This window comes from Rhincodon typus, chromosome 33, assembly GCF_021869965.1.
Source record: "Rhincodon typus isolate 14 chromosome 33, sRhiTyp1.1, whole genome shotgun sequence".
Classification (NCBI taxonomy): Eukaryota; Metazoa; Chordata; class Chondrichthyes; order Orectolobiformes; family Rhincodontidae; genus Rhincodon; species Rhincodon typus.
Window position 1 is genome coordinate 8,532,715 of NC_063364.1, and position 64,677 is coordinate 8,597,391.

The 64,677-nt window shown below is 40.8% G+C and overlaps 1 protein-coding gene and 1 long non-coding RNA gene across 4 annotated transcripts; one reads left to right on the forward strand and one right to left on the reverse strand.

Moving 5' to 3' along the window:
• Nucleotides 1-12,694: 12,694 nt before the first annotated feature.
• zgc:162879 (ras and EF-hand domain-containing protein) lies at nucleotides 12,695-51,025 on the forward strand. 3 transcript variants are annotated; one of them, XM_048616082.1, is made up of 17 exons: nucleotides 12,696-12,851; nucleotides 13,134-13,283; nucleotides 19,267-19,357; nucleotides 22,522-22,617; nucleotides 23,468-23,545; nucleotides 26,490-26,605; nucleotides 28,301-28,369; nucleotides 29,960-30,041; nucleotides 31,007-31,086; nucleotides 33,033-33,213; nucleotides 35,857-35,976; nucleotides 37,128-37,272; nucleotides 40,264-40,345; nucleotides 40,997-41,111; nucleotides 46,335-46,454; nucleotides 47,670-47,746; nucleotides 50,606-51,025. In XM_048616082.1, the coding sequence occupies exons 2-17, from the start codon at nucleotides 13,249-13,251 to the stop codon at nucleotides 50,712-50,714; spliced, it is 1,596 nt and encodes a 531-aa protein (XP_048472039.1). In that variant the 5' UTR covers nucleotides 12,696-12,851; nucleotides 13,134-13,248; the 3' UTR covers nucleotides 50,715-51,025. The 3 variants fall into 3 exon arrangements, with proteins under 3 accessions (XP_048472040.1, XP_048472039.1, XP_020377202.2); XM_020521613.2 differs by having other exon boundaries at nucleotides 12,697-12,851; nucleotides 32,994-33,213; XM_048616083.1 differs by lacking the exon at nucleotides 46,335-46,454 and having other exon boundaries at nucleotides 12,695-12,851; nucleotides 32,994-33,213.
• Nucleotides 23,563-46,937, reverse strand: LOC125486813. Its single transcript, XR_007265441.1, has 3 exons — nucleotides 46,888-46,937; nucleotides 27,062-27,193; nucleotides 23,563-23,820 (listed from the first exon to the last, which is right to left on the reverse strand). It is a non-coding gene; the product is annotated as an uncharacterized LOC125486813 (long non-coding RNA).
• Nucleotides 51,026-64,677: the final 13,652 nt, after the last annotated feature.

Below are 64,677 nucleotides of genomic sequence, written 5' to 3' on the forward strand. Positions count from 1 at the left end.
ATCCAGCTCTACACCTTGTTATCTCAGATTCTCCAGCATCGGCAGTTCCTACTATCTCTCTTGGTAATTGTTAACTTAGCCATATAAGAGTGTTGGCTGGAGTGTTTTGAGTGGAGTGGAATTAGTATTGAAACCACTATTCATTCCAATCGAAATCAAGAACTTGGAATAAATTGTATCAAAATGGGAGCAGAAGTTGTGAGGAGGTAGTGCAGAAAATATAACAAAGATTTAGAAAAAATAGGTAATGTGGCAGAAGAGTAGAAGATAAAGTTGACTGTTGCTACATCTGAAACAAGCAAAAAGAATGGGCAAAGTTCAAACCCTTTGAATACTAACCCATGAATGAATAGGTAAGCCGGAGAGATCTAGGCACTGTAAGCTTGATTCTCAACTTGTCCAAACATTCGTGTTCTGCAATCAGTTAAATGCATTCAACATTCAATTATATAGATAAATCAGTCAGGTACATCTCAGAGGAATTCATAGTCAAATTGGTTATTTCTCTGGACAAGTCATTTACAGTTACGAGCACAGGAGAACAGAAAGAATGCAGGAGGTAGTTCAGAGAAAAAAAAACACATTAACCTTGGCTATGGAAGGAGCTGACAATGATGGTCTTATCTTAAAGGTTTGCAAGACAATAAATGCATGAAAAAAAGGGAGAGCAATTCAATCTAAAATTTGAATAGGACCAGGAACAAGTTCAAAATCTAGATCTAAACAAAGGAAAGGAAACTAAGAAGGAGTGAGGGATGAGTTGGCTTTGATCGACTGGGTAAGTTTCTTTAGAAGGCATGATGGTGGATAGGCAATGGTTAATATTTACAGAATGAATGCATATATTACAGCAGTTATACATTCAAAGAACACAACAGATCAGTGGCCAAACCATGGTTAACAAAATAAATTGAGGGTGGCTTTTGATCCAAAGTGGAGTCATACGAAGTTACTAGAAACAGAAGCAAACCTGAAGACTAGGAGCAATGTAGAACTCAGCAAAGAGGGAACCAAGAGTTTGATTGAGAGGAATAAATACAGTATGAGAGTAAGCTTGCAGGGAACATAAAAGCAGACCAAGAGATCTTCTGTAAGTAAGTAAATGAAAAAGATTAGTGAAGACAAATGTAGGCACTTTACAGTTTGAAAGGAGACAATTGTAATAGAGAACAAGGAAATTACTCAGCACTTAAACAAAATTTTGTTCTGCACTCACAGAAGGCAGCACAAATAACTTCCTAGAAGTGCTAGGGAAGCAAGGGTCTTCTGGAATTGAAAGAAAGGAGTACTTGTAAAAAGAAAAAAAGTGTACTGGAGAGATTAGTGAGATTCAAAGCTGATAAATTCTTAGGCCTGATAACTACATCGCAGGGTACCCAAGGAAGTGGTGATGGAAATAGTGGACTCATTGGTGGCCATTCCCAAAGTTGTGGATTCTGGAACAATGCTGGCACAATAGAAGTTGGCAAATGTAGCATCACTGTTTGAAAAGGAAGGGAGAAAACAGGAATTACAGAAGGGTTATGCTAACAGCAGTAGTAGGGAAAATGCCTGGGAACATTCCAAAGGATGTGATAAAAGGATAACTAAAATGTATCAAACATGTGCAAAGTCAACATGGATTTACGATAAGGGCAATCATGTTTGACAAACCAGCTGAAGTTTTTTTGAGGACATAACGAATAGAATAGATGAGGGAGAACCAGTGGATGTGGTGCATTTGAATTTTCAGAAAGCTTTGATAAAGTACCACATAAGAGGTGATTGTGTAAAATCAAAACAATTGGGACTGGCGGTAAAATACTGGTCTGGATTAGCCGACAGAAAATAGAGCGTAGGAATAAATAAATCAAAACTAGGCGGGAGTGTGTGTGGCGAGGAGGATGTAAAGAGACTTCAATACTGTTTAAACAACTTGAGTGACTAAGTATATGACAGACGCATTATCATGCTGGTTTATGTGAGGTTGTCTCCTTCAGTAGGAGAAACAGAATGGCAAAGTATTATTTAAATGGCGATAGATTGGGAAAGGTTGATGTGTAAAGGAACCTGGGTGTCATTGTACATTAGTCATTGAAAGCAAGAATATGGGTGCATCAAACAGTTCAGAAAGCAAGTGGTCTCTTGGCCTTCTTTGCCAGAGGATTTGCGTATAAGGAAGTCTTGCTGCAGCTGAACAGGACTTTGGGGCAACATATTTGCCATAGAGAGAGCGCAGTGGGGAATACTAGACTACTTACTGGTATTGCAGGCTAGTTGTATGAGGAGAGACTGTGCCAGTATTCTTCATTTAGAAGAATGAGAGAGGATCTTATTAAAATTTTGACAGGGCTGGACAGACTGGATGAGGGATGACATTACCCATGGCTGGGGGGATTCCAGAACAAGGAGTCAGTCTCTGAATATATGTTCGGTCATTTCAGATGAGATGACGTAAAACATCTTTACTCCAAGGATGGTCAGTCTGTGGAATTCTCCACAACAGAAGGCTGTGGAGGCAAAGTCACTGAATATATTTGAAAGAAGTAGATTTCTCAAAGCTAAAGGCATTGAGGGAAATGGGAAAGGGCAATGGAATGGTATTGAGATAAGAGGATCAGCCATTCAACACCATGATCACGTTGAATGGTGGAGCAGGCTCAATGGGCTGAATAGCCTGTTTTGCGTATATTTCTAAACCATGAAAAGCACATTTTAGTCTGAATATTCTTCACACAAAGTAAGGGCTGATCTGGTGAAAACCCTGGACTTGCTGAACAAAAACTTGGAGACTCTTGTTTTTTTTTAGATAGACAAAGTACAATGACCCAAATGCATTTCTTCTTGGAGTTTAGTTTGTGTGAAGGCTAAGCAGCAGCTCTCCATTCCAATTACTTCTGTTTGACCCTGGCAGTTTCAAATTGATGAACAAACCCGCAAGATTCTCAAGGGAGGTGTAGTTTGATTTTTGTTTTAATACCAGAGGCATTATTGAAGATCAGTCCACCTGCACGTAGCTCAGAATTGACATGGTAGTGACACCGGACATCATACTTAGTTGCCTAAATTCTTACAGATGCAGTCATTACACCGCTATCTCTCCATCTTTCCTGTTTAGCACCTCTTTACATAGTTATTTGTATGCACTCATCTCCCATTTTAATAAAATATTGGTGCAAAGTTTAGGGTTTATGTCTTTTCGAACTGTCACATCAGGAATTTTGCATTTTTGTGAACATTTTAGTGCAAGAATTGTTAATAGGAACTCGACAATATTTCCTGTGGTATTGTTCCCTTCATTTGCATTTAGTTGAAAATATCCTTTAATTATGGCAACTGATTGCAAAGTGGTAAATATAGTCAAATGTACACAGTATGGTTTATATATACCACACTCCATCTAGTCTTAAGTGCTCCGTGGTCTCCCTCCATAAGCCCTAAGTTTGCTTAAACTGACAGTCACTTGGGGATACAGAGTTTGGACATTGCTGAAAAGAGAGATGCATTGACAAAGCTTTCCATTGTGCACTCATCAGAACAAACACAAGAACGACAAATTTCAATCACAATCAATCATTCAGACTAGAGAAGTAACAGAGACATTGCCAGGGAGAAATCAACAGGGAACTGCAGGATCTCTATGCTTCCAGGTAATCCAGATGGGTGCAGGGCTCGAAAGTGTCCCTTGTGTATGCAGAGAATGAGGCCCTGCACTTGAACGTATGTTGCTTTTTTAAAAAAAATTCATTCATGGGACGTGTGCAACATTGGGTAGACCAGCATTTATTGCCCACCCCAATTGCTCTGGAAGAGGTGACGGTGAGCTGCCACCTTGAATTGCTGCAGCCCCTGTGGTGTGAGTACACCCATAGTGATGGTAGGACAGAATTGAGTTCTAGGCCTTTGACCCATTGACAGTGAAGGAATGACAAAAGTCAGGAGTGTGCGGTGTGCAGGAGAACCTGTTAGTGATAGCGTTCCCATGCATTTGCTGCACTTGTCCTTATAGGGGGTGACACAGGTTTGGAAGCTCCTATCAAAGGAGGATTTGAGAGTTTCTGCAATGCATCTTGTAGGATGGTGCACACTGCTCCTGTTGTGCATTGGTGGTGATAGGAGTGAATATTGAAGGTGGCGGATAGAATGTCAGTCAAGTGAGCTGCTTTGTTTTGGAATGCCATCAAGCTTCTTGAGAGTTATTGGAGCTACACCAATCCAGACAAGGACATGGACTGTTCCAGTACTTGAAAAGCTGCAAACTTTGCTGAACTTTGTGCAATTATAATCGAACACTCCCACTTCTGACTTCCAAAGTCAGTACCAAAGTTTTGTTCTTTGCAGCAACAATTTGCATTTATATAGTATTTGTCATAAAATGTACAAAAGGTGTTTTCCAAGAGCATTGACAAACACAATTTTACACTGAACCATGCAAGGAGATATTAGGACACAAAAGACATTTTAATAAGCATCTTAAAAACAAGAACGCTTCGTTGAGAGGAGGAATGGGAGGTAGGGAGGTTGCCTTTCCATTGCACAGTTGTAGTTTGGTTTTCAAATGAATCTGACCTAATACTGACCAACTTCGCCAGCCTCCTTAAAATAAAATCTTGCTGCTAAACCAACCAATGATATATCATGCTGCAATCAATAGTCCTGAGTGGGTAAATGGCTTCTTGCTTTCCATTTACAGACTTAATAACAGTGGTTTGTGTGTCTGAACAGTTATGTTTATGAATTAGATTTAAAGTATGAAGTGGTTGTCTTGCTTGTTGGACAGCCATTCTAGCATTGTCGCTACAAACACAGCACCCAGGCTGGATGGTTCACCTACTAACACCTGAAAGGCACTCCATCCTCAATAGCTGCACATCAGGAATGTGATGGAAAACTCTTCGCCTGCTTGGATGGCTGCAGGATTATTCGAGAATCATAGAATCCCTACAGTGCAGGGAGAGGCCCATCAAGTCTGCACCAACCCCCACAGAGGGCATCTCACCTAGATCCACCCCCACAACCCTGCATGGGGCTTTTAACCATAGCTAACCCAGCTAGCCTGCACATCCCTGGACAATTTAGCATGGCCAATCCCCCTAACCTGCACATCTTTAGACTGTGGGAGGAAACTGGAGCACCCGGTGGAAACCCACGCAGACACGGGGAGAACGTGCAAACTCCACACAGACAGTCGCCCGAGGGTGGAATCGAACCCTGATCCCTGGCGCTGTGAGGCAGCAGTGCTAACCACTGAGCCGCTGTGCTGCTCAAGACTTCATTCAGGACATTGCAGTCTGTATGTTCAGAGCTCATGCTACTGGACTCAATATCCACCACCAGCATCAGTGTTGCACTGTGTTTGTAGGAGGTACTGCAGAAATCCCTAAAAGCAACTCCCATCTCGTCACCTTTACTGTCAAGAAAGGCAGCAGATAATAGGAGCACTACCACCCGTAAATCAAAGTTGCCTGCCCTTCAGAGTTGGACTTCATCAAAGATGCTCCTTCATTGCGACTGAGTCAAGATCCTGAGCTTCCTTATCTAACACCAAGATGTGGACACTAACAGTACAAAGGCTGCAGCTGTTGAAGTCAAGCCCACCACCACTTTCCCAGTGCATCTAGGGGTGGTTGATAAGTACTGCCTTGCCAGCATCGCCCACATCCTCAGCAATGAACCGATAAAAAGAATGGAATTGCAATGCAAAATGAATGTTGCTTAGATTCTGGACTAGTAAAAACGAGTGAAAAATGTAAACATTGAAACAAGCAAATAACTCTGCAAGCAACCAGATTTTAAAAGTTAAACAGCTTTTGAAAGTTTGTTTGAAGTTGTGAACTCATCCCAGCAATGACCTCCTGGGCTTTTCGTCTGTCTTTGGAGCCAGGGATGAGTGGGAGGGAATGAGGAGTACACAGATAAGTGAGCTTAGGCTATTTTATTGCAACTCCAGAGCGGAGTTAATTGCTTAACATTACTTTCTGAATCACTGCAATTTAAGACTTGAGGAAGGTCAAAATTGATTAAAATGAAAGTATAACTGAGAGCAAAACCCTGTAATGTAGACCTTTTAGCTTTTTTCTTTATTTCTCTACTTTTGCACCTAATGTATTTCGTACCTAAGATTAGTTAATAGCTGCTTTGTACCTAAGATGACATTGTACATTTTTCATGGATTTGTGCGCTTTTGTGCTTGAGTACATATGACAATAAAACCTAATTCTAGTTCTAGTCCTAGTGTAGAGCAGAGCAATGTCTCTCTTGTCATTTTCGTGACAATGATACAACCATTGTTAGATGTGATTATCACATCTAGAAACTCATATTTGATATTTGTTAAATCAATACGCGAAGCAGACAGAGTTAAATTACACTGTTCAGTCAGGGTTAGTTGAGTATATTCCAGAGATATCATGTTAAAAGGTGTCTGATTTCACCATCAGTTTTGGTCAACACATCACAGGGAAACTATTCATATCATGGAGACTACGCTCAGAACAGCCAGAAGGCCAGACCTTATGCCAACATTGTTAGTTGTGCCTTTGCCAGCCAATGATTTTCAACCTGTTGACCGAATGGGCAGAACCTGGCAAGTTAAGGAGAGAAGCAGAAAATGCCTGTGCTGGAATATGAAGATCAAGTGATGAGCAAAGATTGGAGAAACAGGGTTCTCAAAATAAAAGGTGTTTCCTCATTTGTTCATGAAACATGGCTATCATTGGCTAGGCCAGCATTTATTGCCTGTCCCAAATTAAACTAATCCCTAATCCCACTTTGCTAACAATCAAGAATAGACTTTTAGGACAGAAATTGTCCAGGCTTTATTTGACCTGCTTTTTGGGCTCTGGACAAACCTGGTTACATTTCCACATTCCTAGGTAGAAGCCAGTGCTGTTATTCTAGTAGAACAGCTCAGCTAGGGACACAGCTAGTTCTGGAGCTCAGGTCTATTATTGATGTGTTGTCAGGGTCTAAGTGCAGTATGAAGTACCTCCAGCTATGTCTTTATATCAATGGACTGAATCAAATTGATTGAGAGAAGGCAACGTGTGCGATATTAAAATGAATGGAGAAGTTAAATCTGGCACACAACTGCCAAATTAACCAGATATAGCAACACTGAAAGAGGTTAAATATAGATGTAGAACAATTTAGGATAGATGTTATCAGCTTTATTGCAGATTGTGATTAACGTTTGGTACCACCTTTGCTGTAAGATAATGGAGGAAAACCCATTAGAATTAGTCAGGAGGTAGACTATGCAGGAAGAAAGTTTTCTTTTGAAATTCAGTGCAGATTAGTTGTTTCAGAGATAGTAGGAACTGCAGATGCTGGAGAATCTGAGATAACAAGGTGTAGAGCTGGATGAACACAGCAGGCCAAGCAGCATCAGAGGAGCAGGAAGGCTGACATTTTGGGCCTAGACCCTGACTGGAGTGGCCGCCATTATTTGTATCAATCTTGTAAATACAGACTAATGTTTGTTCCATTTATCTTATAATGAGGTATTCTCTCTCCCAATGGCATTTTGCTTTAGAAAATCTAAAGTGTGGAGGTATGTTTTAATTGTTCACATTTGTTTCAAATTGTTTAAGCTCTAATCTTTTATCTAATTTAAATCAGTTACCATGTTAACTTAATGGCAGTAATCAAAACCTGGAGTCTGCCAGTCTTTCAATTTCAATGAAACTGCAGGAATTTATCTGGATGCCAGATATGACACCAGGAATTCACAGGCTACAAACTTGCACTATTCAGGAAGTGAGAGAGCGTTACAACAGCCTTTAAAAAGGACAAAAGTGAAAGACTAGAACAATTTTCTGAATGCATGAATGTGCCTGACTGATTGTAGGGCAAATACCTTGGATTTCACCCACAGCACATTTGGTATGCTTTCAACTTTTTAAAAAGGACTGAATAGAGAAACTATTTACTTCCCAAATCTTTTGAAAAGCCAGTTCGCTGTTAAATGTATATTTTCTTAACTGGCTAGAGAAAGAAATAAAATACATACCCTTTGCAACCTGTTCACCAATTGCAACTAGTAGGGAAGATGATTTGTGTAACACTTGCTGCAACTTTAATTTTACTAACCTCATCATTACAGATGTTTCTATCTCCCTGCATATGCCAGTTTAAAGCTCGGGTGTACGCTCAAAGAGTCTCCCACTCATTTCATATAGTGTGGGAGCAGGCTAAAACGAGACCTTAGAGTGCAGGTTGCTAGTTCCTTGAAAGTGGAGTTGCAGGTAGACAGAGTAGTGAAGGTGGTGTTTGGTATGCTTGTCTTTATTGGTCAGTGCATTGAGTATAGGAGTTGGGAGGTCATGTTGCGACTGTACAGGACATTGATTAGGCCAGTTTTGGAATACTCCATTCACTTCTGGTCTCCCTGCCATGGGAAGAATGTTGTTAAACTTGAAAGGGTTCAGAACAGATTTATAAGGAAGTTGCCAGGGTTGCAGGGTTTGAGCAATACGGAGAGGTTGAATATGCTGGGGCTATTTTCCCTGGAGCGTTGGAGGCTGAGGGGTGACCTTATAGAGGTTTATAAAATTGTGAGGGGCATAGATGGGGTGAATGGCTAAGGTTTTTTCCCCAGGGTAGGGGTGTCCAAAACTAGAGGGCATAGGTTGAAGATGCGAGGGGAAAGATTTGAAAAGGACCTAAGGGGAAACTTTTTCATGCAGAGGCTGGTGTGTGTATGGAATGAGCTGCCAGAGGAAGTGGTGGAGACTGGTACAATTACAACATTTAAAAGGCATTTGGATGGGTGTATGAATAGGAGGGCTTTGGGCCAAATGGGAGTGGATTAATTTAGGATATCTGGTTGGCCTGGAGGGTCTGTGTCTGTGCTGTACATCCCTGACTCTATTTGGCCCTTTGTGTCCAGTCCAAAGAGTATCCCATCCAGACCCATCCCTACATTTCCCATGGCTAACCCACCTAGCCTGCACATCCCTGGACACTGAGCAGTTTAGCATGGCCAATCCGCCTAACCTGCACATCTTTGGACTGTGGGAGGAAACTGTAGCACCTGGAGGAAACCCACGCAGACCCAGGGTGAATGTGCAAACTCCACACAGACAGTCCCCCAAGGGTGGGATCAAACCCGGGTTTCTGGTGTTGTGAGGCAGCAGTGCTAACCACTGAGCCACCGTGCCGCCCTTATGGGCTAAGAAAATGGCCTGGGAGTGTTTACAATTAACACAAGCTTTTGTTATGAGGAGTCTGTGAGCCCCACCTAATGTAAGAAATAATGACTAAAATATGCTTTTGTCTATACTTGTCTGAACAGACTAGGAGGAGAAAAACAATACAACAGAACAACATGACACATTGGGCTTAGAACTGACAAATAGAAATGCAAGACAATTGCTAAATCAGGCATTCAAAGTGACATTAAACTGTGATGTAGAAACATGTCCGTGAGAGTGAAACCTTAAACACTTGTGATAACAAGGTGTAGAGCTGGATGAACACAGCAGGCCAAGCAGCATCATAGGAGCAGGGGGACCGCTTTGCAGAACACCTACGCTCGGTTCGCAATAAACAACTGCAAACCATTTCAAATCCCCCTCCCATTCCTCAGACGCCATGTCCATCCTGGGCCTCCTGCAGTGCCACAACGATGCCACCCAAAGGTTGCAGGAACAGCAACTCATATTCCGCTTGGGGACCCTGCAGCCCAATGGTATCAATGTGGATTTCACAAGCTTCAAAATCTCCCCTCCCCCTACCGCATCCCAAAACCAGCCCAGCTCGTCCCCGCCTCCCTAACCTGTTCTTCCTCCCACCTATTCCCTCCTCCCACCTCAAGCCGCAACCCCATTTCCTACCTACTAACCTCATCCCGTCCCCTTGACCTGTCCGTCCTCCCTGGACTGATCTATCTCCTCCCTACCTCCTTACGTACACTTGCCTTTACTGGCTCCATCCCCGCCTCTTTGACCTGTGTTTCCTCTCCACCTATCTTCTCCTCTATCCATCTTCTATCCGCCTCCCCCTCTCTCCCTATTTATTTCAGAACCCCCTTCCCCTCCCCCTTTTCTGAAGAAGGGTCTAGGCCCGAAACGTCAGCCTTCCTGCTCCTGTGATGCTGCTTGGCCTGCTGTGTTCATCCAGCTCTACACCTTGTTATCTCAGATTCTCCAGCATCTGCAGTTCCTACTACCCCTTCAACACTTGTGATGTATTTTGCATATCAAAAGCTTTGCAAAGGAGAAGATATGACACCAAACAATTATTCAGACTGGGATGGGTAAATTAATGTGCTGCAGCCAAAAATTCAGCCTTTGACATGTGTCCCGTGCAAAGGTGCCCCCTACCAATAATAATACCAGCCACAATAGGTGAAAACTGCATTTGAAAGTTAACACCTTTAAAAATACTATCAGAGAAGGCAAGGCAGAGCTTATTTTATGGGCAGAGAGGATGGATTGAGAGGGCGATTGCAAAGGGATCTGGACCAAGTGTTCTAAATATTTTGACTACTGGACACAGATGAGGTTAGCTGAGACCATAGGATTAAAAGTAATTACCATTTGATACAGGAGGGAGGTTACATCGGTCCCGTCCAGAGATTAACATATGGACTCTTGCTCTTTCTGACTCCTTTCAATGACCTGGATTTGAGCATATAATGGAATCGTGGCTGACAAAAACTCATGCAGAGAAATGCAAAGATATGCATTTGGCAGCAAGTATGTGTCAAGACAATACTGGCTGAATGATACAATTTTAAAAGGTGGTGCAAAAACAGAGAGGTATGTAGACCCAGGTAACTACATACAAACATCTTTATCAGTGGCAGGAGGGGTAGAGAAGCTGGTTTAAAAAAAGCACAGTGAATCTTTGGCATTATTAGTAGTGGGGAAAGAAGTACGTAAGAAGTTATGATAAACCTTAAAATGACTGGAGTATTGTGATCAGTTCTAGCCATCACATTGCAGAAGGGTTCTCGAGATCTGGAGGAGGCAAAACAGTTTGAGACTGTTACCAGGGATGATATATTGAGAAACTGGAGAAGCTGCAATGTTCTTACTACAGTGGAGAAGTTTGTAAGAAGATTTGATAAAGCAACAAAATCCTGAAATTTTGAGAGGGTTTTGGGCAGCATGGTGGCATAGTGTTTGGCTGTCTCACAGCTCCAGGGACCCAGGTTCAAGTCAGCCTCGGGTGACTGTGTGGAGTTTGCACATTCTCCGTGTGTCTGTGTGGGTTTCCAGTGATGCTCTGGTTTCCTCCCACAGTCCAAAGACATGCAGGTTAGGTCTGATCTTTACGCTATGATCATCTTTGCTCACAGAGCATAGATGGTTATTGGCAAATCCAGGATGGTCATAGTGCATGGCAACTTGCTATGGGTCACTACTATGTTTGGTTTCATTAATCCAAGTCTGGGTGGCTTTGGAGTCGGAATGCAAAGATGTTCACCTACCAGACACTGCAGGAAATCATCAGGAAGCTCATGGAATAGTCATCCTTTTCAAACTATGAAACTATTATCTGAAGTGGGGAAATTTTCTTGCAGCTGTAATAAAACTCTTGGTTAAACCACACCTAACGTCTTGTGTAGAGTTCTGGGTATTACTCAATGAAAAGACTAAATTAATCTTTGGAGTGCAGTACAGTTCACCAAAACATTATCAAGATGCCAAGAGTTAGATTATAAAGAGAGATTACCCAAACAAAGGTTGTAATTCTTAGAAAATAGAAGGGTAAGGGGTGATTTAATTGATGTTTTAAGGAATTAATGGGGATGGATAGGAAATGTGTTTTCTACTGGAGTGTGGTGTGTAAGACAAGGGAAGAAAATAAACTTTTAAATTAGCACAAGGTAATTCAGGAGCGAGGTGAGAAAACACCACACATCAGATTCTGGAAATATTGAACTCTCAAGTACAAAAAGCAATAGTTGCTAGCTCAATTAATCTTTTAAATCAGAGATAGGTAGTTTTTTTTTAAAACAGCCAAGATTATAAAAAGATAATGGAGTTAAAGCATGTTTATCAAGATAAGATACAGATCAGCAATGGTCTCATCAGATACCAGAACTAGGAAGGACCAAATGGCCTCTTCCTTTTCAGAATTAACTGTTTAATAAGACACATTTTAGTAAGATTAAACGATAATCATTACAGCTGTTTGGTTTCTCTGTTGTGACAGGTCGTTATTGTTTTATTTTAAACTTAATTAACCACCATTGGACATTTGTTCATGGCATGGTTCAGATTCTTGAGGGGGGTGTCAGTCAGAGGCCATTTCTGTTGGATCCAATTACAACAGCTTTGGCCAAACAGCTCTTCCTGGGTAGTGGTACTGCCCCTACCTCCAGCCCAGGAGGCACGGGTTCAAGTCCCACCTGTTCCAGAGGTGTGGGATAACATCTCCGAATAGGTTGATTAAAAAATGTTGTAAAGTAGACATAAAGATGTAGGGGATATTTCAAACACATCATCCTCTGTTAAATGAGTAGAAGCCTTGGAAAGTAGGTTAAAAATACATAAAATAAAACTGGAAGCTTTTATGAAAAAGACAGGGAAACGTGTACTCGGATGAGGGAGGAAGGACGAAAATGTTTTCTCTACAAATTCCAACATCTGCAGTAATTTGCCCCTAAAATGAACCCAGTCACTCCTCTGCACAGCTGGTAAAACTACGGAGAGGGTTAAACTAGCTGCAGCTCTCACCTCTCCTTCTGCAATAAGCTCTCAGTTAAGGGTGTGGGAGTGTACACACATACATACTTACATACATACCTTAGACTGAGTGGAGAATAGCTGGGCTGGTTTCAGAGTGATCCTCTCGCCTGCTGATTATACTTAGTCTAGTGGGAGCTCCCGCCGTGAACCGGGGCTTGGGACCTCAATAAGGTGCTGCACTATTCCCCCTGCTTCCACCTCCTAAAGTCTGCCTGCCTTAGACCCATAACCGTGTAACGCAGGCTGTAGCCATCCGGACCTTTTGTCCCGCAATTGAGGAACTTGAACCGAGTTTGAAACGCCATTTGTTAGTATTGATGGTGCAGGCGTTCAGCTCTATTAAATAGACGCTGAGTGATCAGGAACTGATTATCAATTTAAAGGGGGTGGGTGTCCAGGCTTCATTCTAATTCCGGCAGTTATTAACGTTGTTTCTTCTCCCCCTCGCAACAGCCGGGAGAAATTGTTCGACTTCTACCAGCAAATCCGTGCATCTTCAGACTACGGTTTAAACGTGCAGTATGAGCAACTGATCCAGGAGCTTATCAAAGACGGTAAGGTCCAGGACATGGAGACGGGGAAACTGGAACAGACACTCAGGAGGTAAGGGGGCTGCTGTGGCCCGTGTCCTGCCAAGAAATTCGTGGAATAATTGCCTGAAACTGTGTGCTATTTTCTGAAATGTATCGGAGCTTTGGAATATTGAAGAGTATGAGCAACTATTTGGTTTCACTTGATGCGTACGCCCATACAGTATGGAAATAGATCCTTTGGTCCAACTAGTCCACGTTGACTGTGTTCCCAAACTAAATTAGTCCCACCTGTCTGCATTTGGCCTATTATCCCTCGGAACATTTCTAATTCATGAACTTATCCAAATGTCTTTTAAATGTTGTAAATGTACCTGCATCCACCACTTCCTCTGGCAATTCATTCCACACATGAGCCACTGTTTTTTTAAAAAAAAATTCCTCTCGTGTCTCTTTTAAAATCTTTCTCATCTCACTTCTTAAAAATGTCTCCTAGTTTTGAACTCCTTCCCCCCCCGCCCATTCACTTTATCTATGCTGCTCATGATTTTATAAACCTCAATAAGGTCACCCCTCAACTTTCTACATTCCACGGAAAAACGGTCCCAGTCGATTTTTTTTTTTTTTTTTTTTTTTTTTTTAAATATATATATCCCTCAAACCCTCCATTCATGGCAATGTCCTGGTTTTAAAAAAAAAATTCTGAACCCTCTCCTATCTTGCTGATAACCATGACGACCAGATTGTATCTCTTTCCATAGCAATTGTTTTTATTTTAGAATAGTGCAGCATTACCCAATAGTGATGAATATGAACCTCTATTCTACCTACAGTCTTATCGGTTCAAAACAGCACCCTCTCTGGCCCTTTTTAAATGCTTTGGGTTGTCTTTATGCTTGTCTCAAACTGCATTATAATGATGGATTGGCCAATTTCAACAACGCTATGCATTTATGTTGTGATTTTGTAAGAAAACACTGCAGGGCAGTCCACAAGAGCACCGTCATCCTCTGTGTATTGTAGCCTGATCTGATCTGTTTGAAGGGAGTTTGAAGAGAGTCACTGGGAAATTGGATGGTGTCAGAAAGTGCAAAAAGGCCCTCGCTTTCTAAACTGATCTCCAGTTGGCTTGGAATCAAGCAGCAAGAACGGAGGAATGTAGAATACAGGAGGGTGTCACACATGAGTCAGGGGAATTTAACTTTTTTTCCATTGAGGTGAGGGTGTCCTCAGAAGGCTAGTGTCTCATGCATGCTCCTAATCTATTGCCTGCCCTTAATTACCCTTGAATGGCTTGCTAGGCTGTTTTGGAAAGCAATGGAGAGTTAGTCATGTCGTTATGTGATTCCAGAGTCGTATAGGCCAGAGTGTTTAAGGATGGACAATTTCCTTCTGTAAAGGGACCAGATGGGTTTTTAACAACAATCAATGTTAGTGTTACAGTTACAATTTATTGAGATTATCTTTTTTAAATTCAATATTTCTAAGTCTTGAGGGGTGTTGGGTGGGTGGAATTTGAACCTATGACCCCCAGAGAATTGGGCTGAACTTTTGGATTGCTAGTCCACTTACTTTACCACTACACCACAGCCTTCTCTTCTCAATGGTAAAGGGCCTTGCAGCTATATTTAATCTATTACCTATAAGCAATGATGTATCTGTTTGTGAATAATACTTATTCTAGTGCCATTGAGTCATTTCAGCACAGAAAGAGGCTGCAATTACTAATTAATCCTTCATTAATTTACAACAGGGTACTGCAGTGATTATTGAAGCACATTTTCACTCAGCACCCATAACCTAATCAAACTCCCAGGCCTCAAACACCTTCCCTTTTTTTTAAAAATACAATTGTTAGTTTAAATGTGAGGCTGGATTTGCAGGAGACTGTTTGTGGACGTACAGTCTAGAATTGGACAAAATTTTATGAAGGTTTTATAACTACATAATTATTCCCATGTTTCACATTCTGGTAAAATCATAGGAATAAAATCTTAAATTTGACTAAGCAAAGTTGAATAGTGGAGAACTAGCATACACAGGTCAGTGTGTTCATGGGCCTTTGGTATAGATGTAAAATGTAAATTAATGCGCTCAGCATTTCAGCTATTGGTGTCTTGATTTTGAAGATCTATGCACCAGCAAAGTGGCAGTTTTGCTAAAACTTTAGCCCTATAAAATTGAACTGAGTGAATTTGTTTAATAAGTGTACATCTACAGTTGATATTATTAGATCCTGATGGAACAAGTTAAAATTTATCCAAAGAGCTAACAGCATCAAGAGTTCATTTGAGATGGGATGGCATTGGCAAAGCCAACCATTTGCCCATCCCTAATTGCAATTGAAAATGGTGGTGAGCCAAGATGATTCATTCAAAATCTCTTGGAACTACAGAATTAAAATTGGACAAACCAACGAGTGAAAAATATAAGAGCAATTTAGATTCTGTTGCTCGGGTATTGTGTGACCACATTGGACCATAGACCATAGTTTCACCACATCTTAGTTTATGTAGTATCCCAGTTGTTCTCTTAATGTAAAATCTAAATCACGATAGTGTCTTTGTACACTTTTTGGCAAGATAACAATTGGGAAGCCAAAAATGTAATTTTCCTTCCATTTGTTCAGGGCAAGACCAACTTACACTTTTCCTGCTGGAAAATCAGCACAGAACTGAAGTTTCATTATAATTTCTTATTGTATTAATCCATGAATGGAAGATAAGAAATTTTGTCTTTTTAGCAGGGACAAAATCATTGCAACTTTTTTAAAACCACTGCTCATTGAATCTAGTGTATGGTTTTAGACTTTTTTCCCAAGGCACAGTACATTCTAAACTTCTTGCAATAAGGGTGCTATAAATGGCTGTGTCAAAGTAATTGACTATGATCGTTCTTTCATAAGAAAAGCCTTCTGGTTGAGAGAGCAACTAGAGTCTATATAGCTCATGATACAATGTGGAACTTGCAAAAAAAAAACTCAAACCGATAACTTGTGATGTGATGTTCTTTGCACCCTCTTAGTAATAGACTGCAAATGTACAGGTGTAATTTTGTTTGCTTACATTTGAAATACAAGTTTTGTATGTAATCAGCTTAATATGAAATGATGTACTTTCAGAAGCCCATTTTTGGGATGATGATTGTCAGAAGAATAATGTATGAATCACCTCTTCACGATTCTGTTGTGTAACCAACCTTTTTATTTTTAGAGTTCAGAAAGCATAACAATTAAGAGCAGCAGTAGCCTATGCAACCTCTTGAGCTTCTGGTTGTATTTCGATGTCTGCTTCATTTTTAATAGATTAACCTGCTGCTTCTCCACCAACCCCTGCTCTGTCCCCACATCTTCTCAACCCTTAATTTGCTTAGGTTTTTGGACACTATCGGTTTTAGTTGTCCTCCATTGTCAATTCTTTATCTTGAGGCTATGACCCCTAATTCTAGACTTTCCAGCCCAGGGAAATATCCTCTCTGCCTCAACCAAGTCAAGCCCTCTTAGAATGTAATGCAGTTCAATAAGACCATCTCCCATCTTGGTTAATCGCCAGAGAATGTAAGCCCTTTCTTTTCAGTTTCTGTTCACAGTACAATTTAATTTTTCAATTCCATGAATTAATCCAGTGAACCTTTGTACCTCAGCTATGCCAAATATAGCTTCCTTGGTTAAGGAGACAAACTGTAAATAGTGTTGCTTGTGTGCTTATTAAAACCCTATGAAATAGCAGAGCACTTCCTCACTCTGGATTGACCTCTTTGCAATAAAGGCCAACATACCATTTACCTTCAAAATTGCTTGCTGTACATTCATACTGACTTTGGCTGTTGTGCAAAGGGCAACCAAATCCTGCTGAAGACTGGCATTTTGCTGATCTTTTCAAGGTATCTACTTTCCCATTCTTCTGACCAATCTGGATAATTTCAGATTTCTCTACATTATATATTCCATCTGCCACTACTATGTCCAACTCCGTCTGGCCCTTTGCAGTCTCTTTGTCTTCCTTGGAAAAATAACTTCCATCAGTTTTATTCCCCTAAAGTTTTGCTACCTCTTTTTTTTTTTTTTTTTTAGAAAGATTTGACATCACTTGGGATTGGGAAATGTTCCAAAAATAAATTTGACAGATAAGGCTCTTTTAATGGCACCACCTTTCCCAGTAACATTCCCTGTGGAAAGGGCCAACCACCAGATCAATGGAAATGTGGAAATCAAGTTTCTGTGGTGGAAATTGGAGGTTGAATATTATTTTGTCAGAATTTGCACAGTTCAGTCTTCAAACAGACCCATGAGCAGTACATGACAAGGCCCAGCAAAGGTAGAGCTTGAATTATTTTCCTTGCCTCCTAGTAGCAGGTGAACACCATGTGTAAGAAGGGAATCTGGATTGTAGTGCCACAGAATCCCCACCCTTGGTAACTGTACTCCCTCCCACTCATCCAAAAAGCAAAATGGATCCTATGATGCTTGTGTAGACTTGTGTGAAGTGAAAGTGGGTGATGGGCTCTGGGTTCTCCAATTAAGGTTACATTGGCTAAATTTAATTGGTAGTTCTAGTGAATGAGGAGTAGGCCAAAGTCAGCTTGCTAACTTGACAATGAGGCGACAAACTCACGGTTTGTTACGAGCCATGTGTGAAAAACTGTTGAGGGAACAGATTCCCTGGCTTGGTTAGAGAGATTGCTAACCAGGCATAGTATGGCATTGTTCATGATTCTCTTTTCTATTATAACAAGGAGGAAACCAGGTTCTTGTGAAGATTTGTAGCTCGTGTTGTAGATGCAGTTGTTGGCTTGCTCACCGAGCTGGCTGGTTATTGTACATACAGACGATAACCGGCCAGCTCAGCGAGCAAGCCAACAACTTCAAGGAGGAAACAAACTGAATGGGGGTGAGGGAGGAGTGAAACTCAGGTCTGATGTAACTAATACTCTGATTTAAACAGCTCAATGGTTTTGGGTTTGGCAGCCTCTCAGTACAATGTTAATCAGTCAGCCTTTTTGAAAGATTGTGGGGGTGTGTCTAGTAGCATGAGAGATTGTGATATGAGGGTTGGTGGGGGAAGGGGTAACCATTGATATGACCTCCTGCATCATACTATTGAATGTCTAGTCATTGGGAGGTAAGGCAAGCTCCCTATTTGAAGTGTATTTGAGATCCATTTACAAAACAACATAATCTCTCTTGGCTTCGGCAATACTATGTAGAGCTGAGCAGGGAATCCAGCAATCTGTGTTATGAGGCATCGAGCATTAATGTTTATATTCTTGTGATGACATTCACAAAGGATATAACCTAGAGCAGCATGTGGTGCATCCCAATCCTTCATGTGAGTGCACATAAGTTCTCAAATACATTCATACTTGAGCTTCTAGAGTGTGGAAGACAGGTGCCATAGCATTATGCACAGGCAGTGAGTGGAGACACGTTTCTTGGCTGCCACCACCTATATTCAAGATTTAATTTTATGTTGAAGCTTAAAAGAACTAATCAATATAAAGTCACTTTGCCCTAAAAACCTGCAATGGTACAATGGAATGATGAAAATCCCTTGGAGAATGCACATGATAATGAGTTGGTCAGTTTCCCTGGCTAAGAGTTAACCTTAATATATGACCTAATTATTACCCTGATGTAACTCCCCGACGCATGTTGGTCCCTCTTTTTTTAAAAATGCTACTTACAGTCATACAGCATGGAAACAAACCTTTCGGTCCAACCATTCCATGCCAACTGCAATCCCAAATTAAACTAGTCCCACCTGCCTGCACTTGGCCCGTATTCCTCCAAACAGTTCTCATTCATGTTATCTATACCCCTCGTGATTTTATAAACCGCTATAAGGTTACTCCTCAACCTCCTACACTCTGGTAGGGGGAGAAAAAGACACAGCGTTTCATTCTAACCCAAACCCTCCGTTCCCGGGAGCATCCTGATAAATATCGTTTGAACCCTCTCCAGCTTAATACCATCCTTTCTATAACGTCTCTGGCAGAACAATTCATTTTAACGCGTCAGTGAATGTTTTTTTTTAAAACTGCCTGATCATCTCTGGCAGGACTGAGGCAATGGCTGACGCGCGATTGGCTGAAATGGAAGAAGACGTGCAACAACAGGCAATGAAACTTGAGCAGAAAATCCGACGGGAGGTGAGATCTGTGTGTAGGCATTGATGTGAATTCTGGGCCATTGTGGTGGTGTAATTATTAATCCTTTGCTCTGCATTCTTCAAAATCTCCAAGCGGAAAATGTGCAAGAATGTTGTTATATAAACGTTCCCTGAATTGCAATTTAAAAAAAAATTCCCCTTTTAACCCTTGGGGCCAAGAGGAGAATTGCTCCAAGTAAACAGTGTGGCATGATTTAGAATGATCATTCTTTGTCTCCAATGATCCATGGCTTCACAATCCTTGAACAGTAAGTGACAGTCACTGCTACAGAATTTTTTATAATGAGCACCATTGGGCTGCTTGACCGTAAGAGATTCATCAAGGAGTCTGATACTGTTTACAACCATACAACATACCCCTAGGAACAGAAGTAGGCCATCTGGCCCATCAAGTCTATCCTGCCATTCAACGAGATCATGTCTGATCTGATGACCCTACCTTTTTGACTATATCCTTCTTGATCTTGCCTCTTTTCCCCAATACCATTTTCATTACCTTTCTTATTAAAAAGCAATTACAATATCCTGATACAGTCATAATTTGGGATGTTTTCCTGCATTTGCAATGCTGTCGAAATTGAATCAAAGATCTTGATATTTATAGGGCTGCCTGTCTTGGGTGGGGTTTGTGGAGGGTTGTTCCTATCCCGATCCTGATCCCGTAAACATAAAACATGGAAACACACGTTTTCCGGAAGGTCCTGTACTTGTTAGCCAGCACCTTTTTTGTTGGATTTTCTATCTGGGTGTGCCAGGTTGAATGAAGATATGTTCGGGCGGCAAAATCTTCAGCTGAAGTGGCGGCACGGTGGCCCAGTGGTTAGCACTGCTGCCTCATAGCACCAGGGATCCAGGTTCGATTCCACCGTCTGAGTTTACACATTCTCTCCGTGTCTGCGTGGGTTTCCTCCAGGTGCTCCGGTTTCCTCCCACGGTCCAAAGATGTGCAGGCTAGGTGGGTTGGCCATGCTAAATTGTCCAGTGTCCAAGGCTAGGTGGATTAGCCATAGGAAATGCAGGGTTACAGGGATAGGATGGGTGAGTGGTGGGGAAGCTCTTGGGAGGGACAGTGTGGACTTGATGGGCCGAATGGCCTGCTTCCACACCGTAGGGATTCTATGAAGGATGTCTGAAAGAAGCAGAGATTTCTAGTGGATGGGGGGACGATACTTTTGGGGGAAGAGACAGATCACAGGGCAGTATTTGGAGGGGTATTGGGGGAAGAGATCAAGAGTCTGAGGATTATGGTGGTTGGGCAGGGGGGTGGGTGTTGGGGTTTGTTACTGGGTTCCATGTTAGGCCAGGAGGGAAGACCTCTGCTTCTCCTGGTTCACAGGCAGTACTATAAAGGTAGATACCTCCTGGATCCATTGCTGCCCCTCTCTCCAACTGTTGGCCACACTTTGCAGGCCAATCTGAGTTGAATCATTGGAATCTTGTTAGAATGGAGCCACCAGCTTTCTTTAAAAGCTTCACCAACTAACACAGCTTCTGAGGATAGATAGAGTTTGTAGCATCCCCACAGGACTGTCTCACCTCTTTTACAATTCGAGTTCTGATGATCAAAGGTGGTTTAGACTTGACTTTTACACTTTTTTAATATATTATCTACCTCCCTGACCAAGAACACTCTTTTTGAGTATTAATATTATCTCAACCATCTCCTTTTTGAACAGGAGATCATTGGGTCCATTTAATCCTGTCCACTGCTCTTACAAGGTGATGGTCGTGTTCTTGGCCAGTGATTGGAAATGGAAAACTCTCTCCTCCGGCTGTCAATCCAGATCTCTTCTCCGGCTTTTGTCAGTTGGGCCATGGAGACGAGTCCTCCCCTCCCCTGTGTTAGATAATTTGGTGTTGAAGTTTATTTATCCCTGCACATTTCTCAGTGATATGTTGAAAAATTTGAGAAAGCAATTCATGTACTGATCTGCCAATAAGTCCACCTTGTGTTGCCTGGTAGCAATCGCAGGTTAAAAATGGAAGAAAGTGAGAAGGCTCTTACCGGGGTGAGTGTCTGTGGTGGTCCAATGTTGTATTTCTGCCTGTGGTGTCTAGCACAGATTGATGGGCTGAATGTGAACTATCCTTGCCAAATCTTGTGCCACATGTACATTGCAGACTCTGCACTTTGAAGAAAAATTAGCATTATTTCCCCACACAATGGCTTAATTTTAATAAATAAATCTAGTTAGGGGGTGAATGGGAGAAGACTCTGTCTATAGTGTAACTTGTAGTTGCTCTTGTACTTGGGCAGCTGACTACTAGAGTGCCTGCACCAACCTTGGGCACCTGGAAAATTCCAGTCCATCCATTAATTTCCTTCAATTATTCTCATAACGAGTCTGCTTAGCTACCCTTCGGATGCAACAGGTAACTCTGCATGTCCCTGATTCTACAAAAAAAATGTCAGGACATTGGAAGGGAGCAGGAGTGAAAGAATCCGGGACAGACCCAGTGAGCTGTCACAGGAGCTGGGGAGGCTTTCTTTCACTCCTCCCTTCCAATTCTAACCCCAGCGGCAGCCAGAAATCCAACTTCTTGCATCAGGACTGAAGTCCAGAGAGGAAAATTATTATTATTTTTTTTTTTTTAAGCGAGTGAAAAACAAGGTAGGCAGCAAAAAAAATTGTAGTCTGGAAGAAGAGCAGAGCTTCATCAAAGTGGGACATGTTTTTTATTTGTGAATGCTGGAAATCTGACATCTAACCTCTAAGTGTTGGAACACTCGAGACCACCAGTGCAGAGAGAAACTGAGTTAAGATAAATTACTGTTGGTTACAAAGCAATGGGTGAAACTAAATGAAATGAGAAGTTGATTACTAGCTCTTTATGGGCCAAGTTAGATTCAAAGAAGCCGATTATTCCATTTTAAATCTTTGAGAAAAATGCTTCTTTCCTAACAAAAAAAATTGTTTAGGAGGTGGGAACACCTGGAGAGATGGATCTTTTGAGGGTTGCACTACATCACTTTGCAGACACTGTTGCATTGCTTCTGTAAGCTTAATAGGTTGCTGTCTTGAATTGACTCTGACTAGTGCAGTGTGCTGAACACAGGTCTTTTTTTTTTTTTTATTTTGATAACAAAGATTGCTTTTCACTCTGACAAACAAAAGCTCAGTGTTCAAGTTTCATCCATTACAGGAGCAGGCGAAACTCGAGGCAAAAGTGGCAGAAATACAAAAACGACATGAAAGTGAAGTAATGGATCTACAGGCAGTCATTGACCGAATGAAAAAGGTACTTAAATCTGTCCTGTTCCAAAGAATATTGTCAGGTTACGAATTAGTCTGATTTATTCCTAAGGAAGGGTAGTTTATTTTACTGCAAAGCAACTACTTAAAAATGGAAAACAAAATCTCACTTTTATTCACACTTCTAAAACAAGACTGAAAATTGCGTATCTCAGAATGCACTATGAGACTGAACTGATCCATTTCAAAGTTACTAAATCACCCAACAAATACTGCACTTATGTTTTAAAATACACACATCAGGAAGTCAGAGTATTTTAGAGCTGTCTTTACACTGCCAATACAGCAATGTGTAAACTCTCAAAAGCACGTCTTAAAAAGACGACAAAGGAAGACTGTTGAAGTTTGGAGTGGTAAGTAATGAGAACCTAGTCAACTGCTGGAGGACTTGGTAACCAGAGAATGTGGATGTGGAATAATTTGCTAAAAAGCCAGAGTGAGCTAAGAATTACTTTTTTAAATGCAATTGTGTTGTGATAAGGAATGTAATGCTTGGAAAGGTGGGAGCAGATTCAATAGCGACTGTCAAAAGGGAATTGTATACAAACCTGAAGGGGGACAAAATTGCAGGGCAATGAGGAGAGCAGGGAAATTGGATTAATTTGTTTCCCTCTAGGAGCCAGCACAGGAATGCTGGGCTCAATGGTCATTTGGTTTTTAACTTGTGACCTCTGGAATGTCCAAATGGAAGAGTGCACACAGGGAGATACTTGACGCAGTACCTCAAAACAACGTTTACATTTTTAAATGTTCTGCAGCTAATTGTGTAAATATGAAGACTTCTGCTTGACAGCATTACTTATGCACTAAAGTCTATTGTTGCCATGTTTCTCTAGCTTAATGAAGAGCTGTGGAATTCCAATTCCAAAGGGGACATCTCTGCACTGAGAGAGCAGTTGGATGAATTAACCCGGGTATGTGTGTGCGTGAGTGTTGCGACCATTATGGCTTTATTTTTAAAGCTAATATAATCCAAACAATGATTTCTTGCGTACATGTAGCTTTTCTTCTCCCCAGAAGGTGGAAAATAGACACTATTCACTCCTTGCTGTGCCTGCATTGAAGCTCTGTTGTCTTGGTGACCCTTTTTAGATTTCTAAAATTCATTGCTTCTGAAGGACTTTGGTGCAAGAATGTAAGTGTTTTCAGGTCAGCCTGTTGTCATGGTCCCTGAAGGAGCTGTTTCACACTGTTGAAAGATTAAAACCAATATTTACTGGAACAAATGCACAGGGCTTGCAGCTGGCAATGAGGCAGAATAAACTGATGATCCAAAATAAATTTGGCATATCCCTGCTTGACATTAGCAGTGAGGCTGAATGGAGGAGTTATTTCCAAATTTGTTACATTTGGTGACTTTATCAGAGGGGAGATGGGATAAATTTTTTTTCTTGCTTTTTAGCATTGCAAGTTATGATCTTGAATGCACTACCTGAATGATTGAGAGAAGTAGATTCATAAGTAACTTTCAAAAGGGAATTGGATTTAGACTCCAAGGAAAGATTTACATGGTTAAGGGAACGAAGTCATTGAGTGGAATTAATTGGATAGCTTTTTCAAAATGCTAACTTGAGCATGATGAGCTTCATACTGCGCTGTACGATTCAGTGACTTAAATGTCAGCTTTGCCTCCAGATCAAAAGCATAATTTCAGTGCAACTTTTCAGTCTTCAAGACAATGCAGATAAATAACCAATTCCTAGGCTCAAAGCTTGTTCCTCAAAGCCCAAAAAGCATTCTCTATGATTTTAAACAAAACAATAGAGGCCTTTGTTTAAGATGCTTTTGGAGCCAAAGATGTATTGGACAGTGGCAAAACCTTTTGATCTTTTGGAATTAACTAAATCTGCCCAAGTGAGATGTGGTGATCTATCATAAATTGTACATCCAATGATACTCCTTCAGCCTGAAGTGCTGTAACAAAAGGCACAGTTCTTGCAATGCTATACAATGATTGGCAATTTCATTGGAGCATGGAACATCACTATTCAGATAAATATGTTTTAATGTACACATTGATTTATGGACATGTATTAAAAATGTGACTCTACTGGAGGAAGTACAGTGGAGATTCACCAGGATGTTGCATGGGATGGATCAAAATAGCTATGAAGAGAGGCTGGATAAGCTTGGGTTATTTTCTTTAGAGCAGAGAAGGTTAAGGAGAACTGATTGAGGTGCAGATATTTTTTGAATCAACCTGTTCAGTGATGTTATTACATACTTCTGGAGTAGGAAGGACTTGTACCCAGGCCTCCAGGATCTGCTACTGCACCACAAGAGCACTCTGTTTGAGATGTATAAGATTGTGAGGTAGAGCCAAGGTGGATAGGAAATGGATGTTCCCCTTAGCTGAAAGTTCAGTAACAAGGGGACCAGGTGCCATGTTACAACAATTGTCCTGTCTTCGCTTCCAGATGAAGAAAGAAGAGTTGCACCAAAGAAGGGGAAAACAATATCCAAGTCCATCTATCCCTCAATAAACTGTCATTAAACAGATCATTGAATCATAGGTACATCCCTGCTTGTGGGAGCATGGCAACTTTAATGCCCCCACTACTGTGAGATGGTGTTGAAGATCTGGAATGCATTTCCTGGAAGATTAATTGAGGCAGGAAGTGTCTCAATGTTTTTTTTAAAAAAAAAAAAAAAAAAAAAAATTGTGGATGAGCACCTGAAATGTCATTGAAGTCAAGGTTATGGGCCAAGTGCTGGAGAGTGGGTTTATTGTAGATATTTGATGGCCTGGTTTGTTTTTTAGGTTATTGCAGACCTAATGGGTTGAAGGTCCTGTTCCAAATCGTATGATTCTCAGATCAGCTACTGTGGAGCAATGTAGTCATTTCTCAATTACCATTGGAGATTTCTTTTATGTTATGCAAACCATTTAAACCCCAAACCACCCCCTGCTATAACAATTTGTGCGTGTTAGTTTATGTTCAACCTCTGCAAAAAATCTTCGTAACTTGAGTCCATGAATGGAACTTCATTAAACCTTCTAATACAGGGTAGTCAACACCACCACCTGGCCTACTAAAGCTGTTTATAAAGTATTCGATCTAAGTGCTCACAGACGAAATGCTGGAAAGTAAGATTAAGCTGGAAAAAAAAATGTTGAGGCAGCACAGTTGGCCAAATAGTATATATCGGTGCCATAAAATTTTCTAATCTTTAATCTATCCCAATAACTGGCACCAACTTGCATTCCAGTTACTTTTACCCTGTTTGAAATTTTAGAGTATTCCTATGAAGTAAATGCTGTAATTTCATTGGATAAATCCTAAATCTGGACAAACAAAACCAGTGGAGTATTAGAATTTGATTGTTAAAATTAATGGTGAGGCAGATTTAAACATTATACATAATCACTGTGATAGACACCTGCTCTGAGTTCAAATCCTCCTTCATTTAAACATCAATACCATTCTACACTGAGACTGTCATCATTTTATGTAGTGCCTTTCATGTGTTGCAAAATGCATTACAGCAACAGTGTTTTGAACTGTGAATATTGTAATGTAGGAAATGCATCAGTCACTTTGCCATGCTCCCACAAGCAGTGATGTACCTATGATTGAATGATCTGTTTAGTGACGGTTTTTATTGAGGAATAGATGGACTGGGATATTGCTTTCCCCTTCTTTGGTGTAACTCTTCCCTCCACCTGGGAAGGATGTTTTAACATGGCAGCTGAAAGGTGCCATTCTGAACAATACAGTTCTCTCTCAGGGCTGACGTTTCAGGGTCCATGTGCTCAAATGGCTGGCGTGGGACTGGAATCTGTAATTTCCAAGAGTGGCTACTGTGTTATTTGGTGTTTTGAGATTTGTGTTGCATTTTTGTAACTGTTTATTGCAGGAGAATGAGTATTTGAGAAGTTCCCTACTTCAGAGCCAGACGGAGATTTCCATCCTTGAAGCTGGACTGGACAAATGTAAAAATGAGCTTGCTGATCGTCTGCTTGATCAGGAACGGTAAATGAGTAATCTTTCCTTCAACTTAACAAATATTGAGGTTTACGTTGCAACAGAGGGAGTCTTTTGAGCCTGTATGAAGTGTGGAAGGAGGCCTGGGGGATTATGTTGGGGTGTCAGTGTCCTGCCTCCACACCCATGCGTGACCACCCTGTCTTTACTAATGACCCCTGTTTGGGCAATTAACAAACATGGAGGACCACTAATCATCCTGCCTGGGGATCTCTGCTCTATGTAGGATACGTAACAGGGAGAACACAAAAGGAAGAGCCTATGTGGGCTGTCTGTGGGGCAAAGGAGGCCAACCCTCAATCTGCAGTAATTTGTACATGATCGTTTTACACTGATGTGGGGCATGGGGTGGCACTGAATTCCCCATGTCCTTGTTTGCAACACTAACGGCCTTCCTGTCCCACAAGACTCCCTGCTGGCTCCCACTTTGCCAATAACACCTACCATAGTTCTGGGTGTTGCTTCATCCTGGGGGTTACTGTGCGAGCAGCAGCAATGTCCTCCATCGCCACAGCCAGGCTCTGGAGCAGGTGCCCTCTTGATCTAGGTGGGCAGGATATCATCCTGTGGAGCCCTCTGTCGAGAGGAAAGGCAAAATCCAACTGACCTCCTTTGAATAAAGCAGAGCATCTGTCTTCCTGCTTTCTTGGGCAGCACGAGACACCTTCCAAACTCTGAAGGTTTGGTCTAATGTTATTCTGCCTGATTCAGACAGCTTGACCTTCTGTCATTGTTAGCACTTTACTGTCCTACATAATTATGCATTTACTGAAAACACTATTGCTCATATCCAAGCTTGAACTCTTTTCCCGCCCCCCTCCCTGCCGCTGCGTGCGCGCGCGCACACACATACGCTTCTTCAATCCCGCTCCTTTGTGAAATCCTGACTGACTTCACTTCCAATACTGTGGCCAAGTCATCTTGCTGTTAGGAGACTCACAACATGGTATGTGTCCCCAGTTTTCATCATTCGACTGGGCAACTGATTCAGTCTTTAACTGTCCACGTCTGCAATTCTGGATTTTCCTTTCCCTCTATCTCTCGCCTACTTTTTTAAGATGTTCATTTAAGACCAAACTAATGGTTACAAGTCCTAATGCTGCCTCGTTTACTTCAGTATCACTTTGTTTCAACTCCTAATCCAAGGAATTTTTACTGCATTGAACTCTCAATGTAACTGCATGAACATGATTTTTAATGTTGTATTTATCTATCTTCTGCTGAAAAGATCCGTCTGAGCGGTGTCATTATAAAATGCTCCCACAGATCTTGTAACTGGTAGCAGTCCTTAGCAAAGCCTTGTTTTGGATAATTGAGTTTCTGAAAAAGGTTGTTTGAGTCACGCACCAGAAAAATGAGTTCTTCTGCCGTGCAGGAATTGTGTCAACAGCTCAGTGCTGTTAAAATGCATTGAAAACCATAGATGTGATTCCTGACGAAGGTTAAACTTGATCATTTAGTTAGTGACTAGTCAAGAACAGTAATCTAAGCCTTGGGAGTCCAATACCTTCTGAAAATTTCACCAGGATGGTGTGTGTGTCCTGCATTTTAACGTCAGGCAACAGCCTAACCTAAAACAGAAGGGGGGGATATCCAGTCTTATTCACACAATATTACTGAGTTCTATTGTTGCAGGGGAAAGACTCCATTTGAGCTTTGTTTTAACAATTGTCTCCTCAACAGGACAAAGGAAACAATCCAGAAACTAACTGAAGAGAATGAAATTTCCACAAATCAGATACAGATGCTTCAGTAGGTTCTATTTTATTTGAAGGATTTAAAATTGTTTTTCAGCCTAGAAATGTATACTGAGACTGTTAAATATTTATCTAAAATGTTCTTTTCAGATAAAATGGAATGTTACTCCTTTTGTTTGAGCTATTGTGTACTTTGTCCTTTTTCTGCTTTTTTTTCCTCACAATCTGACTGCACGACAGCTAATTCATGGCAATCACTGTGCTGGTAGAAATGACATTGAGTAGCTGTAGCAATGCAATGTGGAGGTGGCTGCCTGATAGTGCGTAGGAGTCAATACCCTACTGTGCCATACAATTCACTTTACATTTTTTTTTTTAAAAATAAGTCTCTGGGTAATTCACCACTTTAGATTTTACTTTAGGAAGAAGAAAAAAAAAATCAGAAATGAGACTGGCAAAGTACAATCGCAGGTTGTTTTGAACGTTCTGACAAAACGTCAGTTTTCAGCGTTCCTCTGCATTCAGCTATCAAATCCATGTTCTTGAATTCCCTCCTTAAACCCCTCTGAAAGAAGTGCAGTGGAGGTTTACCAGACTAATTTCTGGGATGGCAGAACTGCACTACGCAGAGATATTGGATTGGTTTAGACTCTTTGCTGGAGTTTAGAAAAACATCAGGGGTTCTCATCATTATTCCAGTGGCCTGGCACGACGGTCTTGTCCTGGCTGCGTCTTCAGGGTATTCCATCGTTCCTTTAATTGGCTTTCCCAAGCCCAGGAGCTGTTAACTGTGAGTTTTGTCTTAACTTAACACTACGTTTTTTTTAAAAAAAAAAAAAAAATGTCATTGTAGGCGCTGTGGTGGGGTGACTTCTAAAACTTTTTCACGTAAAAGTACATATGACAATAAATTTCTATTCTAAATTCTAGCCGGACTAGACAGGGTAAACAAAAGAAAGATATTTCTGCTGACTAGGAGTTCTGAACTAGGGGTTGCAGCCTAGGAATTTAGGGTGGGCCACTTAGGACTGAGATGAGGAGAAATTACTTCACCCCGAGAGTGGAGAGCCTGTGGCATTCTCTGCTACAGAAAACAGTTGAGACCAGAACATTGAATGTTTTCAAGAAAACATTGGATGCCTTGAGACTGAAGGATCAAAGGGTATGGGGAGAAAACCGGAACGGGGAACTGAGTTGGATGATCAGCCATGATCACTATTGATAGGCAGAGCATGCTTGAAGGGCCAAATGGCCTACTCCTGTTCCTGTTTTCTGTCACCATTTTGTTTTTTCCCCTCTCTCTAAGGCATTCCTTTAGAATCACCCACTTTGTCCAAGATTGTAGTCACCTTTCCCAATATTTCTCTATGGCTCCTGTCTGGTTTTGTTTGATCGTTCTTTTGTGAAATGCTTTGACATTGTAAAAATCCCAAAGATGCTGTTGAAATGCATAATAAAAATTGAAAATACTCGAGTGGTCAAGTAGTGTCTGGAGAGAGAATCAGTTAACTAAGCCCTTTATTCAGAACTGAGATAAATGCATGTTGTTATTGTCCATGTCAAAAACAACTTGCTTTATGAATAGATTAGAGAAATCAGAGTTTTCAATGGTCTGTTGTTAACCTTCCCTTCTCTGTATTTTTAGAGAGGCCAACAAAGCTCTTTACGATAGTAATAATGGATTAAGAACTGCTTTGGAAAGGAATCACAGCTCCAATAAAAATAAGGTATGTTTTAAAAATGAAACTTGACTACAAAATTGATTTGTTTCCTGGCAGTAATACCTGATGATTGAAATCACTGAAGAATCCGAATTTTGTTCAAATAAAATAATTTATCAGCAACAGTTCATAATGGCAGTGTTGCAGGGTAAAGAGGTTACTGTAGATGCAAAGGAGAAATTAAAAAAAACTTTTTTTTTTGTCAGAACATTCATTAATTTGTTTTGAACCAGTGCGATGCAGATGCAGTGACTTGTTTGCACGTTGGCATCTTCTCTCTGTCAGGAATCCTGTAGTGTGAGTAACTCACCTGATTCCTCAAAGCCTGGCTACCATCTACAAGGCACAAGTCAGGAGTGTGATGGAATACTGTCCACTTGCCTGGATGGGTGCAGCTCCAACAACACTCAAGAAGTTTGACAACACCCAAAACAAACCAACCAGTTTGATTGGTGCCACATCCACTCCCTCCCTCACCGATGCTCAGCAGTGTGTACTACCTACAGGATATGCTGTAGAAATGCATCAAGGCTCCTTTTAAACAGCACACTTTAAAACCCACTACCACCACCAACTAATAGGACAAGGGCAGCAGATACATAGGAACACCTCCACTTAAGTTCCCTTTCAAACCATTCCCCATCTGAATTGGAAACCTATCACTCTTTCTACAGTGTCACTGGGTCAAAATCATGGAATTCCTTCCCTTATGGTCTTGTGGGTCTACCCATAGCAAATGGACTACAACAGTTAAAGAAGGCATCACAACACCACCTCAAGGGCGCTAGGAATGGGCTGGTCATCCAACAATGTCCATGTCCCATGTGTAAAACAAAAGATCCCTAAAGGCTGTGATGAATGACTGATTACTGTTATTATTGTTATCGAAATATTGGCATCTGGTCTTACTAATTGTCTGGCGTTTCAGGAAAAAATAATTCCTAAAGGGTTGGCTTGTTTTTTAATTGTAGTACTCTGTAAATGGATCTGTTCTGGAGAGAGGAATGAAATCAGAAATACAAAATGGAGTAGCTGACACTGGCTACAACAGGTATGGCAACTACTGTTGCTATTATTTCAGTAAAGATATGCTGAACTGTTGAAAATATGAAACTAATGAAAACGTTGGAGACGTAGTAGGCTGGCAATGTCATTCCAAACTGTCAGTCTGTCCAAACTACCCTCATAGGGCACTTGCTCATTCTAGGTATCAATCTAGTAAATCTTCTCCAAAGATGCGCAGGTTAGGGTGGATTGGCCATGCTAAATTGCCCATTGTGTCGATGAATGTAGAAATACAGGGTCACAGGTGACTGGGTAAGGGGATGGGTTTGGGTTGGATTCAATGGGCAGTATGGCCTGCTTGCATTTTGTAGGGATTCTCTGATCCACCTCCAAGCATTGGTGTCCTTCCTTTTAAGAAGACCAAAACTGCATGCAGTATTCAAGATACAGTCTAACCAGAACCCCGTATAAACATAAAAGTTAAAGATGTTGTGTCTCAATTTCTCTCATCAGTATCCCATTAGTCTTCAGGCTGTTACCTGCATGTTAACCTTTTGTAACGTGTGCACTACCTGTTCTGGGGAAATGAAGGAGAAGCAAACCAAAAGTACAAGATAAAATAATGTTCTAACTGGTGTTTCCAGTTGCTGGTAGTCACGTTAAATGAGCAGTGAATAATGCAGGTTCTGGTTCTTGGTTCTTGGTTCTTGTTAACTCATGCAAAAAGCCATCCTAACAAGGCAACAGAGGAAAACAAAAGTAGGGTGGACAAACACAGCAAATTTACAAATAGCTTACGTGGTGTAAAGCTGGACAAAGTCAGGCCAGTTTGTAGTGGAAATAAGGTTAATGGTGAATATACACTGTGGGGTTGTCAGCCCTCACCCCCAAAAAGGACATGGGTTCAGAACTAGCTGTCAGACTGGTGTTCTGCCCTTTTCACCCTGGGTGAAGTTCTGTTAAGATACAGAATTCCCATCTGGGCATGATACATATTTGTATATGGGGCTGATACAGAAACAGAAGCTAGACTGTGTAAATAAATTTATTGGAGAGAAAGAGAGGAAGTAATGTGTATATAGGGACTAGTTGAGCTATTGTGAAGCAGAGGGCCAGAGATGAGGCCTATAAATAGAGATCTGTATGAGATTGGTCCTCACTATTAGGCTTTCATTTATTGCATTCCTGTACCCTCTTTCCAAACTTGTTGATTTGATTTGGTAATACCCAAGCTTATTTACATCCAGTCAATGAAAAAAGGCTTCAACCCCTTTTGTCTGAGTTGAACTCTGTCCTGGTCATAGGAGTCAAGGGCATTTTCTGATGTACCAGAATTCCCAATTGTAAGAACTGTTTCTTTTCTAACCTGTTGCATGTGATAATGAAATTGGTGAAACCGATGTGGCCTGTATTAATCTGCACTCTTCAAATAGAATTAAAAGTGCAAACACAGCACTGGGTTTGTTTCTAGGAGGGTAGAGTTCAAAATTGGTGAATCTGTATTTGATGTGTATTGAACTCTTGTAGTATCGTACGCAGGTTTTGACTTCATAATGAAAAATGGATGTAAATTCATTGGGGGGGGGGGGGAGGAGGAGGAGGAGGAGGAGGAGGAGGAGAGAGAAAGTACAGTAATGGTACCAAAACTGAGAGATTACAGCCATTGAGAGATTCAACAGGGGTTTTCTTCTTTAAAAAAGAGAAGACATCAAGGTGACCTGACTGAGGTCTATAAATTAGCAGATTGTTTGGACGGGGTAGATTTTGAAGAGATCCAATTAAAGAGAAAAGAAGAAAGTAGAAACTAGAGGATGTGAAAGAAAAGGATTTAGAAAGATGATAAAATGTTGATGAGGTAAATTTTAAATGGGATCAAGTATCAAAACCAGCACAGACTAGTTGATTCTAAAGGTTTGTTTCTGTGCTGTATATTGTATGTAATTCTGTGTGCAGTGTTTTGAACGGCAATGAAGAATCCATGATCTTAAATAGTGATGACTCCAGACAGAGGATTTCTGAAGTGGCAAACTGGGCAGACCGATACCTGGACAGCGGTGTCTCCACGTCTCAGGACATGGTGGATTATTCCTCGGATGATTACAACAGTGATGGAAGCAATGATTCTCATGAAACGATGCACTACAGTTACTCATACGTGGCATCAGATGCTGAGGTGAGCTGACCTGTTTAGAAGGGTTTTTTGAGTTACAGGCATTCTGGAGTGTTCACCCCCACCCCCTGCCCCCAAACAGGGCTAATTCTGTAGTTTTCAAAAGACGATGAGTTTCAAGAGTGTTTGTTTGTTATTTGAACCTCCAAACTGAGCTGAAGAAATTCTCCAGTGTTGCATTCTTTCCTTTCCACAATGGATTCCATGGGGAACTTTTTTCTTTTCGATTCTTTGCTCTTTCCCACTGCTATCTGTCATATTTACCATGCTTTCTGACCATAAGTGTGCTATTCTGTCCTGTCCAAAGGTTTGTGGGTCTTGAATTTAATTTTCACAGCTAGCATGGTCACCTTGGTGGAGTAACAGTGTATGTTACTGATGAATGAAGAGATTTTAGTACATGTGGCTAAGGTTGTATCACAAGGATCTACTAAATTTAATAAAAATGAGTTGCTCAGCAATTTATGATAAAATGAAGCCTGTTGAATTATCATAAGTTAATTGACAGTTTTTTGATCTGTCATTATCTTTTGAAAATGTCATCTCGCATATGACTCACTTTACAGGGAGATTATGTTGTTATAGTGAATGAATGTTTTAAATGTTAACTTTTTTGTTTTATGTTTCTGCTGTTTTTTTTTCTTCACTCAATCAGTCATCTTTCATTTCTTTCTGCACCTCGTTTTCCCTTGTGTTCATTCCTTTAGTTGACATTTTTTTCAGTGCTTCCCATTTATTTTTTAATCCTTTAACTCAGGAATACGCTCTTCACCCCACTGATCACCAAGGTCACAGCAGCTTTGTCTCCCTTTATTATGAGCTTTCACTTCCAGCAATTATAGGATCAAAAAAAATTCTGCTGAAGGGAGGGGAAGTAATGTTTAACTGGTCAGTGAGATGCCTCACTCCAGGACATGAACAATTCCGCATTCGCTCAGAGGTTTCATACAAAAGCTGTTCAAACTTTTCTCTCATTAATGACAACCAGTTGCAAAAATCTGTCACTAGTCACAAGGTAGATACAACAGCTTCGCATTTTTCTACTCTGAAGAGTTGCTATATATCGGTAAGCTGTATCTTTGGAATCTGCTTGATTTTGTAGATTTAGGTTTGTCAGAAAATAGTCGTGTTAATGCTAATGGTCTAGTTTTTAGTTGATTTCCGGGACTGATTAATTCTGTCGTTAGATTATTTCTAAACAGTCTAACATGTAGGTTAAGGCAAACACGAGAGCAAATCAATTGATTTTTGTGTCAGCAACTTGCAGATTATCAGGCAGAGTTGCAACATGGAATACATGCAACACGTGGTCCCTTTTTTGTTTTTTTTTTGAAGGTACATATAGCACCAACACTTCATAACCAACAAATCTGGGTGATTTTGATTTTGATATAAATGTTACTCGATCATCTGCCTGCTTCTACATTTCCAGGTAACTCCTCCTGAGTATGAACTTCTACATTTCTGTAAAACTATGTAACAGTCGAGGTTAAAATCTAGCGGCCCCAAATCCTAGATTCAATTATGCAATATTATCCATGCAAACTGGTTCTGCACACAATCAAAGTAGGGTGCTCTTACAGCTATGGCAAGTTTGTGATCATTTTGCATTTGTGGCTCTTCCTATAATGAGGTCTTTATTGTTTTCAGGCAAATGGTGAGGGGCACCCAGGATTAACACATTCAATTTTAAGATGTTTTTTTCTCAAATGTAAACTTCAAATGTAATTCTACAACTGGATTTAGGTCCTTGTTCCTAATTAAATATTTGAAGATCAAAGCCATTAGTTTTGATGTGTACCATTATACATGTTCCTTATCCCCCCGCCTCAAACCATATGGTTCACAACTTGGACCTCGAGCTGAGCTTCTCAACCTCTCAACCCCTCAATCACTAAACTGCCTCCATTCACTTTATTTCCACAGTCATTCCATGTCCACTCCTGTCTCAGTCAACCCTCTATAAAGCTAAACCTATCCTATAGCCGGCTACCTGTACCTCAACGTTCCCCATGTCCTGATCATCTCTTACTCCCCGTGCTCACTAGTGACTAGTCCACCACTGAGTCTAAAATCCTCTTTTGTTTGAATCTCTCCATGGCCTTGCCCATCCCTGTCTCTCTACCTCCTCCAGAGCCATGTCTTTGCTTCAATTTCAATCCTTTCTAAATGTACAATTTTCAGTGCTCCAACATCAACTACTGTGTACCTTCAGCTAACCAAGATAATTATTCTAGACATAGGATAGACGTAGCCTAGACATTTATCTCTAACTCTCCATCTCTCATCTTTTAAGATGCTCCTTAGAACATATATCACTTTGACAAAGCGTTTGATCACCATCCTTATCACCTTATCTAGATCACCGTCCAAAGTTTGTTTGATACCGTTCACTTGCAGTTTTAGCACATTAGAGGTGTAATTGTAGACAAGATACTGAACGTGTTGAGCTAGGCTCAGGAAAACACTCTGGGACAAGAAGCCGTTAGAAAAACATTGGGATTCACGTAATAGTGGCCAAAGGAAATGTGATCTTGTAAGAAGTGAATATATTTCTGTTGTGCTCTTGATGTTTGTAATGATCTCTCTGCTTCGTATAGTGTGGACCAGGACAGTTGGATATTTATCTGGTTGTGTTCCTATTAGATGCCAGAGTTTAAATCTGAGGTGGATGGATTGCCTGGAATCCGGAAACCATCACGGCCCGTCAGCCGTTCCAGCTCGATAGCCTCTTCCAGGAGACGTCTGCCAGCATTCACCTCCAAGGTAACTCCCCAGTGATGACTGAGAAAAGACCCTCCATCCAGCCCTTCCCCACACACTATGCCGATACCTTGAGCATCACAATATATTCCAATCCAACCCCCAACCCAGTCAGAACCATGTGACCTCCTGAGGGAGGAGAAAAATTGAAATTTAACAACTCTGACCAGTTGAGAGGGGAAAAGAGAGGTTCCACTCAGAGTCCCTTAAGTGAGAGGGCGGCTTCAATATCGGTGACATGGTTGGTCGGGTCTGTCCCTCCTTGCTATGGCGGTGATGCAGTGGCTCTGCTGTCGGCTACAGCAATCCAGTAATCCACTCTTTGGAAGCGGCATCCTGTAGCCACTGCAGAAACCCAGGAGCCGTGGAGCGAACAGAAGACTAACTTTTGTCTCCATTATTTATTTTTATAATTTCTGTAATTAAAATGGCACCAAATGTGGTGACTTATACACACTTCATTATTTTCATAAATGCAAGTGACTGTAAATTGCAAATCTATTAAGTGGCCATTGATTAGCCACCAAAGTGCCTTAATCGAGGCTGGATTGAGAGCCCAAGTGAACCTTATTACCCAGGACTTAATTTGATGAGGTGGTAGGAAAGGGGTAAGTATCTCTCTTGGGCCAACTGGTCAGATTACGTCCCCTGTTTACCCCCCCTCCCCCACTCACCATCTCCAGGGCGGGGAGAATTCTGAAGTGTTCAGAATCACTTATTCATTTCCAGACTGTTAAACTTTGGGCATTCCTTGGAACATCCAAATATAAGCTGCATGATGTATGACTCAACATTTTTTTTGAGTTTGCTGTAAAATGCCCTGAGCAGATCATCCCGCTACTGTCCACTTGTATCCCTGCACATGATCACAACACATCCATATTTCATCTCCTACACTGATTCAAGGGATCACGATCAATGGGAGAAATTAACTGAGACCAGCAGCTCATTTGTGTTGGATGCCCTACCTAATCTCTGACCTACTAATCTCATTGAAATTCTCGCTTCCTTTTTTTAAAAAGGCAATTCAATGGTGATAGAATTCCAATATTGTTACTTATTCTGATCTCGGACTTTAAACTTCACAAAAGGAAAGTTAAAAGAATCTAGGTTTGATGTGCATTCAGCAATGAATGTGTTGTTTGTATTTTCAGAACACGGGTAATGCAGTAGAGAACGCCAAACCAGATGGCCCACTGTACAGACTTGTCCTTGCTGGGGATGCTGGTTCAGGAAAATCCAGTTTTTTATTGCGTCTGTGTATGAATGAGTTCAAAGGGCATATTCCTACTACGTTAGGTAAGATATTTACCTTTTGCAACTGCCTGACTTTAAAATAATGATTTTTGAAGTGGACTTGCCTTCAATATGTTCACAAACTACTGGGGCATGGCTCCTTCTAATAATCGATCACAGGGGCCTTAAGTACAGATTTTTGATCATTTAAGCATGTGCAGGGAAAACCTGCACTGTAGACGAGCTAGAATAAAAATTCTCCTGAATACAAGAAATTCATCCATTTATACATCTTAGTAACTTCTGTGAATTTCAAATTTGCCAGTACAATTCGATAGAACAGGAGATAACAGATTATTGTGTCTATCTTCAGTCAGACAGACCGGGATCAATTGATGTTATTCTAGCCCTTGCCTGTTTATTCTGTTCTCTCTTCATTCTCCACTCATTCTTGACTCTCTGCCACCACTACCGCCCCCACCTCACCCCGACTCCACTTTGTCTCCTAACCAGTTAAGTTTTAATGGTTTCCAAAAACTTTCTACAAGGTTCCTGCTGATAATGGTTTTTTTTTTAAAGCCAGATGAGCCTAATGCACCATTTAAATTTTTTTTAGTTCTATTGTGAACATAGAAAACCTTATTTAACCCTTTTCGTAGATTCATTAACTCTTACGAACCTCTTCGCAAACCAGAGCACAAGTCTGATAGAGCACACCTTTAAAGCAAAATCTGCCCCAGACTGCCTGAACCCATTGATAACATCAGGCTCGAGCCTTTGTAATGGGTCTATTTTGCTGAAGTCATAGAATCCCTATGGTGCCAAAGCAGGTCCGACACACCGACTGTCTGAAGAATATCCTATCCAGATTCACACCCCTGCCCCATCCCTGTAACCTGCATTTCCCATAGCTAAACAATTTAACCGGCACATCTCTGGACTATGGGAGGAAACCCACGCAGACACGGGGAGTACGTGCAAACTTCACACAGATAGTTGCCCGAAGGTGGAATTGAACCTGGGTCCCTGGCGCTGTGAGGCAGCAGTGCTAACCGCTGAGCTGCCATAAAAGTGCAGCCTCTTGTTCAGGTGGCCATCTGCTTTTGGACCCTTCTGCATGCTTTCCAACTTCCTGTGGGCCTAGTGAAGACTAGGAAAATGAAGGAAGTGATGTAGTGACACAATGCCCCATTACCGTAGCACCAATGTACCTCAACTGTTCCAGGAGCTCTACCCAGTGATGTCATTCTCAGAAATGAGAATGATTTGTTCCCCTCTGCTGGGACAGAAATATATACAAGGTAAGTTACCCCAGATTTTTCCATATCTCAGTGGTTTTCATCTTTACCAACCCTGTTTCTAGGCAATCAGGAACTTGAGATTAAAGTTGGGACATTTATCCTTCCTATCTCATGTTATATTCTGCTAATTGTATATTTTATTAATATGAAAGTGTTTAATATAAAATGTAATTTGACTTAGTTTAGACCCTTACAATAATCCTACTTTGCTGTTGAGCAAACTGAATTGCCACATGTTTTGGGATTTTTTTTTTTTTTTCCCCGACAGCAACAGCCAGAAGTTGTTAGCCCAGGAGTTTACTTTATTCGTGTGGGTGGGGTTCACCTATACCAAACTAATTTTGTTCATTAGATTTTATTCCAGAATGGATTGAGTTGGAAATATTATTAAGGGGAGGAAGTGGTAGAGGTGAGTACAGTTACAATATTTTGAGACATTTGGATAGGAAAGGCATAGAGGGATACGGGCCGAACATGGACAAATGAGACTAGTTAAGTTTAGCAAACCAGGTCAGCATGGATGAGTTGGGCTGAAGGGTCTGTTTCTCTGTTGACTGTAAGCTCAGTCACAGGATGATTGCAAAACTGGCAATTGTAGGTCACAAGATTTTTTTTAAACTTTGGGTGGGACAGTTTAGTCCACTAGCACTGCTAGGAATGCAGCAGGACACGAGTTCAAATCACAATACAGATTTGAGAATTTGTGTTCATATTTTTTTTAACAGAAGTAATAGAAACTCATGAGTAAAAGTAACCATAAGTCTCTCCTTGTCATGAAAAAACTTAACTGCTTTAGGAAAGGAAACCTGTCCTTTCCTGATCTATATCTGATTCCAGTCCCACAACTCTTAATGTTTCGCTGTAGCAACCACTCTGTTGTATCAAAACCATTATAAGTCGCTGAAGTATCCTCCCCACTGTTTTGATAGTGACCTGCTGGCTGGCTGGTGATTCCCACTTAAGAATTAATACTCCTCCTCCACCTGGATGGAATGCAACCAATGTTCACCAAAGGAGTTCCTGGAATGCTGGGATTGTCCTGTGAAGAGAGACTGAGCAAACAGGGCCTGTGTTCTGAGGAGTTTCAAAGAATGAAGTGATCTCATTGAACCCTAGAAAATAATACTTGGAGATAGATAGGGTGCCCTCTGGTTCTAGGCTCTCCAACCCAACCGCATTTACCCTATTTATTTATTTATTTTTTTTTTAAAAAAGCAGTGCCATTTAGGACCAAGATTAGGAGAATACATTAAACTGAGAGGTGAATTTTTGAAATTCTGTTTCAAAGGGCTATCGAAGCTCAATCTTTGAGTATGTTTAAAGTAGAAATTAAATAAATTTCTGACTTGACAAATATATTATGGGGATAGTCTGGGTAAAAGGCGTAGAAGTGCGATCAACCATGATCATTTAAATGACTGAGCAATCTCTTCAGGTTGAAATGCCTGCTACGCTGCTATGTCCCCATTTACAAGAATAATTTGCCCAATTATACGGACCATGTTAGTGATCTCATCTATCATATTTTAGTAAACTTTTCATTTTTTTAAACTTTTATTTTCAACATTAGGATTAGAACTTTTGAAAGAAATGTTTTTGAATAAGGGTCACTGGACTCTGTTAACTCTGCTTTCTATCCACAGGTGCTGTCAGATGTGCTGACATTTGCCAGCAATTTCTGTTTTTTTTTTTTTGTTTGATTTTTCTAGCATTGGCAGTTGTTTATCAATATAATCTGTTTGTTTGTCTCTAGGAGTTGATTTTCAAATGAAGAAGTTATTGGTCGATGGTGAAAGTGCCACATTACAGATTTGGGACACTGCTGGGCAGGAGAGGTAAAGGTGACTGTTTAAAGTGAGAAACCCAGTGGCTGTTCTTTTGCGTACAAACATAGAGTAAATGACAAAATACTTACTTGTTCCACCAACGTGTCACAAATCTCCATTATTATAATAAGTTGCCCAACTGGAGGCTGCAGATCAGGCTAGAACTGTACCAATCCCAGTTTTCAACAGAACCTGGTCTATTTCATTCAAATAAAATGAGTAAGTGAATTTATCAGAAACGATTGGGTGATAGCAAGTTTCTGCTGTGGTGAAGATGAAAATTCACCCTTTTGTGTTTTAAGGGTTATCTTTCTTTCTATGGGAGAAGCTTGACTTTTGGTCAAAGGTTTTTTTTGCTTCGGTGAGAAATCTGCACATACATTGTTCCCAGTAAATGAAGCCTTCTAACCCTTACAACCAAGTTTGTTGTCAGGCAGAATTGAGCGCAGGTCATACCAACTTTGTTCCATGTTTTACCTTTTTTGTCACTGCCTCTTTTAATTTAGCAATTTTTTTAAAGTGCATATCTGTAACAATGCTGCTTGCTGTAGGTGGACAATATGGATAAATCAGTTTTGACTCTCTACAATATGAATCCATTTCCATGTAGATCCAATGCTCAGTGGTGACCACAGCATTTTTCTTTTTTTTTTCTGTCAGGTTTCGCAGTATTGCCAAATCCTATTTCCGAAAAGCACATGGTGTGTTATTATTGTACGATGTGACTTCAGAGAATAGTTTTCTGAATGTCCGAGAGTGGATTGACGAAATTAAGGTACACCTCTTGTTGACTGAACAAAATTTCTCAGCTTTGCTGTTGGTTTTCCATTTAGGCTGTTATTGGCAGTGGGTGTTTTCAAGTTTATATGGTCCTTCACTTAAGCCACTGTTGTGATCAAGCTTCCTCTTGGATTACATTATCTGTTTGTAGTTCCATCAGAAATAGCAGTAGAAGGCCATTTTGATCCTCAAGCCTGTCCTGCTGTTCAACAGGACCTTGGCTGATCTGTCCCAGGTTTGATTCTCCCGATCAAATTGTGTGACCTCTCACTTTCCTACATTTAAACTCCATATGTCAGGTTTTTTTTTTGTTTTTTTTTGCCATTCACTCAACCTGTCTATATCCCCTTAAGGATTCCTTGTGTCCCTCATTGTAAAATGTCCCCTCGCCTATATTTTTTTTCCATGTCAGCAAATTTGGATACATTATATTCTACCTCTGCCTCCATGTTGTTGTCAGTTTGAAAATAATTGAGGCCCAAGAACTGATCCTTGTGACGTTCCACTAGTTATGTATTTCCAACTAAGAAAGCCCATTACTCCAAACCCTGCCTTCTGTGTGTTAACCAATCCTGAATCTGTGCTAATCCATTACCCCTAATACTGTGAGCTGGTGTCTTGTGTAATAATCTTTTGTGATACCTCAATGAGTATCTTTTGGAAATTAAAATGCATTACATCTACTGGTCTTCTTTTATCAACTCTAGCAAATTAGTTAAACATGATCTCCCTTTCACTAGATTACATTGACTATGATTGCATTAGCTTTTCTAACTGTCCTACTATATCAATCTTAATGGACGCTGTCATTTTCCCAATGACAGATGCTAGGCTAACTAGCTTATAGTTTCCTGCTTTCTGTCCCTCTCTTCTTGAACAGAGGCATCATATTAGTGATTTTGCAATCTTTGGAACCCTCCCAGAATCCAATGTAATCTAGAATATTACAACCAATGCCTCTACTATCTCTGCAATCACTTTTAAAACCTTTTATATACAGGACATCAGGCTCTGGTGATCTTTGTCTGCCTTCAGCCGCTTTTATTTGTCAAACACTGTGCCCTAATTGATAGATACTGTTACAAGACATTTCCTCCCTTTCGTTCCTTAACTATCTGATTATCTTTGGGATTTTTACAGTGTCTTCCTCTGAAGAATGAAGCAAAATATTGGTTTAAATTATCTGCCGTTTCTCTTCTTTCCCCATTTCATCCTCTGATCTCCAAGGATTCCACATTCAATTTAGCTTCTATCTTGTACGCGTCCAAAAAGCTCAAGAGAATTTGGGAGTTTGAATCATACAGTGCAGAAGAGGCCCCTTCGGCTTATCAAGTCTGTACTGCCAATGGTTGTTTCTTCCTTTTTGTAGATTTCAATAGCCTTTGACTTACCATGAGTTTTTGTCATTTTGTATGCCTTAGTTTTTGATTGGATGGTCTTCTTGACTAACTTTTGTTCACCACAGATGATCCATGGTCCTTCTCACTGTATCATCCTTTTTGACCAGAACTCTCTCTTTCTGAGCTAATATCTGCTTAAATATCTGCCACTGATCCTCCACCGACTTTCAACTTGGTCTATTTTCCTAGCACGGTTTAAACAATGCTTTTGTCAAACTTTTGTAATTTACCTTAAGTCGAGGACCCTGGGTACCTATCTTACACTCCATCAAACTAAATCACCCCCTGCCCCAATAATATCCTTCTCTCTCTCAGATCCCTTATTAATCCTACATCATTACTTGATCTAAAACAGCCTGTTCCTGGGTAGGTTCTACAACATATGGCTCTTAGAAACGATCGCCAACGAATTCTGCAAATGCATTTTCCACGTTACCCTTACCTTGATTTCGTCCAATCATCCATGACTATTATAATGCTCTTGTTCTGACTGAAGTTCTTTGTTCATCCTCTAACTCTATATAATTTTCAATTCTTCTAAAATGTTCAGTTTCCTGAGATTATCTTACCTACTCTTCTCCTCTGAATGGGGTGACTAGCAGATTAGAATGGGTGCCTAATATTGTGCAAAGTGTGTGGTTTCCTCAACTATAATTATGAACTCTACTACAGTGTAGGTAACAGCATAGCTGTGTGATGTATATAAAGATATAAAACACAGAATATAAACACGCAACACAGGGTAGAGTTGCCAAAACAATGCAATACAGGTAGCGATAAATCGAACTGATTAAGTGTTTAGTGACAGTAACCAGGGTTTCCTAAACTATTCTCAAGATGTAAAATTGACTTCTCTTCCATGATGTCCTCCTTCACCTGGAATTTCTGACACTTTAAGAGCAATTGCTATAAAAAAAAATCCAATATTTGGACATTTTAAAGGAGAGTCTTGTATTTATACCATACTTTTCAGATCTTCAGGCTATCCCAAAGTACTCAACAGTTAATGAATTAATTTTTGAAAATAAATTTCTTTTTAAACGATTCACACTGCAAGATCAGACAAACAGCACAATCGTCAAATAATCTCACGTCAAATTGGTTTGACAAATTGATATTGTCCAGGATACTTCAAATTGTGCCGTGAGATTAATGCCAATGCAAAACAGAATTTTAATTTTTGAGATGTATGAATAGTAAAAATAAGAGGAGTAATGAATCTGACTCAGAACTAAAAAGGTTCCTCGGAGGCAGGGGCGTTGTAGACGTGCTAAATGGATACTTTGTATCTGCCTTTACGAACAATAAGATATTACCAAAGTCACTAATGAAGGTGGGGACGGGATATAGTTGGCATGCTGGATGGGCTAAGATTTGATGAGTAGGTCATTAGAAAGGCTGGAGGTGTGTAGATCTTGATAAACCACCAAGAATAGACCCACGCTTGTTGAAGGATGGAAACTGCGGAGGTGCTGGTTATAACTTTCCAATCTGCCTTGCATGGCAAGTTGGTGCCAGAGGACTGGAGAATCCTTTTGAGCAAGGGTGTAAGAATTAACCCAGCAACTACAGGCCAATCAATTTACCTTGGTGGAGGAAAGCTTTTGGAGAACAAATTAATAGTCAGCTGGACAATGGCAGATTAAACAAAAAAATAAAAAGCCAGCCTGGGCCTGTTAAAGGCAAATCGTATATGACTAACTTGCTGGAGTTGGTTTTGAAAGGATTGATGAAGTAATATGGCTGATGTTTACATAATCTTCCAAAAAGGTGTTTTGAGAAATCCCATAATGAGGTTGTCAACGGCTTTAAACCTTGGTGAATAAGAGGACCTGGCTGCTTGGGATTAAACTTGGCTGAAGAACAGAGAAGTGACTAAGTTTGCGTTTTGGGCTAGAGGGTTCTGCAGGGGTTGGTACATGATTTACTGTTTCCCTTAATATAACAGCAACTTGGCCTTGTGTGCACATTCACAATTGTAAAATTTGCAGGTGACGTTAAAATTGTAACTAGTGAACTGAGAGAAGGGTAGTGATCACTTTCAAGGGGATGTAGACTGATGAAATTCAGTGTAGAGAAATGCAGCATAATGAATTTTGTAGAGGGGGTGAACAGGGGTGACACAAATGGTGATGTTCTAAACATGATGGAACAGAGGTCTGGAGTATGTGTGCATAAGTTGTTGGAGAGCAGGGCAAGTTGAGCAGGAGGTTTTTAAAGGAAGTGAATTTCATTCCTGGGTTCTTAAATAGAATCATCAAACATGAGCAAGGACATCATGTTGACCACTAATTGAGCTATAATTGGAGGATTGATCCAATTCCCTGACACTTCAGGAAGGATGTGAAGGCTTTGGGGAGTGTGTGGAGAAGATTTACATGCATAGAGGTCTTTAGTTACATGGCTAGATAGATTGGAGGAGCAAGGGTTGCTTTCCTCTAGCTGAATGGGATTGGGGAAGAGAAGTCCCACCCAGCTGCACAGTAAGTATGGGATATTGAATGCAATGATGTACAAATGTGCAAAAGCTACAGATGGGTCAGAAAGGATGAATCTATTTTTACACTAGTGCTCCTGTTGCTGTGTGTTAAAGGTCTTCTACTAATGGAGAAAGCTTCCAGGGTCATGCTGTTCTGTTTGGAACTAGTTTAGTTTGAGTTGGATGATATCAAGCACAGTGCAGTTTGCCTGGATACCCAGCAGTGGAAGTAAAAGGTCAGTTCCTGCTCACTCTTCAGAGACTCCAGTGTTCGACACTGTACTTGGATGTCCAGTGAGGGCAGAATCGACCTACACGCCAATGTCCCCCTCGGGTCAAAACCAGCAGACTTAGCTCCCGAGACCTGGAGAGCGAACTAAAGGCAACTTAAAGAAAACCTTTTTGCACAGCAGGTGGCTAGAATCCTGATCGTACTTCTGACGGTACAGTGGAAGCAGATTCGAGTGGTTTTGAATTGGAATTGATTAAACAGCTGAAGAGAAAATGTTTGCTGAGCTACAGCTATTTGCTGGTGCTGCTATTGCAATGTGCTCATTCTAATGATTCTAAGATCCTTTTATGTCAACCTGAGAGGGCAGGTGGGGCATTAACTGAAATGCTGGATTAGATTGCATGCTCAAATCTGAAATCAACCATGAATTCTTAACATTATTACTTGGGCAGGAGATCTTGTGCCAAGGCTAGAAAGTTACATTTTATCAAATTTTCTGTCAGTGGCATCTTGCATTCTATAACTTGGTTGCTAAGTTTATCTATGTAACAGAAGTAATCCGTAAGATGTGAGGTACTTTTAGAATGTCCTGAAGATGAAATGGTACCAGATGAAACTTCATGTCCCTCTCGTGTTGTGTTGGTGTGTGGAGCATAGTACTCCCTGCCTGAACCAGGATGGTGATACATGATACTATTGTCACCAGTGCAACAAAACTATTTACGATCTGTTCCCTTAAACAAATCTATGACTTAATATCAGGAACTTTTTTTTTCCAAAAATCTTCTATATGGTGAAACCTGTATAAGCAGATACTTCTTGATTGATCCAAATAACTTGAAAGAGGCACTCAAATCTTTTTAGACCCTGCAAATTATAGACAGCCTTCAAATGTGTGTTTTTATGACCCCAATATGACCATGCAGATGAACAAGAGGGAACAGTGAGTTCTGTGACACATTGTTTTGGTGAAATAGGGAGCTGCTTTTTTCCCTGCTGCATCGACAGCTCATGTTGGTTCCTCCCAATATGCAGGTTTCATTATATATGGGCATGCAAAACCAGTTCAGTAATATGCTTATGACAAATACATAATGTATTTTTCAGAGTTCTACTGACTTCCCAACGCCAATTATCTTAATTGGAAATAAAATAGATTTGAGAAATGAAATGTCTCCTACACAGCGTGGCACTGTGCTGACTGCCCATGGAGAGAAACTAGCAATGGTGAGATTTATCGTGCTATAAATATATATTGTCATTAACACAAACTAGAAATGAAATTTTAAAACTTTTTCCAAACGAACTGGCACTAATACAGAACTCTTTTTCAGGTAAATGATGTTTAAGTAGTTCATTTTCATTGTTGTTATGATCATATGGCTGCTTTTGAGAACACTTAGTCCAGCAGTCTGGTTTCACATTGACATTGAGTTAACCTTTTCATAGTAGTTGTGATGTAGATTGTAGATTAACCTGTGTACAAATAAATCTGTTAACCTGGCCAGTTCCAGGCACCACATCTTTAGGAAAGATGGCAAGGCTTCTGAGAGGGCACAGGAAATTATTTGAAATAGGATACATGGGTGAGGGACTTTACCTATAAGGACAAATTGAAGAAGCTGGGACAGCGCTACAAAAAGACACTAACAATACTCACTCATCTCAATCCACGTGGACAAGGAGAACCACCACTTCGACTAGGACAACACCAAAATCCTGGGACAAGCTAGGCAGAGACAGGCACGAGAAACTGCGAAACAACAAACCAGCTCGGTGAGCCAACCAACCTCAACACCCACAACCCGAGCTACAAATTTACTCCAAAACCTTTGGGACTGTTCTCCTTAGGGATGGAAGAAAATTTGATAGAGGTATTCAGAATCTAGACAGGCAGAGGCTTTCTTCCAGGATGGAAAGGTCAGCTACAAGAGGGCACAGGCTCAGGGTGAGAGGGGGAAGTTTTTTTCACAGGGCGGTGGGTGCCTGGAATGCACTGCCAGTGGAAGTGGTGGAAGCAGGCACATCAGCAATGTTTAAGGCATATCTTGATAGACACATGAATGGGAGGCAAACAAAGGGATAGAAACCACATATCGGCAATAAGCAGTGGGTCTAAATAAGTAACAGGAATTGGTGCTGGCTTGGTGGGCAGAAGCATCATAAACCAGAGGGGACTGATCGAAAGTGATTGGCAAAAGAAACGATGGTGACATGAGAACCTATTGGATGTTAACAATGTTTTATCTAATGGTGGTGATTCAGTTATGGTCGACAGAAGAAAATTGGCTAAATGCCTGAAGAATGGTTGGGTTATGGCGGGGGGGGAGCGGAAAAGGCAGATGAGTTGGTCTGGCTGAATTGCTTTTGTGATGACTAGAAATGGACTCAATGAACTGATTAGTTTTTTTCCTGTGCTGTAACAATTCTGACTTTCCCTAGACTTACAATGCATTGTTTTGTGAAACAAGTGCTAAAGATGGGACCAATGTGGTGGAGGCTGTTCTGCATTTGGCCAGGTAAGTTCACTTCTAACTGTACAGTTCTAAGGCATTAAAATAAGCAGAATGAGTCTATTCTAACTGCTGCAATTGTTTGGGTAACAACACAAGCAACTTATTGAAAGATGAAGAATTTTCTTTATAGATCATTCCTTATCACTGTCTCTGGACTACTTGAAGTGTTTCGCAACCCATCTGCATTACTTCCGAACAAAAAATGTTGGAAATCAGTGGTTCATAAGGAGGAGGTGTTAGCAATTCTGGAAAGTGTGAAAATAGATAAGTCCCCTGGGCCAAATGGGATTTATCCTAGGGAAGCTAGGGAGGAGATTGCAGAGCCTTTGGCTTTGATCTTTATGTCGTCATTGTCTACAGGAATAGTGCCAGAAGACTGGAGGATAGCAAATGTTGTCCCCTGTTCAAGAATGGGAGTAGAAACACCCCTGGTAATTATAGACCAGTGAGCCTTACTTCGGTTGTAGGTAAAGCGTTGGAAAGGATTATAAGAGATAGGACTTATAATCATCTAGAAAAGAATAATTTGATTAGGGATAGTCAACACAGTTTTGTGAAGGGTAGGTCATGCCTCACAAACCTTTATTGAGTTCTTTGAGAAGGTGACCAAACAGGTGGATGAGGGTAAAGCGGTTGATGTGGTGTATATGGATTTCAGTAAAGCGTTTGATAAGGTTCCGCACAGTAGGCTATTGCAGAAAATACGGAGGCATGGGATTGAGGGTGATTTAGCGGTTTGGATCAGAAATTGGCTAACTGTAAGAAGACAGAGGGTGGTGGTTGATGGGAAATGTTCATTCTGAAGTTCAGTTACTAGTGGTGTACTGCAAGGATCTGTTTTGGGGCCACTGCTGATTGTCATTTTTATAAATGACCTGGATGAGGGCGTAGAAGGATGGGTTAGTAAATTTGCGGATGACACCAAAGTTGGTGGAGTTGTGGATAGTGCGGAAGGATGTTGCAGGTTACAGAGGGACATAGCTAGGCTGAGAGGTGGCAAATGGAGTTTAATGTGGAAAAGTATGAGGTGATTCACTTTGGAAGGAGTAACAGGAATACAGAGTACTGGGCTAATGGTAAGATTCTTGGTAGTGTGGATGAGCAGAGAGATCTCGGTGTCCATGTGCATAGATCACTGAAAGTTGCCACCCAGGTTGATAGGGTTGTTAAGAAGGTGTACGGTGTGTTAGGTTTTATTGGTAGAGGGATTGAGTTTCAGAGCCATGAAGTCATGTTGCAGCTGTACAAAACTCTGGTGCGGCCGCACTTGGAGTATTGCATACAGTTCTGGTCGCTGCATTATAGGAAGGATGTGGAAGCATTGGAAAGGGTGCAGAGGAGATTTACCAGGATGTTGCCTGGTATGGAGAGAAGGTCTTCTGAGGGACTTGAGGCTGTTTTTGTTAGAGAGAAGGTTAAGAGGTGACTTAATAGAGACATACAAGATGATCAGAGGATTAGATAGGGTGGACAGTGAGAGCCTTTTTCCTCGGATGGTGATGGCTAGCATGAGGGGACATAGCTTTAAATTGAGGGGTGATAGATATAGGACAGATGTCAGAGGTAGGTTCTTTACTCAGAGTAGTAAGGGCGTGGAATGCCCTGCCTGCAACAGTAGTAGACTCGCCAATGTTAAGGGCATTTAAATGGTCATTGGATAAACATATGGATGATAATGGAATAGTGTAGGTTAGATGGGCTTCAGATTGGTTTCACAGGTCGGCGCAACATCGAGGGCCGACGGGCCTGTACTGCGCTGTAATGTTCTATGCTCTATAGACAGCATCTGTGGGAAGAGAGAGCAAGCTAACATTGAGTCCAGATGACTGTCTCCACAGGCCCACTGATTTCCAGCATTTATTTTTTTTTAGTTCAGTACAGATTCCAGCATTTGCAGTGATTTGCTCCTGCATCAATTCTGAGATGCATTCACTGTTAGGCATACAGTTTGTGTGGAAGTGTGTTTGCAACTGAATTGACTGCAGATAATCTGGTCTTGGTTGATGAGGAGAAAGGTAGGTGTTGATAATGGGAGAGTTCACTGTTTTGATTTAAATTTAGTGCTTTTGGGGCTATGATAATCCCTGTGTTGGGATGGTATTCCTGCATTGAGACACAATTTCCTGGAGGGGGGAAGAATGTCCAGAAAATAATGGAATTGTCATATTTACCCTGGTAAGAGTTATTAAAGAAAGTACGTATTGAGCAAGTGTCATTAGGATACAGATCCACTTATACTAATCCTTTTGGTCTTGTGGTGCCTTGCTCTTGCAGCTACTATTTGAGAGTGAAGTATGTTAATCAGTGACATTCATAGCTAAGTCTTGTGCAATGTCTGCACTCACTGGCTAGCAATTGGAAATGGAAATCCTGACATCAGTGGGTGAGTTTATAAATTAGGATTGAGAAAATGAAGGATGTTAAAACTGATTTCACGTTGTTAGTTCTTCCTTATTTTCCTGAGGGATTTAATGGGGCTCCCTGAGGAGTTGCAGATGGCTGTCTCTTACACCGTGAGGCTGGGTGCTGCCTCTCGGGCAGAGGCAAAATCCACAGACAAACTTCAAGTTCTGCCATTGTTGCACACTGTCGACCAGGCTGTAGCAACTCAAATTTGAATCCTGGTCTTGTTGCCAAAACAAAAATAGCTGAAGCGTAAAAACCTATCTCCAGCCAGCAAGAACAAAACCACAATGGACCCCTGTATGCATTAGATAACGAGTCATACCCAGTACAAGTGTCAAAACGATGTTCCGCACTAATTAATCTTAATAACTGAAATGTAAATCAGTGGGGTGAACTTGATATGTCTGTACGGTGCACATCAACATAATTTGTTCATGTCTCTCTTTTTTTATGCAGAGAAGCCAAGAAGAATGCAAAAATCAGGGACAGTGTTCAACCGGTGACAAAGCTAATAGCAGCAGATGGGAAAAAGGCACTGAAGAACTGCTGCAAAACACAGAACTAGAAATCCTTGGATTGTCATCTTTCGCTGACCTCCTATTAAAGACACAGATAATTCATGGGATTTGTGTCTGCTCACAATAATGCTATCACATTTTTTCTTTAGCGAAATTTTACTCTCATTTGAGAGCGTCTGTTTAATGGCCAATAAATGGCTAATACTGTATATTTTTGAGGGTATATAGGTTGAAATGTATATATTCGAGCTGAGGAACATGTTACCTATTCTATTTTGTGATAGATTTTACCTTGATATGAAAACGACACTTTAAAAATGTGCAAGCAATGTAAAAAATAAACGTTTTGTAAAATGAAGGAGTTTACTTTTTTTCTGAAATGACATCTATTTAGTAAAAGCTCTTGGGTTAGAAACTGAAATAAAATGGTTTACAGTAAACCTGAGTTTTTTTTTGTTTTGACCTTTTTTGAACTTCCTTCTTTCTCCTTAAGCATCTTTTTAAATCCCCACTGGTAAGTCATTTTTTTCTGAATTTACTGATTTCACATTTCACTATCTCCCTCCATGGGATTACTGCTTGGCTTCATCCCAGGTTGCTGTTCTCTAACTATATCCCAAGTATCTATCACTCTTGACTAAATCCAGGATATTTGGTTTTTTTTAAAAAAAACTGATCAACCTAGTTACTGTACACTGCTGCAGACTTGGGAAGACTGCAAGGAATTAAACCAGAAGTTGCTGGAAAAGCTCAGCAGGTCTGGCAGCATCTGTGAAGAAAAGATCAGAGTTCACAGATCCTCGTTACTGAGAAAGGCAAGGGAGGAAATTGCTGGAGCCTTGGAAATCTTTGTATCCTCACTGGCTACAGGGGAGGTCCTAGAGGATTGGAGAATAGCCAATGTTGTTCTTTTAAGAAGGGTGACAGGGATAATCAAGCTAATTACAGGCCGGTGAGCCTTATGTCAGTGGTAGGGAAATTATTGGAGAGGATTCTTTGAGACAGGATTTACTCCCACTTGGAAATCAGTGGGTGTATTAGTGAGAGGCAACATGGTTTTGTGAAGGTGAAGTTGTGCCTCACTAACTTGGTTGAGTTTTTTTTTTGAGGAAGTACCAAAGATGATCGATGAGCGTAGGTCAGTGATGTTGTCTACATGGACTTCAGTAAGGCCTTTGACAAGGTCCCTCATGGCAGGCTGATACAGAAGGAAAGTTGCACAGGGTCAGAGGTGAGCTTGCAGGATGGATTTTTAAAAAAAACTGGCTCAGTCATAGAAGACAGAGGTTAGTAGTGGAAGGGTGATTTTCTGAATGGAGGGCTGTGACTAGTGGTGTTCCTCTGGGATCAGTGTCGGGACTTTTGCTGTTTTGTAATATATGAAATAATTTGGAGGAAAATGTAACTTGTCTGATTAATAAGTTTGATGGCACAAAGGTTGGTGGAATTCACTGAAAGTGGCAACGCAGGTGGAGAAGGTCATCAACAAGGCATACTGCATGCTTGCCTTCAGTGGCTGGGGCACTGAGTTTAAAAATTGGCAGGTACTGTTGCAGCTCTATAGAACCTTTAGTTAGGCCGCATTTGGAATATTGTGTTCAATTCTGGTCGCCACACTACCAGAAGGATGTGGTGGCTTTGGAGAGGGTACAGAAAAGATTTACCAGGATGTTGCGTGGTGTGGAGGACATTAGCTATGAGGAGAGGTTGGGGAAACTTTAGGTTGTTCTTACTGGAACGATGGGGATTGAGGAGCGACCTGGTAGAGGCCGACAAGATTATGATGGGCATGGACAAGAGTGGACAGTCAGAAGCTTTTTCCCAGGGTGGAAGAGTCAGTTACCAAGGGCCATGTGTTTAAGGTGCAAGGGCCAAGGTTTGAAGGTGATGTATGAGGCAAGTTTTTTTTTTACACAACGGGTGGTGGGTGCCTGGAACTTGCTGCTGGGGGGAGGTAGTGGAAGCAGATACTATAGTGACTTTAAAGTGTGTCTTGACAAATACATGAATACGACGGGAATCGAGGAATAAGGTCCCCGGAAGTGTAAGGGGTTTTAGTTGTGACAGGCAGCATATCGGTGCAGGCTTGGCAGGGCTGAAGGGCCTGTTCCTGTGCTATAATTTTTCTTTGTTCTTAACGTTTTGGGTCCAATGACCATTCCTCAGAATGGCAAATTAAAGAATGAGGAATTAAACTGTTTTGATATGGTGAGGGCTGCCCTTTCAGTTACTGTGAAGTCAACCCAAAAGAGCCCTTCCTGGAGCAGTAAGGTGCACTGCTCAGTAGTAAAGTGCTCATATCTCTGAGAAAGGACTTTCATTACTAGGAACTTGGAGTGAGTTGCATTACCCTAGTGACCAGCACATTTTAAACTAGTGTTTTCTGTGGAATGGAATCATTTTCTGTCCGCAGGGCTTTTGTTGTTTATTTTCTGTCTCAAACTTGCTGATTTTAAAACTGCCATTGGTTCCATCTGCTGGAACTGAAGAGCTATCACAACCAGAACAACCTGTGCAACAAGATAGTTTGTCCAACCAAGGTCTGTTCATAAATACAAGAGAAGTTAGGAGAAATTGCTTCATATGACAATCCCTCCCTACCACAGATTATCCTAGTGAATATTCTCTTAATTGCCTCCAATGAAATGACATCTTTCCTTTAAACAAGGGAACCAAAATTGCTCACAGTACTCTGAATATGGTCCTACCAGCATCTTATACAGCTTTCCTGATTACCTGCTACACCTGTGAGGTGGCTTTGTGTTTTGTGTACAAGTCCCTTTGTTGCAGATGTCTGCAGTTTATCCCCATTTAAATATTACTCCTGTTTTCCCTTCCAAAATGAACAACTTCACATTTCCCCACATTATACACCATTTGCCAACTCTTGCCCGTTCAACCGAACAATACCTCTCTGCAAACTGTTTGTATCCACACTTGTAACTTGTCTTTTCCCCATAATATATATTCTGTGGAATCTCACTGGGCACAGGTTGCCAACCCCAAAAAAAAGTTGTCCCTGCTTGTTTCCTTTCCATTAGCCAAAGCTGTATTCACACCAATATACTACCAATACCACAGACAGTATGATTTAACGTTTTGTGAGATACCATGTGGAATGCCTTCTGGAAGTTCAAATGCAATACATGGTTTCCCTCTATCCAATCTAATTTATTAAAGTTTTTCAAGGAAGTCTCACCAGACATGGGTTTTCCTTTCATGAAGCCATCTGTTTGGTTAAATTATGATTTTCCAAATATGCTGCTATAACTTTAAAAAATAATAGATCGCAACATTTTTCCAATTGGCCTACAGTTATGTCGGTTTTTTTTGTCTCGCTTTTTGAATAGGAGTGTCACATTGGCAGTTTTCCAATCCTCAAGTACATCTCCAGAACCAAGGATGTTGGAAGATTACAGCTGATGTAATCTAGCGACTAATTTTAGGATCCTAGGATGCAAACCATTGTAGCCAGGGAGCTTATCTGCCTTCAGTCCGATTAGTTTTTCTAATACTAGTACTTTAGTGATGGTACTTAATTCCTCAGAGATAGTAGGAACTGCAGATGCTGGAGAATCCGAGACAACAAGGTGCAGGGCTGGATGAACACAGCAGGCCAAGCAGCATCATAGGAGCAGAGAGGCTGACGTTTCGGGTACTTAATTCCTCCCCTGTTTTCTTTAGTATTAATGAGATGTTTGAAGTATCACTAAAGACATACAAAATACCTGCTTAACTCCTCTGCCATTTCCTTGTTCCCATAACAGTCTCCCCAGGTTCATTTTCCAAGGAACTTTAACCTCTTCCTATTTAAGGATCCTAATGTCAGTTCTTATATTCCTCACTACTTTGACCTCAGTTTATTTTTTATCTTTTTAGTTCTCAATTCATCCCAGTCTTCAGGGCTATCAATGACTTTTGCCTCCTGATGTGCTTTTTCATTCAATTTTATATTCTCCTTAACTTCCCTGGTTAGCCATGGTCGGTTTATCCCTCTGTTAGAATCTTTCCTCTTTTCTGGAATGATTTTTTGTGGAGAGTCATGAATTACCTGCTTAAATATCTGCCAGTGCTTGCTGTCTTTCCTGCTAATCTGCCCAGTCTACTTGGGCTAACTCTATCCCCATTTTATTGTAATTCCCTTTATTTTTTAAAATTTAACAGTTGTCTCCAACCTGTTTCTCACACCTAGAATTTTGTGTTCAGTTTATCATGTTATAAGCATTACTTCATATAGGATCTTTTACTCGGAATTATTTATTAAACCTACTTTGTTACCCATTACTAGATTCAGGGCAGCTAGTTCCCTAGTTGGCTCCCTGATGTATTGCTCTGAAACCATCCCTAATGCACTTTATGAATTTGTTCTCATAGCTACTCTTTCCAATTGGATGGGTCAATCAGGATGTAGTATAAAGTCATCCATTCCTTCTCTATTCTCTTTACGTGCTCCTATTACTTGTTGATTTATACCCTTGCCTAGTGTGGCTACTGTTTGGAGGTCTATACACTACTTCTACTAGTGCCTTCTTTCCCTGCTATTACATACCTCCACCCAAACGGACTTTACAGCAGCTGAGCCTTGATCAGCTCGCACAACTGTCCTCACTTCATCTTATTAACAGTGCCTTCCCACCACCTTTTCCATTCCTCCTGTCTTTCCAAAAAATTAAAAATTCATGAATGTGAAGTTCCCAATTCTGATCTCCTTACAACCATATTTCCATAACAGTTATGAGCTTATATCCATTTATTTCAATTTGCACTATCCCTGTTTGTTTGGTATGAATTCTGCAGTAAGTTCATTGATGTCAGATTCTCACTTAATAAACAAAAACAAAGTTATGGGAAAAGCTCAGCAGGTCTGGCAGCAGCTGTGAAGGAGAAAACAGAGTTAACGTTTTGGGTCCAGTGACCCTTCCTCAGAATTGATGGTGGCTGGGAAAACATCAGTTTATATGCAGAAAAAAAAGGGAGGGGGATGGGGTAGGGAGTAAACGATAGGATGGAGCCGAGAGAGAGAGAAGAGCAGTTGGAGAAAGAGTTGCTAACACTCAGGCTGGGAGGGTGAATAGCTGTTAATGGGGACTATTAGTGACTAATAACAGGTAGTGTGTAATGGCAGGCTACATGGTAACAAGGCCTGGTGTGGGAGGTAGGGGGCTGGGACATGGGAGAGTTCTGGCCCTAAAATTATTGAGTGCGGAGGGTTGCAGGGTCCCCAAGCAGAAAATGAGGTGTTGTTCTTCCAGTTTGCGTTGAGCTTCACTGGAACACTGCAGCAAGCCAGAGACACAGATGTTGGCCAGGGAACAGGGTGGTGCGTTAAAGTGGCAGGCAACAGGTAGTACAGGGTCTTTTCTGTGAGCAGTGTGGATCAGATGTCATTTCGTCACCCCCAGTGAGATGCCACCACCAGACATATTCCCTTCCGCAGGGACCGTTCCCTCCGGGACACCCTGGTCCACACTTCCTTCACCCCCCAACATCCCCCACAGCCCTACGGCACCTTTCCCTGTGACCGGTGAAAGTACACCTACCCCTTTACTTCCTCCCTCCCCAATATCCAAGGGCCCAAACATACCTTCCAGGTGGAGCAACACTTCACCTGCACTTCCCAGAATCTAGTCTACTGTATTTGCTGCTCACAATGTGGTCTCCTCTACATTGGGGAAATGAAGCATAGACTGGGTGACTGCTTCGTAGAACATCTATGTTCTGCTCGCCAAAAAGACCCTGAACTACCTGTTGCTTGCGACTTCAACACACCACCCTGTTCCCTGGCCAACATCTGTGTCTCTGGCTTGCTGCAGTTCTCCTTTTGGAGAACTTCTAGCTTAACTTATTAAAAAAAAATTACCATATATAAAATTCTGAAAAAAAGTTGTCAGTCTATAGTTGAGTTTTCACAGTTGTTGTAAGCTATACAACAGATTTTGTGGTGAAGGGGTTGTGTCCCTACCTCTGAGCTAGGAGGCCTACCTGTTCTGGAGACATCACATCTCTGGACAGGTTGATTAAATAACAATATAGAATTTATTTTTTTTCTTTTTTTTTAAAAAAAAAAAAAAAGAGAGGTAATGTGATGGCCTATTGAGATTATTAGTCTAGAGACTCCAGTAATATTCTGGGGATACATGTTCAAATCATGCCACAGGAGATGGTGGAATTTGCATAAATAAAAAAATCTCAAATTAAGTGCCTAATGATGACCATGATGTTGCATATAACTGAAGAATAGATCAGAGGGTATAAACTCAATAGGCAGAAAATGCAGAATTCAGATGTTTGGAGTGTCTTCAACAGACAGCTAAGAAGTGGAAAGATGATTTGTTTCAAATATGAAAATTTTTTATTCACTATGAAATACAACAGTGAGCTTTTGGCTCTTCTGGTTTTAGTATTATTTTGAGAACAACTGCAAATAAAATTGTACATCTTGACAGCTGAAAACACTCGATTAGAGAATGAGGACACAGTATGCCTTTCAAATGTTGAGTTCATGTCAGACTGAGGTCCACTAGGAATAGTATGTGGAAGCAATTCTTTTTGATCTACTGTGAGTGCATAATTTTGAAGTATAGTGATAGACAGTCTACAACAACACTGCACACCTTTTGTACTTATCACTGATATACTTTAATAAAATCAACAAATCACTGACATTCAACTGTTTCACACCACAGCAAATTACACGAGAAAATTATTTGCTTCCAATTGGTTTTCTGCAGGCATCATTAATCCTTTAACATCTCCAGCAAACCTCAAACAAAAGAATACATTTGAGATAATTAATTTGCTGTACTTGATAGTCTTATTATATTTTGAGGGTGCAACCATTATTTAGTATGCTAAGTTCACATTAGATTTAAAAAGTACAAAGCAAGCACAGAGAAAACAGAGATCTGGAGAAACAACAGGTCTGGCAGCACCTATAGAGGCAAAACAGAGTTATTGTTGAATCTTAAGGCCCCTCATTAGAACTGAAGATAGCTGGGAAGGGTTGAATTTATGCTGATGAGGAGATGAGGTTGAGAGGAAGAGTGTGGTGCCCTGACAAAGAAAAAAGGGATTGGTAAACAAAGATTATTGACAATAAGCCAAGAGAGAGGTAACAGCTAAATGGGGTACTCACAGAAAGTATAAATGTTGGAAATGGATTGGTCGCACTGACAGCAGGACCTGTGTGTATGAGGGAAGGGAATAAACATGAGGGAAGTGGTGTTCACGCTCTGAAATCGTTAACTTGCCACTGCGTCCTGAAGGCTAAAGTACCTAGGATGAAAATGATAAATATCCAGTAAGAGGTGGAGTCGGGAAAAGAGGAGGAAGATTCCAGAGGGGTACGATCGTTGCAGCTTGCATAACTTAATACCTTAAAAAGGAAGAGAAAATATTTCTTGTTAAAACATTGAACGAGCCAAAGAATGAAGTGGAGCTGGGTGGCAGGCAGCTTTGAGATAGCATGAGCAGGATGCAGTGCTGAAAGTGAGATTTGAAACGAGAGAATGAAAATTCAGTTGGAATCCACATGGGGCTAGTCTGAGCTAGAGGCAGTCACTGAGGAATGAGATGTGGCTATGAGAGAGAGTCTTGGCAACTACCTTGCCAAAAAGGAGAGAAAACAAAAGTAATGAAGATGAGCAATAAAGATTCAAATGGAAATTCTGTCAGAGAGCAGAGCAGAACTTCAAGGTGGGAAAACCTGCAAGAGATGTGGCAGAAAATTAAACAATAAAGGATGTGATCTACATGGACTTTAGTAAGGCATTCGACAAGGTTCCACATGATAAGACTGTTAGCAAGGTTAGGTCACATGGAATACAGGAAGAGCTAGCCACTTGGGTACAGAACCGGCTCAAAAAAGGTAGAAGACAGAGGGTGGTGGTGGAAGTTTTTCAGACTGGAGACCTGCAACCCAGCAATGTGCCACAAGGATCGGTGCTGCGTCCACTGCTTTTCATCATTTTATATAGATGATTTAGATGTGAACATAGGAGATAGTAAGTTTGCAGATGGCACTAAAATTGGAGCTGTAGAGAACAGCAAAGAAGGCTACCTCACAGTACAACAGCACATTGGCCCATCTGATCAAGAGGTGGCAGATGTAGTTTAATTCACATAAACGTGAGGTGCTGCACTTTAGAAAGGCAAATCAGGGCAGGACTCATACACTTAATGGTAAGGCCCTTGGGAGTGTTGCTTAACTGCTGAACAGAGAGACCTTGGAGTGCAAGTTCATAGTTCCCTGCAAGTGGAGTCACCTGTAGACAGGAAAGCGAAGGTGGCATATGGTATGCTTGCCTTTATTGGTCAGTGCATTGAGTATAGGAGTTGGGACATCATGTCGCAGCTGTACCTAACATGGGCAATTCTGGTCTCCCTGCTTTAGGAAAGATAATGGAACTTGAAAGGGTTGAGAAAAGAGGGTCTGAGCTATATGGAGAGGCTGAATAGGCTGGGGCTATTTTCCCTGGAGCATTGGAGGCTGAGGGGTGACTTTATAGAGGCTTATAAAATCATGAGGGGCATGCATAGGATAAATAGGTTTTTCTCCCAGGGCTGAGAGGGGAAGTCCAAAGCTAGATGACATTAGTTTAAGGTAAGAAGAGAAAGATTCATACAACAGTTTCACACAGAGGGTGGTGCTTGTATGGAATGAGCTGCCAGAGGAAGTACAACATTTAAAGGCATCTCGATGGGCATATGAATAGGAAGGATTTAGAGGTATATGAGCCAAATGCTGGCAAATGGGATGAGATTAGTTTACGATATCTGGTCAGCGTGGTCAAGTTGGACGGAGGGATCTGTTTCTGTGCTGTACAACTCTGACTAAAGTAAACATACAACTGTGGATGCTGGAAAAATAAAAAAAAAAAAAAAAAAAAAAAAAAGTGTGCTGGGAAACAGAACAGGTCCAATAGTACCTGCAGAGAGCAAACAGATTTAACGTGGAGTCCAGTGACCTTTGTCAGAACTGAAGATTGCTGGGGGAAGGGTGAAATTCATACATATGACACGGTGGGGTTTTTGCAGCAGAGTGTGTTTCCAGTGGCTTGAATGGTAATAACTAGAGATGAATTTGATCAGGAAAAAGGGCATAAAGTAGCTTTGAACTTTGATATTGCATAGTTGTAGTTAGATTCCTACCTTAAATGAATGGCAGTTGGTTCACAGTAACTTTTAAAGGGGATTGGAATGTATGATTGAAGGAAAAACATTTGCAGGGTCAAAGAAAAAGATCAGAAAAACTGGAGCCACTGGATAGTTCTTTCAGAGCAGAGAGGTAGGACGAGTCCAGTTATAAAGAAAAACCCAACAATTTGGATGATCCAGTACTGTGGTGGAGGGAGTTCACATACATTCTATGCATTACTTGCTAATGTGGTCATCTCCACAAATAAAATGGACTTCATGTTTTGACATTAGATTAGCACATTGCTTCTTATCCCACTGCTATTTAGTCAGCCCCATACAATAATATTGTATTTCACTATTGTATCATATTTCAACACACTTAGTCTCCCCCCACCCCCTCCACATCTTCTGGGACTCATGACATTATGCAAGCATCTTTAACACTGGGAAAATTGTCACATGTTACAGTTCGGTGCTTTGAAAGGTACATTTGAGAAGTATCTGCCTACTTGACAGCAAACTGAATGAATTTGTCAGTTAAAAAATATCAAGTTGTGGTCCCAAGCACAATTACTTAAAATTTGCAATGTGACAAATCAAAGCACTGTACCTCACCAAAATATGTAAACTGTCAGTTCTTATTAGGGTGATATCTCCTTAACAAGTGTTAAAGCATGTTAGATTTTGAGGTTGTAGACATGCTCACCGAGCCGATGGGTTTGGTTGCAAACGTTTCAACGTTTCTGTTTGGCTTGTGCGATTATCGTTGTGTTGTCCTAGTCGAATTCGTGTCCCTCGATGTCCGTGTGTAGTGAGATAAGTCAGAATGTCTTGCTACATACACTGCAATCAAAGAGAGTTTGGCAAGCAAGTCTACAACCTCATCCACAACCCAAGCTACAGATTTTCAAAAACTTTAAACATGTTAGATTTTCTTTATCGATGGATGTGGATAATGATATAATGAAAATGAATGATGGACTCACCCCCTGTTCCAACCCATCATATCACCTAACAAATTCACAGCCAGTGAATACAGGGGCAATTAAATCACCACCACATAACTACTTTTAAACCCACAGCTTCAACCCTACCTCCTCCGAAATCTTTTTCCAGTCACCAGTTACCACAGGCCCTCTCACAAAACTAACCCACCTTACACTCAGCCGTGCTGCATCAGTATACCTGCACCTAACCACGTGCAGAGGCAGAAAACTACACACAAATCTGATCAGATATTGTTATTTAAAGTTTATACTAGCTGAAGATGAAGAGCAAACTCAAGTGAAAATATAAAATGAGGGCTATGCTGTGATTTGAGAACAGGCCAATACCAAATAAATTACAATGACTGCCAGATGAAACTACAGAGGATTGGGCTACGTTTAAAGGGATCAAATAAGTCCAGTACAATTAAAGTATACTCACAAAATAAACATTGGGAAACTAAAATCAGAACACTGGATGAAAAATTCGACAGGAGGGAAATTTTTTTTTTTTTTTTTTTAAAATACAGAAGGTGGTTCGCATGCAAAATGAACTTCCTATGGAAGTGGTGGATGTGGGTACAATTACAATGTTTAAAAGACATTGGAAATGTTTGGAGGGATATGGGCCAGGAGCAGGCAGGTGGGACTGGTTTAGTTTGTGATTATGTTCAGCATGGACTGGTTGGACCGAAGGGTCTGTTTCTATGCTGTATGAAAATGAAATAGTATAAGTGGGTCTATAACTGATACGGTTAATAAGAACCAGGCTATAGAAAGTTCTGAAAGAAAATGAGAAACAAAGAGATTATAGGAAGAGGCTGGTAAGAGAAATTATCTACAGGCCTATCAATAACTCTTAATTCAATGATATATGCTCAGAGACACAGGTTTTCACCATTGGTGTCATGTTACTAAATAATCCAATTTTTGCCCCTCAGATTTGCAGAGCAGGCTCAAGGGAACTAAACATCCTACTCCTGTTCCTATATTCTTAGATATTTGGGCATTTGGGCGGTCCCATGAGTCAGTGGGCTCTCGAGTGCAAAATTTACCTAATTTTCTTTTGCTACTTCAATATTAAAGACATTGCAACTGAAAACATAATACAGCTTGATGGGTTGTTGCCATTGTGAACAATTGATAGTAAAGTCTTCCTAGTCATTAATCTCAATTCCCAGCTTGAAAGTTTTAGAAGCATTTCCTTTGTCCTTCCCTAGAAACATGGCCATTTGGGAGTTCATTATTAAAAATACATTCTAAACTACTACCAGCCAGCTGTTCTGTGTCACATATCAGCTTTCCCATCATTCTTTGGTTTTAAAGTCATCCTGTTGCACTCAAAACTTGCTCTTTACACAAGTGCTGTCAGACCTGCTGAGTCTTTTTGCAGTGTTGCCTTTTACTTCTGTTTTGAAACATTGGCTCTTATTTCTATGATGAAGTAACACTTATCTCCTGTGGCCAGCCTTTTTAGACTTTAAAGCACTGGTGCATTCCAGTTACCAACTTGCATTGTTCTTTGAAGACTACTGCTTCCTGTGGAGAAGTAGCACAAGTAACTCACGTTGAGACTAATCAAAGAATATTTTCCTCTCACTGCTGAAACTGATTGGCCTCCGCTTGGTTTCAGGTCCTGTCAGGCAGAAAAGCCAGCACAAAATCATTCCAAAAGAGCTTCCTGAAGTTATTTTTATACAAAAAATTGACACTCCATTTTATATAAACATGAAGACAGCAACTCAATTAATTTATGATCTATAGGCTTTATTTTATGTACTCAATGCCTTTCTTCCCTTCGAATCAAAGTAGAAGCATGAGAGAAACATGCTGCTGCCTTAATGGATTAGTCCAAATAGTCTTTGCTGCAGGTTGCGCTAATGGTATTTTTGCAGTGGGCATGAAAATAATATTAAAACGACAGGAAAAGAAAGTCAGACAGTCAAAAACGGTCACACTTTCATCTATCTGGCTTTCAAAGGCAAAAAGGGCAGTAATTCAAAATTTCTCTAAACTCAAACCACTCAGACAAGGATCATGTTAGTAATGCTAACTGCTCAACAATTATCTGCTACTGCTAGCAATGTCCCCACTCAAGAATGGGCTGCGCACAACTTTTGCTTAAGTTTGTTTTTTTTGGTGTGTATTTTGTTATAAGTCCATATAAAGAAAGAACGCACCATTTCATTTCTTGCTTTAAAATTAAGAAAACTCAAGTACCAAATCACTGTTCATTTTAAGTTATCAACAGTCGCTGGTACTTAAAAGAACCACAGGCCAAACTGGCAATTTAATGATACTTAGACCATCACCTTTATTGTCAATTTAATTACAAAGAATGTATCATAGATATCACTTCCTGGAGAAGTTGAAGGCAAAAGAAGTGACAAGCTAAATAGACTGTATGAATATAGGAATACCTACAAGGTCAGGGCCAAAGCAGCTACTGCCTAAGTATGATCCAAGCAGCTAAATCCAGCTTTTAAGCTCTTCCTTTTATCAAAAATCTCCCACATGAATGATGTGAAATAAATGCCAACACTGAAGATTATGGTCAACATACATGCTATATCCCAAATTTTAAATATAACATGACAAATATTTATCCCTTGCAGCTCAACATTACCACAATCTCCAGGCACCAACATCCTAGGGGTTACCATCAGCCAGAAATTGGATAACATCAGCTATATAAACAAATAGCACAACAGCAGGTCAGAGACTGGGACTGAACTAACCTAACTAGCCAACATCTGCCCAACAAAATGCATGAGCGTGGTAGCACACTTTGTCTGAAAGAAGTGCAGCTCCAATAATTAAGCAGCTCAACACCATCCAAGGCAAAATACCTTGTTTGACGGGCACCCCATCCACCATAGTTGATGCATATGGCTATCACTGCCTAAAAGATGCACTCCAACAGTTCAACAATCATTGGGTATCAACTTCCAAATCTATCTCTACCACCAAGAACAGTGGATGTGCTTGAGTGTTACTAACCACAAAACCCTCAAAGTTCTGAATCAGTATGAGGCTCAGTCAAGAAGAGGGACACATTTCAAAGTGACAATTCATCAGGGTGGAATTAACATGTTGAGTTTTAGTCCATTTAACATCCAAATGAAAAAGTATAGGTCGACTTTAATTCAGAAACGTTAAAAGTAAAATGGAGTAGAAAATACTGCACAACGAAGTACAGTTGTACAACACAGGAAAATAGGAGTGGTGGCATTCTGTTTTGGTATGATGGCAGCTGGTGATTAGTGGAGTTCCACAGGCGTCAGTGTTGAGACTATAATTATTCATGTTATACAATGACTATCTGGACAAGGCAATGGAGGATACTGTGGCTAAGCTTGCAGAAGACACAAACAGGTTGAGGAAGCTGGGAGGCTGCAGAAGGACTTGGACATGCTAGGCAAATGGGCAAAAAAGTGGCAGATGAAATACAATGCAGGAAAGCATGAGGTTATGCACTTTGGTAGAAAGAACAGGAATAGACTATTTTCTGAACAGTGAAAGGCTTTGGAAATCTGAAGCCCAAAATGATTTGGGAGTCATAGTTCAGCAATCTTAAGGTTAACAATCAGGTTCAGTTGGAAAGGCAAATGCAATATTGACATTCATTTCAAGAGGACGAGAATACAATAGCAGATGTACTGCCCAGACCATACAAGGCTCAGGTCAGACTACATTTGGAATGTGGAGAGCAGTTTTGGGCCCTGTAAGAAAAGGTGGGTTGTGGAAGAGGTTTACAAGAATGATCCCAGGGGTGAAAGGCTTATCAGATGAAGAGCAGTTGAGAACTCTAGGTTTGTGCTCGAAGTTTAGAAGGATGATCAAGAGGATCTCATTGAAACTTATAGAATACAGAGAGAACTGGATG

Coding starts and splice junctions, on each gene's coding strand:
- zgc:162879 (XM_020521613.2), top strand. CDS start 13,249: ATGGAGACGGGGAAACTGGAACAGACACTCAGGAG. Junction 35,977..37,127: donor TGCCAGCATTCACCTCCAAG/GTAACTCCCCAG, acceptor TTGTATTTTCAG/AACACGGGTAATGCAGTAGA. Junction 47,747..50,605: donor GCTGTTCTGCATTTGGCCAG/GTAAGTTCACTT, acceptor TTTTTTATGCAG/AGAAGCCAAGAAGAATGCAA.